Source organism: Chiloscyllium plagiosum, unplaced genomic scaffold (assembly GCF_037043375.1).
Source record: "Chiloscyllium plagiosum isolate Xiang-an unplaced genomic scaffold, Cpla_swu_hap1 HiC_scaffold_19, whole genome shotgun sequence".
Classification (NCBI taxonomy): Eukaryota; Metazoa; Chordata; class Chondrichthyes; order Orectolobiformes; family Hemiscylliidae; genus Chiloscyllium; species Chiloscyllium plagiosum.
The window spans coordinates 7,980,789-8,038,876 of record NW_028270157.1 but is presented as its reverse complement, the minus strand read 5'-3'; the positions used below and the strand labels follow the sequence as shown (position 1 = coordinate 8,038,876).

The window sequence follows — 58,088 nt, the reverse complement described above, 5'->3', positions numbered from 1 at the left end:
ACAAATGATTCTGCTGAGTAAAGTGAGTGGGAAGTTAAATGTTCCAGTGGATTTTTATACTGAAGACATAGATCTCTCTGAGTTCACCTGACAGAGTCAATCACATTGCCAGTTTGTTTTTGATAAGACAGAGCAGACTAGTCTGTAGCCAGTGACGTGAGCCAATGGATTTATTTCTGTTTCTGTGATACAGAGTGCAGACTCAGTACTCCATGTAGTATTTTACAGCCAGTGAGGACATCCGCAGAGCTTTTCAACACTTAAGCTGCATAATCACAGGTGAAGGGTAACGTAAAACCAAACATTTACTCGCAGCTAGTGACGAGACACTCAAAAGGTCAAAATCCATATTGCGTTGAGGCTGTGACTAAACTCTGTACTATGGCTACACATTTTAGAGACAGCAGTTTATGAACAAGGTGAGGATCATTCAGGTCACAGCATTCATATGCAAAACTTAAATTGATTAGATTAGATTCCCTACAGTGTGGAAGCAGACCCTTTGGCCCAGCAAGTCCACACCGGCCCTCCAAAAAGCAACCCACCCGACCCATTTCCCTACATTTCCCTCTAACTAATTGCACTACGGGCAATTTAGAATAGCCAATTCACCTGACCTGCACATCTTAGGACTGTGGGAGGAATCTGGAGCACCCGGAGCAAGCCCAAGCAGACACGGAGAGAATGTGCAAACTCAACACAGACAGTTGCCCGAGGCTGGAATCTGACCCAGGTCCCTGGCGCTGTGAGGCAGCAGTGCTAACCACTGGGCCACTTGAAGAAAAAAAATAGAAAAGCTCAGCAGGTCTGGCAGCATCTGTGGAGAGAAATCAGAGTTAACGTTTCAAGTCTAGTGACCCTTCCTTCAAACTCTGTTAACTCGGATTTCTCTGCACAGATGCTGCCAGACCTGCTTAAAATTTTCCAGCAATTTCTATTTTTTTGTCTCTGATTTAACGTATTTGCAGTTCTTTAGGTTTTCAATTAGAAAATACTTGAAGGTGTGGAATAAAATAACTGCAGGGTTTTTTATTCCCCCTTGATTGTCCAACACACCAATGCTATTTCATTTTAAATAACTTTGTTAGAGTTTACATTACAGTAAAAGTGCACAGAGGTGCTGACATTGACTTTTGTTGCTTTAATGCATGGACAAGTTAAAAAAACAAATAACTTATGTGTATTAAAAGATCAATCATCTTTTCAAATATTCACTTCATTAGCTTAGTACTGTAAAAGACAAACCAGCCTTACATTTCTATCAACTCAATGATATCACTACCTTGCCTGGTTGAATCAGATATTTATGGTTCCATGAATACAAGTGCACAACATGGTAAAGAAGGCACTGGGCACGCTTCCCTTCACTAGTTGAGGCATTGAATATAAAAATTGGCAAGTCATGTTGCAGCTGTATAAAACTTAAGTTAGGCCACGTTTTAAATATTGTGTGCAGTTCTGGTCACCTTGCTGTAAAAAGGATGTGGAGGCTATGGAGAGGGTGCGAAAGAGGTTTACCAGGATGTTGCCTGGATTGGAATGTTTTGGCTATAAGGAGAGGTTGGATTGTTTTCCCAAGAGTTTCAGAGGCTGAGAGACAACCTAATAGAAATATTTTATTTTTTCCATGTTGGAAATGTCAAATACCACAGGGCGTAAGTTTATAGTGAGATAAGGAAAGTTTAAAGGTGATGTGGTGAGGCAAGGCTTTCTTGGGTGGTCAGTGCCTGGAACATGCTGCCAATGGAGACGGTAGAAGCAGATACCAGAGCAACATTTAAGAGGCATTTAGACAGGGACATGAACAGTCATGGGATAGAGGGATACAGACCACGTGTAGGCTGATGGGATTTGTTTAGAACAGTATCATGCTATCTTAATTCCAGGTTATAGTCCAACAGGTTTAGTTAAAAATCACAAGTTATGGGAGCGCTGGCCATTCATCAGGTAAAGTCACTGTTTGACTATAACCTGGTGTCATGTGACTTCTGACTTTAACCACCCGAGTCCAACACTGGTGCCTCCACATCGTGGTTAGAACAGACATGATGGACCAAAGGGCCTGTTCCTCTTCTGTGCTGTTCGACATTCTGTGATCACGATAGTACTCCAGGTATTTAACTATCCAACTTAAGCTTGCATTTCAGTGTAGTACTGAGGGAGAACTGAACTATTAGAAGTACTGTCTCTCATGATATATTTAAAAAACACTGTGTTTTCACTCTCAGGTGGATATTCAGAGTCCTCAGACTACTGTTCAGTCAGATCGTGATGGATTCTCTCACTGTTCAGGATTGAACTGATCGACTCTAAAGGAGTAAAAACATGTGGATGCTGGAAATATGAAACCATCACAGAATTCCAGAGAAACTCAGCAAGTTTGGCATCATCTGTGGGGAGAGGAAAACAGATTTAACATTTTGACTCTGGTATGATTCTTCTGCAGAACTGAAAGATGTTAGAACATGTTTTTTTCTGATCGAGGTAGAGGAGGAACAAGAGGGAGGATGGAGAAGACGGATGCTGAATAGAAACAGGCAATTAATAGCTGTGGAAGAGTCGTAGAGTTGGACAGCAGGCCCTTTGGTCTAACTCGTCCATGCTGACCAGATATCCCAAATTAATTTCATACCATTTGCCAGCATTTGGCCTATATCCCTCTAAATCCTTCCTATTCAACTACCCATTCAGATGCTTTTTAAATGCTGTAATTGTACCAGCCTCCACCACTTCCTCTGGCAGCTCATTCCATACACACACCGCCTTTTGTGTGAAAAACGTTGCGGCTTATGTCCCTTTTATATCTTTCCCTTCTCACCCTAAACCTATGCCCTCTAGTTCTGGACTCGCCCCACTCCAGGATAAAGACTTTTTCTATTTATCCTATCCATTGAGGGACTTGTGTAGAGAACACAGAAAGCTAGCACACAGGGACAGCAGGTTATCAGGAAGGCTATTGGAATGTTGGCCCTTATTTCAAAGTCACCATATCCCGTGGGGTTGCTCTCTCATTAGAGAGTGATGACTGGTGGTGGGTTATGCTGATGGGCACCATACCTCAGATAAGGAGCATGATTAAGAAGGTAAGACTATCTTGGCAACCTCAGTGGGTATGGGAACTGAACCCATAGTATTGGTGTCACTCTGTATCATAAACCAGCTATCCAGCCAATGGAGCTATCTGGCACAAGTGCCCCTAATCATTTGTCTTCTCTATTAGCCAATGAACTTGACGCCAGTTTGTGATTCATTCAAAAGGACTTCATAGCCCCTCTGTTTCTTAACTTTTTGCAGTCTTTCACCATTTAAATAATGGTCAGCTCATCTATTCTTCCTGCCAAAGATCATAACCTCTAATTTTCCCACATTACATTCAATCTGGCAAATTTTGTCCACGTGTTTAACCTATCTGTCTCCATCTGCAGACTCTTTATGTCACCCTCACCACTTGCCTTCCCACCTATCTTTATGTCACTCTCAAAACTTGGCGATAGAACCTTCTCATCCAAGTCATTAGTGTACATTGTAAATAATTGTGGTCCCAGCACTGATCCCTGTGGCACTCTCCTAGTTCTGGTTGCCCTCCAGACAATGCTCCTTATCCTGAACTCTGTCATCTTTTTGTTAGCAAATCCTCTACCCATGCAAACACAGTATCTCCAACACCATGGGCTCTTATTGAGTAGCCTAATGTGTGGCACCTTTATCAGACATCTGCTGTAAATCCAAATACATCTACTCAGTTCTGAGGAAGGGCCACTGGACCTTAAACATTAACTCTGTTTCTTCTCCCCAGATGCTGCCAGACCTGCTGAGTTTTTTCCAACATTTACTGACCTTGTATATTATATCTGTAGCTTTCTTTTTATCTATTCTGCTCATTACCTGCTCAAAGAATTCTAGTAAATTTAGTCAAGCAAGACTTCCACTTCATGAAACTGTGTGACTCTGCTTGGTCATAGTTACATACATTATAATAGACTCTAATCTCTTCCCAATAACAGACACTAAGCTAACAGACCTACAGTTATCTGTTTTATTGTCTCTTACCCTGTTTAAATAAAGTTTTCTCTCCTCCTGTGAAGTTGAGCCACTCCTGGTGCTATGGGTTTCACTGTCACTACCTTCCCCAAGAAGCCATCTCCCCCAGCTGTATCCCAAATTGCTAATTTGTAAGGGAGAGGGGTCAGTGACCCTAGGGGACTCCTGCACCACCGGCCAATTGCATTTATTCTGTCTGGCAGTTACCCATACCTTTTCCAAATGTGCCTTCGAACTGGAGAGGACCATCTCACTCTATATGGTATCCATTAAGATCTCAGCCTTGCATAATCCATGTCCATAAATTCCTCAAAGTTGCTACCCAAGTTGATAGGGTTGTTAAGAAGGCGTATGGCACGTTGGCTTTCATTAATGGGGGATTGAGTTTAAGAGCCGCGAAGTTATGCTGCAGCTCTATAGAGCCCTGGTTAGACCACATTGTGTTCAGTTCTGGTCACCTCATTATAGGAAAGAATTGGAAGTTTTAGAGAGGGTACAGAGGAGATTTACCAGGATGCTGCCTGGACTGGAAGGCGTGTCTTATGAAGAAAGGTTGAGGGCTTTTCTCATTGGAGCGAAGAAGGATGAGGGATGATTTGATAGAGGTGACAAGATGTTGAGAGGTGTAGATTATGTGGATAACCAGAGACTTTTTTCCCAGGACTAAAATGTCTATCACGGGGATGGGGGAGACATAATTTTAAGTTAGTCGGAGGAAGTCTTCGGGGAGATGTCAGAGGTAGGTTCTTTACAGAGAGAGTGGTGGGTGCGTGGAATGCAGTGGTAGTTGAGTCAGATACATTAGGGACATTTAAACGACTCTTGGATAGACACATGGATGTGAGTACAATGAAGGCTATGTAGGTTAGTCTGATCTTAGAGTAGGATAAAAGGCCAGCACCACATTTGTACTGTACTGTTCTATATTCTATGTACTTTCTCCGGTTAAAAGAGTACTATTTACCAGGAACCTTAGTTTATTCTTTATTGTTTAAACACTCTTAATCTAAACTAAAGATCAATGTTCTCTCTGAAGATTGGACAGTAGAAATACTCACCTGCTCTTACTGACCAAGGATCAGTCTATGTAGGCTCCTTGTCCCATTTGATGAGCTTATGTTTCCATAAAGCCATAAAAAAAAGGAACAGGAGGGGGCCATTCAGCCCCTTAAGCCTGCTCTGCCATTCAATACAATCATGACCAATCAGACATTCCTCACACCCGCTTTCCTGTTCACGTTTCCTATTCACGTTTACATATTTTCAGACTCACCCCTCCTGTGCAGTTATTCAACTCCTGCTCTCCTTGTCGATAGATACAGAAAAGAGAAGGAAGAAAAATACCACCTCCCCATCTTGCCAAACTCCCCAGTCGCCACACTCACAGTGTTACCACCAGAGCACTCTATGATAGAACACTTAACCTTCCTTCATTGTAATCCTGGGAGTCGGATCACTCCATTAACAGAGAGATACAAAAACCCGTTCCTTAATTGGCTGCTTTCACTGCTGTATAACAGGCTCCTTGATTTGTTTACTTAACCTTGCCCTGAGCCCTCTAAGATAATTTAAAATCAAACAAGAACTTCCAAGTAAAATGTTAAACTGCATTCAAGCAGTTCTAGATGTTACATAGGATCAGAGATGGGCCATTCGGCCCCTCAAGCCTTTCTTGACATTCAATACAATCTCGGCTGAGAAAACACTTCAGTGTGTTTTACCCAGTCCACCCCCATAATCCTGTGTGCCACTGATAATCAGAAATCTATCAACCTCCACCTGAAACATACACTAAGGTGAACTTCCACAGCGCTCAGTGATTGACAATTCCAAAAGTTCTGAGAGAAAAGATTCTCCTCCTCTTAGACCCAAGTGGCACCTATTTATTTTTAAATGGTCCACTCTGATTGTAGACTCCCCCACCCAGGGGAACACCTGACCATCTGATCTGGTCTATCCCTGTGAGTACTTTGTAAATTTCAATGAGATCATTTTTCATTCTTCGAAGCTTTACAGAATATAGGCCTCGTTTGCCCAATCTCTCTTTAGTGGATAGTCCCACCATACCGGAAACAAGTCTGGTGAACCTTTGTTGAACTCCCTCAATGCAAATAATATCTTCCCTGAGATAAGGAGACCAGAACCGCACACAGTGCTCCAGGTGTGGTCTAACCATGCTCCATGACAACTGAAGCAAGACTTCGCCATTCCTGTACTCAAACTCTCTTGCAATCAAGGTAAACATTCCATTCTTGAGTTGAAACTTTATTGCTGGAACAGCACAGCAGGTCAGGCAGCATCCAGGGAACAGGAGATTCGACGTTTCGGGCACAGGCCCTTCTTCAGGAATGAGCAGAGAGTGTTCAGCAGGAGAAGATAAAAGGTAGGGAGGAGGGACTTGGAGGAGGGGCGTTGGAAATGTGATAGGTGGAAAGAGGTCAAGGTGAGGGTGATAGGTCGGAGTAGGATGGAGGCGGAGAGGTCAAGAAGAAGACTGCAGGTCAGGAAGGCGGTGCCGGGCTGGAGGGATCCGGCTGAGACAAGGTGGGGGGAGGGGGGATGAAGAAACTGGTGAAGTCCAAATTCACCCCCTGCGGTTGGAGGGTTCCCAGTCGGAAGATAAGACGCTCCTCCTCCGACCGTCGGGTTGTTGTGGTTTGGCGGTGGATGAGTCCAATGACCTGCATATCCTCGGTGGAGTGGGAGGGGGAGTTGAAATGCTGTGCTACAGGTTGGTTGGGTTGGTTCGTCCGGGTGGCCCAGAGGTGCTCTCTGAATCGCTCTGCAAGTAGGCGGCCTGTCTCCCCAATATAGAGGAGGCCACACCGGCTGCAGCGGATGCAGTAGATGATGTGGGTGGAGGTGCAGGTGAATCTGTGGCGGATATGGAAGTTTCCTTTGGGGCCTTGGAGAGAAGTGAGGGGGGAGGTGTGGGCGCAAGTGTTGCACCGCCTTCCTGACCTGCAGTCTTCTTCTTGACCTCTCCGCCTCCATCCTACTCCGACCTATCACCCTCACCTTGACCTCTTTCCACCTATCACATTTCCAACGCCCCTCCTCCAAGTCCCTCCTCCCTACCTTTTATCTTCTCCTGCTGAACACTCTCTGCTCATTCCTGAAGAAGGGCCTGTGCCCGAAATGTCGAATCTCCTGTTCCCTGGATGCTGCCTGACCTGCTGTGCTGTTCCAGCAATAAAGTTTCAACTTTGATCTCCAGCATCTGCAGACCTCACTTTCTCCTTAAACATTCCATTCACCTTCCTAACAGCTTCTTCACCCATAGGCAGCTTCTAGTGACTTATCAACAGGGCACTTAGGTCTCTTTGTCCATCTACACCTTCCAGCCTCTTACCATTTAAGAAATTCTCTGCACATCTTTTTCTCTGCATATTCCCACATTTTATTTCATATTCTTGCTCATCCACCAAGTCTGTCCTAATCCTCCTCAAACTGTTTTCTCATCTTCTTCCCATATTCCGACTGAGTTTTGCATCATCTGCAAATTTGGAAATACAGCAAATGATTCAATAACCAGCACCTACAGGAGCAGGAGTACGTCGGTTGATCAAATTTTCCAGATAATCAAGTGGCATGCAATCAGGGGAGGTAATAGTCTAGTGGGATTATTGCTAGACTATTAATTCCAGGGACCCACTTTCAAATCCTGCCACGGCAGATGGTGGAACTTGAATTCATTTAAAAATCTGGAATTAGGAGTTTAACAATGGTCATGAAACCACTGCCAATTATCGGAAAAACCCATCTGGTTCACTAATGCCTCTTAGGGAAGGAAATCAGCCACCCTTATCAGGTCTGGCCAACATGACTCCAGACCCACAGCAATGTGATTGACTCCTAACCACCCTCTGGGCAATTAGGGATGGGCAATAAATGCTGGCCTGGCCAGTGTCACCCTCATTCCATCAATGAATAAAAATAAACACAACTGCAATAAACCTTGAAGTTTCGAGACATCAACATCCGTCAAAACCTCCATGGAGAAACATCAACACACCTTCCAAAGTCATTCTAGTAACACACAGGAGGTCATAAAAACATAATGCAAGGGGTAGACACAACACTGATGTACTTTATTTACACCTTAAATACTTGGACATCACAGTAGATTGCTGTATTTGAGACATATAATTTTTCCGGTTTGATAAGGTGCCATTTCAAGCAATGTCTGCTGTATTATCACAGAAATAAATACACAGGAATGACCTATTTACTTCTGCTCTTTCAGTAACAAACAGACACAATCAATCATCAATCCCCCAGTACATTACCTACTATCCAACCTCCTGTAGAAAACTTTATTGCAAGACTTCCGAAACTCGAAGTATACAACCTCCATTGGCTCTCCTATATCAAAATTGGTCATGACATCTTCAAACAACTCCAACAAGCTCAAACACAGTTTCCCATTCACAAATCCATGCTGCCTATCATATCATTACCAACCAAGTGTTCAGTTATCATATCCTAAGTAATAGATTCTTGCATTTTCCCTATGACTGACATCAGGCTAACAGGTCAGCGGTTCGCTATTTTCTCTTTTGCTTCTTTCTTAAGTAATGACATTTGCTGTCTTCCAAACTGCAGGAATAATCCCAGAGTCCAGGGAATTTTGAAGAAAGAGATTTTGACAAGAATAACCCTTAAAATTTAAAACCCTAAACTCCCATCTCACCAATTCACAGGCTTGCCATTTTACGAGAGTGCTAGTGGAGGAAAGAGTATTTAGAAAGGGAAGGCACTGGGTGAAAAAATCAAAACATCCTCTATCTTTCTCTAACCCATTTTTCAAAACAAGATATCTCAGCCAATGCACAGTTCCAATTGAAGATCTACTTGCACGTCCCTACAGAAACACAAATACACCTAACCGAGGGAATTAAAACAGAAACTGAACAATACCAGAATTAGAATTAGAATTAGGTTTATTGTCAAGTGTACTCCAGTTACAAACGAACAAAAGTACAGTGAACGGTGTGCAATGTCGCCGACACAGTGCCATGTTAGGTACAAAAAAAAACAGAAAAATGTTGTACTGTATATATCTGTAATATCCTATAAGTAGAAGTCAGGAGATTATCAAATAAAGTTAAAAAGATAGACATTGCAGTCTTTTTACAAGGCTTCCTGGGGGCTGAACGGGCTCCTTTTATTCCCAATCAGTAGCTATCATTATTTTGGGTCTTCTGGCCTCCGACCAGCTCTGCTATTGGGTGAGCACACAGATTCAGGCTTCACACTGAAGGGATAAAAGCCACAAAGCTCTGATAACTCCAAGCACCAACATCCCAATCATATCCAATCAGGCATTAGCCTCTGACAGGAAGAGAATCTGAAAATCAGCAGAAGCGCTGATTATGCTGGTGGTTTAACCCACTAATGATAAATCGGGGACAGAATGAACAGAGTGTTTACTCAATGGTGTCGTTATGAGTCATTTGTTAAAGTAAGGATCTGGTTTGGAAAAAAGTGAAATCTCTGCATGTCAGTCTTTCATGGAAGTTTGAATTTCTTTGTAAATATCATCTGTCCCTTTGGGAGCATAATAAATATGAGGCAATCATAATAAGACAATAACCAAACAAATACTTAAAAGGGACAAAGAAAAAGGAGCAGAGGCAGTGAAGGGAAGGCAAAAAAACAATGAAATTAGGAAAGACACAACTAACTGCAAGGCTCCAGGAAGTAATGGATACCTTAATGCAAGTATTCCTCCTGCATTAAAATTAATTGTCATGTATACAGTTGGTATATAGACTTGTTGACCTACTCTAGGCTCTACCCATCTATGAATGATGATCCATCACCTTTTGTACTTGGGAATACAGTTTCATTCCTTAAAGATTTCAACTGTGAGAAAAATTCAAGTAGAACTCAATTAACATCATAAATTCAAAGCAAGTATACAGCACTGATGAAAATGCACCAATTTCATATCCCCAACTCAATACATTACAGCCCAGAAACACTACCAGATTGTTGTGATTAATTAATCATTGTTCTGGAACATTCCTTATGCCAGGCAGAAAAATATTGATCTCGATAACTGACTTTATTTTCAATAGAGTTTATTTCCAAACAACATATAATTTAGGAAAAGTGTTGACAAATTCAAATACAGGGTATGTTAATGTCAGGTAGCTCTGCCATAGCCTTATCAGACCTTAAGCTGCTCTTCCATTAGAGAGAGGTGACTTGCTGATGGTTTAACTTGAGGATCACCAGAACTCAGGCAAGGGGAGGGACTGAGAAGGAGAATTAATCATAATAACCTCAGCCTGTCCAGGAATTGAACCCATGCTGTTAGCCAGCCATCCAGCCACCTGAGCTAACCTCAGTGTCAGGATGTAGACATTAGACATCATTTGTTCTGGTAAACAGCCATATAAACATCATTATCGTCCGTACAGTTTCAAATTCTGTAAAATTAATTTATTTGACTTGTACATCTGTGAACTGAGAAATATTATGTTAATATCTTTAGCAGAATTCTGAATGGCTGTATTTACTTTCTGAAACTCTTGCCAGGAATACATATCATTGAAGGACAACGTGAAGGAATCTGGAAAAGATGGAATAATTTTGACATTTTTCTGTATAAAGATATATCTCTTCATTCCAGATCACAGCTTAGGCTGTTAACCAGTAGTTGCCACTTATTTTAAAATAAGTTTGATTAGAAACACAAGGAATAAGAGCAGGAGTAGGCCATTCGGCCCTTCAAGCCTGTTCCACCATTCAATATGATCCTGGCTGATCATCCAACTCAGTCCCCTGTTCCTGCTTTCTCCCCCATTGCCTTTTGATCATTAAGAACAATGTGGTTCACAATAAGCAGATTAGAAGAGGTAACATTATGAAAAAGTGACATTTGTCATTATTTTGGAAATTGAATCAACAAATGGAAGTGAATTTACACAACTGAATGAACACACCCACACAGCCAGAAGGCAGCTCACCCCCACCTTCTCAGGGGGCAACTAGGGATGGGCAGTAACTACTGGTCAGCCAGCAACACATACATCCCACAAATGAATTCTAAAAAAGGTCAAGCTCAGAGCAGTGTGATAAAGTGGGGAGTTTCATTTGAAACCAGTTACATGGCAGAGGGAAAGCCTGTCCCTTCAACTGGACAAAAGCCAAGTTGGTCTCTCTAACGTGAACAGGCAATGTCTGATCACTGACAGCAGCAGAATATCACCAGTACATAGTTTACTCCAGGCCCTTCATTACCACTGAACACTTTGATGTGGTTTCCCTTGGCTGTAATTCAGTGTGTCACTGGTTTACCTAAAGACAAAGGGCAAGTGTTGATTCTTCATTAATGTTACAAATCCAGCCTCCGCAGATTCTTCCAGGAATATGCTATCAGCTGCAAATAGGAACCTGTACATCAACTCCTTGCTGACCATAATCAATATGCAGTGACTATCAAAGACTTGTATGGATATGAAATCTGATGCACATGCTAACGAGCAGATTGTTTTTTGATATCACCCATGTGTCTCGGTATAAGAAAATGGTTCAGCCTGGCTATTGGAACTGTTCAATCATTCAAACAGACTATCACAAACACACCCATTATACAATTGCTGAAAAATGTGTTGCTGGAAAAGCTCAGCAGGTCAGGCAGCATCCAAGGAGCAGGAGAATCGACGTTTCGGGCATAAGCCCTTCTTCATTATACAATTCCCAATCAATTTGAACCAAAATGCATCAGACTTTAACCCAACTCATGGTGGAAGGGTCATTAAATTGGGATCCTATCTAGATTCACAGCCAAAAGAAATTAGCAATAAAATAGATATCAGAAAACTGACCACTTCTAAATGATCAAAAAAATCTCTCATTTCCACAATATTTTTTCACAACAAACAGACATCTCAATATGTCAAAATAGAATCTTGCAATATTTTTAAGGCAGAGGTAAATAAATTCTTGATTATATTAAAATGACTAACCTGTACACCATTCAAATATAACATTGAAGTGCTTATACATTTTATCATTTAAATCATTCATTGAGGACCTGAACCATGTCAGGAATATGACTACCTTTCTATCCTGCATCTTATGGAGTTGAATTTAGCTACATTTCTGGGTTACCTTGATTGTTAATGGAAGGAATGGGGTAACAAGTTCTAAAACTGGGGAGATTGCATCAGGGAGTTAGAACTTAGGACAAAAACTAATTTCACTTTTTTTTCTCCTGGACTGACTGAAGCTGGGAGTGACGCTGCTGTGAGATTGAGTATCTGTAACGGATGTTGCTGGGAGAAGTGTTGCATTTTTCTTGTAACTGTGTTAAAATCTTTGCAAGTTTCTTTTATATATATTTTTTCTTTTGTGGAATAAACTTAACTTTTTTCTCAAATGTACATTGGCTGTCTGTGAGAATCCTTAACTTCGATTGGCTGCCTTTGGACAGTATACTTAACCCCATTAAGCTGTAATGTCACAATCAACAGCAAATTGGGAGAGGTAAAGTTCTCACCACAGAGTTTGCTGGATCTTAGAAATGTTGGTTTCATCAAAGATTAACAACAAGCATACTTGCCAAACCCAGGTCAATTTATAAAGCACAGCGTTAGCCCCAGTTTTCCCAGTCACAAACATCACTCATGAAGTGAAGATCATGCCCAAGAACAGAACTTCCCAAAAATACGCCAATAAAAGAGATAGTTGCCACTTCTCATTGCAAAACATTTGGGATGGATCTCAGAAATCTGGGACAAAAGTCAGGGATCGATTTTTGATATTCTTGATTATCCACAATTCCAGATGAATCCTTATCCATAAAAAGTCATAAAGAACCGTTTTTTTCTTTATTTTTGCAAATTGTACATAACTACAGAACAGAGAAAATAATCCAAAAAAAAGTAAAGATCCACCCAGGCATAACTTTGTTATAGTTTTGCGCAGGTCATCCCCAATTTACAAACATCCGATGTGCCAGTGAGATTCCATATTTATATTAATTTTATAGATCTGACATGCTTGTATGTATATAAGACTATTTTATATTGTATTGTGTCCTGATTTGTGCACAAAATGACTTACAAAAGTATTCAGGAATAGAACCTGTTTGCAAACCAAAAAATACATTCTGTTGTCTGCCTCTGTGTGTATGTGTGTGTGTGTCACTTCATGAACAGTGCAACACTACCATCTGCTGGTAAATTGAAAGTACTGCAACAGTGGAAGGCCTGTCAGTAAATAGCCGTGGGTAATCTTACCTCAGAGTTTAAATCTAACGCTAGTCCTAATAGACATGGTCAACTTGCCTTTTTAATGAAAATCAAACTTCACCTTCTTGTATTTGTTTTCATATCTCTACTTCAAATTATTGTCATAATCTTAGTTTGTTGACTATTGACTCAATTTCCCCATTTAGGCAGCACGGTGGCAAAGTGGTTAGCACTGCTGCCTCACAGCACCAGAGACCCAGGTTCAATTCCCACCTCAGGTGACTGACTATAGAGTTTGCACATTCTCCCCGTGTCTGCGTGGGTTTCCTCCAGGTGCTCTGGTTTCCTCCCACAGTCCAAAAATGTGCAGGTCAGGTGAATTGGCCATGCTAAATTGCCTGTAGTGTTAGGTAGGGGAATGGGTCTGGGTCGGTGTGGACTTGTTGGGCCGAAGGGCCTGTTTCCACACTGTAAGTAATCTAATCTAATCTAATCTAACCTTGTATTTGAATATATTTCAATTGGGTCATGGTGAAGTGCACATTATACATAGGAAGTTGTACATATTTAACTAGATTGAAAGTTTGGGACAGGATTTCAGCTTAATATTTTCACACAAAATTCACCATGGAAGTAAATAAGTGTTTATTTCAAGCATCTAATGCAATTATCTGAATAATAAAATACAAAGCTAAGTATATTTTATACTCTAACATTCACGTTTAGTGCCCGATAACAGTTTAATTTGATCTAAACAGAATAGAGAGCAGTAAGATCAAGACAGCGATATCCTCAGGATTCAATATGAAGGGTCGAAATTATAAGAGGACTGACGTATTGTGGTTGTGTACAGAATACGCTGACTCTTACCAGAAGTCGATGAGTTGTCACTTTCATCAGCATTAACTCATCCACAAGGCCTGTTTCATCTTCTGGTTGTGAAAAAGGCTCCTCTTCTATCCATAAGGTCTGACTCCTCCTTTCTCTGAGCCAGGCCTAGCCACTTCTCTATCTCCATGAGGCCTAGTTCCTCTCTCCAGAAGGCCTGGCACCTCTTTTCCCATGAGGCCTAGCTCCTCCTCTCTCATGAGACTTATCGCCTGTTCTCTCTGTGAGGACTGGCTACTTCTCACTTTGTCAGGCTTGGCCTCCCACCACCCTCAAGGCCTATGGTTGCTGAGTTTCTGCAGCATCCTCTGTGTTTTTAATCATGAATATTCATTTTACAATTCCATGTAGGACAATTTATATATTAAAAGAAAGAGCTGATATTTCTTCATCAACTACTAGTGCTGAAAATGCACTGCAAGTCAATAGCAATAGAATGCTGAAATGACATTTAACTTGCAGTGTAATTTTAAGATCAAGAATTATAAACATTTTATGGATCAAAGGGCATTTTGTTATACGTTCATTCACAGCATTTATGATCTGTCCCGAGCTGCACCAAAAGGCAGTTGAGAGTTAACCACCTTTCCACGCGTCTGGAGTCACATGCAGGTCAGACCAGGTAAGGATGACAATTCCCTTCGTATAGACCGTTAGTGAATCCAATGGGATTTTCCAAAAATTTGCAATAGTTTCTTGGTCACCCTCAGATTCTTAATTCCAGATTATTTTAAAATTGAATTCAAATTCCACCATCTACCCAGAATTCAAACCCAGTACATTAATCAGATCTCTGAATTAAGAGTCTAACAATAATACCTTTGCTTCCCTTCTGTGCCATCTAGTTTGTAATAATGGTCTTCCTTGAAAACAAGTTTGCATGAGTAATTTGTTTCGTTATTTTTACGCAATTTTCAGTCAAATCTGTTATCAATGCTAGTTGTTTGAGTTTAAGAATGAGCTTCCCTTGTCCACACCACCCCACAGGTCACTGAAACCTAATACTAAGGTCACCCTCTTTACAGATAACAACGATTTTCCAATGTTTTTCAAAATCTTTCACAATCGACCAGCTCCATCTTGTTTACAGCCATGATGTTGGAGATGCCGGTGTTGGACTGTGTTGGACAAAGTTAAACATCACACAGCACCAGGTTATAGTCCAACAGGTTTATTTGGAAGCACTAGCTTTCGGAGCGCCGCTCCTTCATCACAACCACCTTATTTACAGGCAGCGCATTCCATACTCTAACTACTCACCAGATGAATTTTGTTTTCTCTCACCTCACTCTTGATTTGTTTGAACATTAATTTAAACTTATGCCATCTCATGCTTTTTTCTTATTAGGAACGGAGACAGTTTCTCCATATCTATTCTGTCCAGCTTGCCCATTTTTGAAAACCTTTATCAGGTCTCCTCTTAGCCCTCTTCTCTCCAAGGAGAACTGTCCCAATCTCTTCAATCTCTCCTCATCACTGAAGTTGCTCAGCCCAGGAACCATCCTTTAGATCACTTCTACACCCACTCCAATGCACTCACACCGTTCCCATAACGTGACACACACAACTGTACACAGTACATCAGCTGGGGTCGAATACACATCTTGTACGAGGTCAGCATCACCTCCCTGCTCTGCTACTCCCTGCCTCTGTTAATAGAAGCTCAGGTCACTGGGTGCCTTATTAACCGTTCTCCCCCCTAGTGCTGCCACCTTCAGTAATCTCTGCACGAGTACATCCAGCTCCCTCTGCTCCTGTACCCTCTTTGGAATTATACTGCCTGTTTTCGAGTGTCTTTTGGTGTTCTTCTGGCCAAAGTGTATCACCCCACAATTCCTCTGCCACCTATCTTGCCACTCCACGACTTGTCAATGTCCTTTTTGGGAGCCCCACACTGCTCCCCCCCCCCCCCCCCCACCGTCCCCCCCACTCCCAGTCTAACCTGGCTTGGAGATGTGGGGGTTGGGAGGGGTGTGGTGTGTAGTGGAGTGGGGTAATGGCTGCGCACTGCGCTGACAAGACAGCAAGGGGCAGGAGGTTGGAGTCACCATCTACACCAGAAGAAGGGGGAACATTCCACCCTCTTGTTTACCCCATCCCCAACCCCAGGAAATCCAGCCGGTGATTTTCAAGGGCATGTATCCCCATCTAAACACACAGGGAAACACTGGAAATCTCCAATCTGAACTGAAATGGCTGCAGAGTGTCTGTGAAGGGACATTGTGGACTATTTCAGGAGAATATGCTTCATTAAAGCGAGAAGCTAAAGGTGTTCACACTGTCATTTTGACAAAGGGCACAGACTAAACCCTCAGAAGCTGTCAGTTCTGTTTAAAAACCTTGACTTTGCTGCTCAACTTTTCTGTTCCTCAACTGGTGGCTCTGCAATATCTTTTCACCATCAGTATCATAGAGTCATAGAATCATATAGCATAGAGACAGAAACTTCGGTCCAACTCATTCATGCCAACCAGATATCCTAAATTAATCTAGTCCCATTTGCTAGCATTTGGCCCATATCCCTACAAACCCTTCCTATTCATATACCCATCCAGATGCCTTTTAAATGTTGTAATTGTACCAGCCTCCACCACTCCCTCTGGCAGCTCATTCCATACACGCACCACCCTCTAAGTGAGAAAGTTACTCCTTCGATCCTTTTTAATTCTTTCCCCTCTCACCCTAAACCTAAACCTCCAGTTTTGGACTCTCTGACCCTGGGAAAAAGACCTTGGCTATTCATCCTATCCATACCCCTCATGATTTTATAAACCTGTATTAGGTCACTCCTCAGCCTCCAACCCTCCAGGGAAAACAGCCCCATCTTTATGGGTGGCACAGTGGCTGAGTGGTTAGCACTGCTGCCTCACAGCACCAGGGACCCAGGTCTGATTCCAGCCTCGGGAGACTGCGTGGAGTTTGCACATTCTCCCCGTGTCTGTGTGGGTTTTCTCTAGGTGCTGTCCGGGTGCGTGGGCACTCTGCCCCACAAGCTGACTGTTCAGCCAACTGAGCTAACAAGTAGGAGAAAGTGAGGACTGCAGACGCTAGAGGTCAGAGTCAAAGAGTGTGGCACGAGAAAAGCACAGCCGGTCAGGCAGCATCCGAGGAGCAGGAGAGTCGATGTTTCGAACATAAGCTCTTCAAAACGATTCCTGATGAAAAGCTCATGCCTGAAACGTCGACTCTCCTGCTCCTCAGATGCTGCCTGACCGGCTGTGCTTCTCCAGCACCACACCTTTTGACTCTGAGCTAACAAGTAACAAGCAACGAAATAAAGCTGATGCGGGAATAGCAATGCTTCATCCAGCGAGCAGTTAGGGTATTGCCTGGAGATGTGGTGTGGGCAGATTCAATCAAGACATTTAAGTGAACACTGGATTATTATTTGGATAGAGGTGGTGAGCAGGGAGATAGGGGAAAGGCAGGAGGTTGGCATGAGGTAAAAAACGAGGCACGATAGCCCAAATACCTCCGTCTGGCACGGAATAATTCTGTGATACTGTGATCAGTCAAACATCTCCTTCTCTCCAACTAATCATTTTATGCTTCATTTATTTTCCCATGGTTTGATATTTTTCTTCATTCACCTACTCCCCAGCTCAGTTCCTTCTTGTAAACTGGTCATTTGCGATATCTTCATTACTTTAATTAAAGGTATCCACGGAGAGTCAGCATGCCTGTTTTCTTTATCAGTGCAGCCTGACCTGTTGATGAAATGTTTCGTTTTTATTTCACTTCTATTGTGCTGCTAAGTGGCATTTAGCATTTGAAACCTTGCAACAAGAGACTTCACTCAGAGAGACTGAATGCTGGAGTTAGGATTACATTGTACACAGTTCCTCACAATGAGACCGGAACGGTGGCTCGGTAGTTGGCACAACTGCCTCACAGTGCCAGGACCCGGCTCAATTCCAACCTCGGACGACTATCTGTGAAGAGTTTGCATGTTCTCCCCGTGTCTGCGTGGGTTTCCTTCGGCTGCTCCAGTTTCCTTCCACAGTCCAAAGATGTGCAGGTTAGGATGAATTGCCCATAGTGTCCAGTGATGTGTAGGTTAGGTGCATTAGTTAAGATAAAATGTAGAGTAATATGATAGGGGAATGCGTCAGGAGGGGATAGTCTTTGGAGGGTCAGAGTGGACTTGTTGGGATGAATGACCTGTTTCCACACTGTACGGATTCTATAAATCTCCGGAACTTTGAAGGTTCTGAGGCATCACAGCAATCTCCAGGTCCCTATCCCAATGGTGTCTAATGGCTCCACCACCAAGAGGTTGATGCTTTTGAAGGATATAGGCAGGTGACAGTAAGGTATCTCAAACTGGAGATGTCACCTGAAAATAGACAGAAATTTTAAAATGAACAGGGAAAACAGCTGGCATCAGTGGCCACAGCTCTGGGCCTTTGACCCTCTAAGATGGGGAGATTTAGAGAAGGTCTCATTAGGCTCCTGGATTGCTACTGAGAATCATAAATCATAGAACGTCTGCGGTGCAGAAAAAGGCTGTTTGGCCCATCGAGTCCTGCACTGACCTTCTGAAGGGAATCCCACACTATCCCTGTGTTTAGCATGGCCAATTCACCGGACCTGCACATCTTTAGACTGCAAGTAGAAAGCCACGCAGACACAAGGAGAATGTGCAAACTCCACACAGAGGGTCACCCAAGGCTGGAATTGAACCCAGACCCCTGGCGCTGTGAGGCAGCACTGTGCTACCCTTAGGAAGGTGCAATTGCCACGTTCTGGCCAGGGTTTGTCTTCAGCAGTGAGTTGGAGGATGGAGATGGAATGCCCGTCTTTAGAAAACTCCTCATGATAGCAGCATCTTGTCCCTAACTAGGAGAGTAGGTGTTATTTGTCATTTCTACCATGCACAACTGATAGAATAAAAAATAAGACAGTGTTCCTCCAGGGCCAAGTGCTAAAGGACAGCACAGACTACACAATCATTCACAGGGCAGCATAAAGTGCATAAGAAGTGCAAAACACTCAAATTTCAGTGTAATAAAAGAATGATAATTAATAGGTGTTGTTCTAGCAGCAGTTCAAAGTCATGCAAAGAATTTCAGATGGGAAAGAGTCTGATCATACAGTGTTAAGGAGCCTGATGTTTCGGGGAAAGAAATTGTTGCTCAGTCTGGCCATGAGAGACCAAGTGCTCCGGTATCTTCAGCCAGATGGCAGGAGGGAGAAGAGTTTGAGTGAGGGGTGTGTGGGGTCTCCCACAATGCTCTTAGCCTTTTGGATACAGCGTGTGGTATAAATGTCTGTAATGGAGGGAATAGAGACCCCGATGATCTTCTCAGCTGTCCTCGCTATCTGTCGTAGGGTCTTACAATGTGAGACAGTACAATTCCTGAACCAGACATTGATGCAGCAGCTCAGGGTACTCTCAATGAGCCTTCTGTAGAATGTGGTGAGGATAGGTGGGTCTTTCCTCAGCCTATGCAGAAAATAGAGACACTGCTGGGCTTTCTAGGCTGTGGAGCTGGTGTTGAGGGTTCAGGTGTACGCCAAGAAGTTTGCTGCTCTTCATAATCTCCACAGGGGAGCCATCAATGTCCAGTGGAGAGTAGTTATTCCATGCCCTCCTGAAGTCAACAACCATCTCTTTCATTTAGTCCACGTTCAGAAACAGTTGTTGGCTCCACACCAGTCCATTAGCTGCTGCACCTCCTCTCCGTTTGCTGACTCACTACAGTCATGTCATCAGTGAACCTGATGATGTGATTAGATTACTTACTTACAGCGTGGAAACAGGCCCTTCAACCCAACAAGTCCACACCAACCTGCTGATGCGCAACCCACCCAGACCCATTCCCCTACACTTACCCCTTCATCTAACACTACGGGCAACTTAGCATGGCCAATTCACCTAACCTGCACATTTTTGGACTGTGGGAGGAAACCGGAGCACCCAGAGGAAACCCACGCAGACACGGGGAGAATGTGCAAACTCCACACAGACAGTCACCTGAGGCGGGAATTGAACCCGGGTCCCTGGCACTGTGAGGCAGCAGTGCTAACCACTTTGCCACTGTGCCACCCACTGATTCAGCTTGTGCATCACCGTGTGACAGCAGTGTGAACAGTAGCTTGATTAACTCATCACCCAGCTCCTCATCAAAGAGTGGGTCAAACATTAGGTTTTCATGTTTCTTAAACCTAACAGGCATCATATTATTCTTTAATATAAACCAACTGATCATACAGAAGGAGAAACGTGCAATCTTTAATTGATGATAAGACCATATACAGAGAGAGATCACTGGAGGTAAAAGTTTGGACACTGCTCCAGATTCAAACCAGAGTTTGTGGGGCCAGGGGATTTTCACACGTTTTGTTTAAATTGGGTAGGTCTCCGCATCCAGCAAGGTTGGTCTCAGTGGTGGTTTTGAATGCATTTAAAGTTAGAATGTGAATCTATTGGAGCAATATTGAAACCTTTGTTTATGGTCTGCATGAGGATCTTGGTAAGCAATCCAGGCATACTGAAATGAATGGGGTGGATGAGAAATTGGATCACTTGTTTGATTCTATTAACTGAAAATGTTACCATGAATCAAACCTAATCATGGTCTAAATTCTATTGCACTGATTGAATTATGCCCAGATCGATTGGGTGCAGAGCAAAGCAAAAATATCTATTAACTTGTTGCTATGTCTTAAATGCTACTGCTTTCATATGGTCTCAATCAATCATGTTCAATAAGTACAGTCATGCAACAAAGACATCGAAATCCCATTAAAGCAGACTCCCATTATGTGTGAAATATAATAAATAGAATAATGATCAACATACATTGTTCCAAAAACGATATCCTTTTGTTCATGTCAAATCAAGGTGTGATCCTTGTTTATTCCCTGGTGATGATGTAAGGTTCACTGATGGCAGTAGTTGTTAAGCAAGGTCCTCCTAAGCAGGTCATACCTCTCCTCTGCTCCAAAGAGGCAGCTTTTGCCCACTGTTTATGAAGCTGATGCAGATTCCCACTTTCCATATTGGGTTAGGAGCTTCATTCACCTGACAGTTTTCACATTGGCTTGAGGGCACTGGCAAACCAGGCATGGACCTCCCCTTGCAACTTTTCTCATTGTTACACCCATGAAACAAGGAAGGCTCTTTTCTTTCCTCTTTTCTTTCTGGGTCCAGGAGGGGCATGACCATAAGACCATCAGACCGTAAGATATAAGAGCAGATTTAGGCCATTCAGCCCATCAAGTCCACCATTCGATCATGACTGATATGTTGCTCAACCCTATTCTCATTCCTTCTCCCCATAACCCTTAATCCCCTGACTAATCAAGAACATATCTATCCCTGTCTGAAATATTCTCAATGGGTTGGCTAGTACAGTCTTCTGCAGCAATGAGTTCCACAGATTCCCCTCCCTCAGGCTGAAGAAATTCCTCCTCATCTCAGTTCTGAAGGGTCGTCCTTTCACCCTGAGGCTGTGCCCTTGAGTCCTAGTCTCTCCTACAAGGGGAAACATCTCATCCATGCTCATTCTATCCAGGCCTCTCAGTATTTTGAAAGCCTCATAGGGAAGCATTGTCCTCTCTTCTCAGTGAGCTGCCCATTTACTGCGGAAGCGATTCAGTGGAAAATTTGCCAATGTAACTTGTTGACCATTTCAGTATCACCAACACATCTTGTCGTAGAGTCGTAGAGGGATAGGTATGAAGGGCTATGGACCAAATGCAGGCAAATGGGCCTAGTTTAATTATGAAGAGTGGGCAGCATGGGCAAGTTAGGCCGAAGGGCCTGTTTCCATGCTGCAGACAGAAGATAAGACTGTATACAAATAGAGTTCACTGGAGGTTAAGTGTAGTACATCTGATATTTATTGCTGTGTTTGAAGACTGTCTGAAATTCCTGGTACTGCTATATCACATGCTGTCAAAGAGTGTAAATATTGACAAAGTTAAAGATACATCTTCTTAAAGACCCTTGTACATCATTTCACAACCACAGCCTGTTCCAGACATTCATCACCCTCTGCATGAGAAAGTTGCCCCTCTGGACCCTTTTGTATCTCTCCCCCTCACCTCACATCTATGCTCTCCAGTTTTAGACTCCCCTACCCTGGGGAAAAAGCTGTCAGCTGTCTGCATTGTCATTCCTCTAACACCTCCCTTACCTAAAAAAGGTGCTCAGAATATCCCAGCAAAGAGGGAATGTCAGGGTCACAGCAGATTGCTCTCTATGCTGAACTGTATCCAACAAACAATGTGCAATCATTGTTAGGATTAATACTAACCCTAACTCTATTGAAGCCCCAGTTCACCATGAGGACAGTGGAACAGTATGTCAAAGTGCTGCTTTCATTGGGACCTAAGAAATGAACTTTTTAAAGATTCAATGATCCATATAGTCTTCAATCCTGAGAGTTACCACTGACCAGAAGCTGACCTGAACCAGCCAGATAAATACAGTGGCTGGAAGAAAACATCAGAGACTCAGACTTCTGCAGTGGTAGCTCCTATCTCTCCGGTATCTGTCCACAATCTACAAGACACACACCAAGAGTGTGATGGAATATTCTTCACATGCTGGATTATTGCAGCTCAAACAGAAGCTTGAAAAGACACTTCACTTGATTAGCAAGCAATCCACACAGATACATATTCCCCCCATTACTGATGGAGCAGTGTACAAGATAAACTGCAGGAATTCATCAAAGCTACTTCATCAGCACCTTCCAAACCCATGACATCTACCACCTAGAAGGACCAGTTGCTTGCGAATAGCACCACCTGCAGATTCTCTTCCCAATCATTCACTGTCCTAACTTGGAACTACTTCCCCATTCCAGCACTGTTGCTGGGTCAGTGGTCTGGAACTCCCTCCCTATAGATATCCCTACATGCTAAGGAGGAGAAAGTGAGGTCTGCAGATGCTGGAGATCAGAGCTGAAAATGTGTTGCTGGAAAAGCGCAGCAGGTCAGGCAGCATCCAGGGAACAGGAGAATCCCCAAATAAGGTCCCCAATGCCTTATTTTCACCATGGACATCCAGTCCCTGTACACCTCCATCCCCCATCATGAAGGACTCAAAGCCCTCCGCTTCTTCCTTTCCCGCCGTACCGACCAGTACCCTTCCACTGACACCCTCCTTCGACTGACTGAACTGGTCCTCACCCTGAACAACTTCTCTTTCCAATCCTCCCACTTCCTCCAAACCAAAGGAGTAGCCATGGGCACCCACATGGGCCCCAGCTATGCCTGCCTCTTCGTAGGATATGTGGAACAGTCCATCTTCCGCAACTACACTGGCCCCACCCCCCACCTTTTCCTCCGCTACATCGATGACTGTATCAGCGCCGCCTCGTGCTCCCACGAGGAGGTTGAACAGTTCATCCACTTCACCAACATCTTCCACCCCGACCTCAAATTCACCTGGACAGTCTCAGATTCCTCCCTCCCCTTCCTCGACCTTTCTATTTCTATCTCAGGCGACCGAATCAACACGGACATCTACTACAAACCGACCGACTCCCACAGCTACCTGGACTACACCTCCTCCCACCCTGCCCCCTGTAAAAACGCCATCCCATTCTCCCAATTCCTTCGTCTCCGCCGCATCTGCTCCCAGGAGGACCAGTTCCAAAAAAGTACAACCCAGATGGCCTCCTTCTTCAAGGACCGCAATTTCCCCCCTTACGTGGTCGACGATGCCCTCCACCGCATCTCTTCCACTTCCCGCTCCTCCGCCCTTGAGCCCCGCCCCTCCAACCGCCACCAGGACAGAACCCCACTGGTCCTCACCTACCACCCCACCAATCTCCATGTACAGCGCCTCATCCGCCGTCATTTCCGACACCTCCAAACGGACCCCACCACCAAGGATATATTTCCCTCCCCTCCCCTATCAGCATTCCGTAAAGACCACTCCCTCCGTGACTCCCTCGTCAGATCCACACCCCCCACCAATCCAACCTCCACTCCCGGCACCTTCCCCTGCAACCGCAGGAGGTGCAAGACTTGCGCCCACACCTCCCCCCTCACCTCCCTCCAAGGCCCCAAAGGAAACTTCCATATCCGCCACAGATTCACCTGCACCTCCATATACATCATCTATTGCATCCTCTGCACCCGATGTGGCCTCCTCTATATTGGGGAGACAGGCCGCCTACTTGCGGAGCGTTTCAGAGAACACCTCTGGGACACCCGGACCAACCAACCCAACCACCCTGTGGCTCAACACTTCAACTCCCCCTCCCACTCCACCAAGGATATGCAGGTCTTTGGACTCCTCCATCGCCAGACCACAACAACACGACGGTTGGAGGAAGAGCGCCTCATCTTCCGCCTAGGAACCCTCCAACCACAAGGGATGTACTCGGATTTCACCAGTTTCCTCATTTCCCCTCCCCCCACCCTGTCTCAGTCAAATCCATCGAATTCAGCACCGCCTTCCTAACCTGCAACCTTCTTCCTGACCTCTCTGCCCCCACCCCAGTCTGACCTATCACCCTCACCTTGACCTCTTTCCACCTATCACATTTCCGACGCCCCTCCCCCAAGCCCCTCCTCCCTACCTTTTATCTTAGCCTGCTGGACACACTTTCCTCATTCCTGAAGAAGGGCTTATGCCCGAAACGTCGATTCACCTGTTCCCTGGATGCTGCCTGACCTGCTGCGCTTTTCCAGCAACACATTTTCAGCTACATGCTAAGGAGTTCAGTTCAAGATTCAGCTCACTACCACGTTCTGCAGGGCAATTAGAGATGATCGGTCACTAGCCAACAACACCCTCATTCAATGAATGAAATTCCCAGGAGCCAAATCAAGCCACAAGAATGGCAATACCAGCTAATTGTTTTAATTAATCTCCATTAATTCGTCAGCAATGGACTCAAGACACAATAAGAAGTCTAGCCGTGGAGAACTTTGGAAAGTTACCCATGTTTCAAAACCAATACCAACATTGACCATAATTCACGCTGTGGTGCTGAAAAGGCACAGCTGGTCAGGCAGGAGGAGCATGACTCATACCTCCAATCACCCATCTACTGTAGCGCAAAATACTGTTTTCTGAAATAACTCGATCTACTTCATGTTCCCATTAGTGTTGTAATAGTTTTACTTCCTGAGAATTATTACCTTCAGATGCTAGCAAACTATGGAAGACAAGAACGGCATCAAAGATCTGTCAATAGATTAAAGAATGTTTCAGTCCCTGATGGAGAGAGTTAATAGCTTTGCTGATACATCAAACTAAACCAATAAACTGTCGATGCTGGAAATCTGAAACAGGAGTGCTGGAGAAGTTCAGCAGGTCTTGCAGCATCTGGGGAGAGAAAGCAGAGTGAACATCTCGAGTCCAAGTGACCTTTTACCGAACTCATTCTTGGGTGAAGTCAAATGTCATGTGAAGACCATAAATCCCATCACGACCAGCATCCTCAATGTCAGCAGTTGGTAGCTTGACGTGGCTGAAGCATGAATAATTCATATCAATGTCATAAGGCTATCAATTTCATGATCAGTAATATATTCAATGGGATAACGGACGTTGTGGGTATGTTTTATCAGCGTTGGTGAGGCTAACAGCAGAGCATGGCAATTTGTCCAGAAATTTACAGAGATTATTTTATCTGTCTTACCCTGCGTTTTACAAAGTTTAAAATGCTTGTAAATTTAATGTGGCTTTTAAATGACGCAATTTTCAGCACAGATGGGCACACAGACAAGATGTGCTGTCTACCTGGCAGACTGTCAGATGCAATGATATGAATTGTTAGCTTTGTTTTCCACATGAAGGAACTATTGGATTCTCATTACAATCCCTTGAGTCATGTTGCTTGATACGTTCAGCTTTCTCAATGTATGCAAATCTTCAGGGTAGGCTCCAATCAGTTGCAAGTGAGAGCCTCAGGCAACCAATGAACATCATTAAAGTGAAACATCTCAACGGGGAGATGAGGGCACGTAGGTTGCAGCAGTAGTGTCCCTACCTTCAGGCTGGGAGACCAGGATTCAAGTCCCATCCAACTCCAGAGGTGTGCAATAGCATCATTGGATAGATTAAAAATATTACAAAATGACAGATCTGAGAGGAGATATTGAAAACGTTTGCACTTTTATGTCGAACATTAAGAGGGGATCAAATCGAGGTTTTTAAGATGATAAAATGATCTTACACTACAATACCAACTGAACCTCATAGACTATAAAGCATTTTTAAAATGCCAGTAGTCATACGAAGTGCTACATAAATGCAGGTCATGCTGCTTTTCTTAATTCGATAGGGTATCTGACAGAATCACAGAATTGTTATGGTATACAAGGAGGCTATCTGGCCCACCATGCCTGCACTGGCTCTATCACCTGGAGACAATCTCCTGCCTTTCCCCATATGCCTGCACACTATTTCTCACAAAAAGAACATCCAATTCCCCTCTTGAGTGCCTCAACTGAACCTGCCCCACCACGTTTCTAGGCAGCACTACTCACTGAGTGAAAGGTAAGTTTCCCACATCACTCTTGCTTCATTTGCATATCATTTTAAATTTACATTATACTTGTTCCTTTTATAAATAGAAACAACTTCTCCTATCCGCTCTGCCCAGCCCACTCATGGTTTTGAAAAGCCTCCTCAAATCTTCTCTCAGCCTTTACCTCTGCACGGTAGAGCAGCCCCAAGTTCTTCAATCGATGCTTATCACTGAGGTTTCTCATTCCTGGAACCATTCTTCTGCACCTTGGCCAATGCATTCACACCCTTCCCATAATGTGATGTCGCAACTGTACGGAATACTCCAACTGAGGTCGAATACACATCCTGTACAAGTTCAACATCACCTCCTTGCTCTTTTACTCTGTGTCCCTGTTAATAAAGTCGAGAACACTCTATGCTTTATTAACTGCCTTCTCCATCTGCCCTGCCACCTTCAATGATCCATTTACCCACCTCCTGCTTCTCCCTTGGAATTGTATCCTGTATATTGTATTGACTTTCAAAGTACTTCCGAATGAAACCCCCACATTTCTCTGCATTGAACATCAGCCACCACCTACCCACCCAAGTTGCCAATGTCCTTTCGGATTTCTACACTGTCCTCACAGTTTTTAATTCTTCCAAGGCTAGTGTCAAGTTTAGGTAAGGAGAAATTGCTTCTTTTAATGTAAACATTTAAACAAAGTGACACAGCCTTACAATGTTGCTGCTGTCACGTATTCTGTGCTCTCAACATCACAAAGCTTTTGAGAAGAACCAAGCTTATTTCCAACACTTAAAATGTGCTCCCAAATGTTCATTCAAAACCCAGAGAGCACCATCAAACACAATGGACAATATATTCCTTCCCAGTTGATGGTCTGGAGTAACCCTGCTCCTCTAAACATCATTTAGAATCATCGAGTCATTGAGTCATAGACATGTATAGCATAGAAACAGACCCTTCAGTCCAACTCATCCATGCTGAACAGATATCCTAGCCAAATCTAGTCCCACCTGCCAGCACTTGGCCCATATCCCTCTAACCCCTCCCCATTCGTGTACCCATCCAGATGGCTTTTAAATGCTGTAATTGTACTAGCCTCCACCACATCCTCTGGCACCAACCTCTGCGTGAAAACGTTGCCCTTTAGTCCCTTCTATGTTATTCCCCTCTCACCCTAAACCTATGCCCTCTAGTGCGGACTCCCCGATCCCAGGGAAAAGACATTGTCTATTTACCCATACCCATGCCCCTCATGATTTTGTAAACCTCTATAAGGTCAGCCTCTGACCCTCCAGAGAAAACAGCCCCAGCCTATTCAACCTCTCCCTATAGCTCAAATCCTCCCTTGTAAATCCTTTCTGAACCCTTTCAAGTTTCACAACATCTTTCCGATAGCAAGGTAACCAGAACTGCACGCAATATTCCAAAAGTGGCCTAACCAATGTCCTGTACATCCTCAACATGACATCCCACCTGCTATACTCAATGCTCTGACCAAGTGCAGTGGAATGCGCACAGTAAAACTCTCTTTCTGTATTTACATAACACCTTTTAAAATATGAGAAAGCCCCAAAGCATTTAAAGCCAGTTAATTACTACTGATGAGTAATCATTAGCGGGATGTAAAAAACACAGCATGATCCATCAAACAGTTATGCAATATTGACCATGCAATCTGTTGGTCAAGAGGTACATATTGACCAGGTGGACAGTGGAATAACTCTCTTGCTTTACCAAATAATAGCCATAACTCTTTTAAAGTGACTCCAATTAATGGTACATCCACAGGCTTCCCTCAAAACCCCAAAGCCTTTTATTTGCATATAAGGAGCAAGAGGGTAACTAGAGAAGGGGTTGGCCCACTCAAGGACAAAGGAGGAAAATTACGCGTGGAGTCAGAGAAAATGGGTGAGATTCTTAACGAGTACTTTGCATCGGTATTCACCAAGGAGAGGGACACAATGGATGTTGAGGTTAGGGATAGATGTTTGATTACTCTATGTCAGGGAGAAAGTGAGGACTGCAGATGGTGGAGATCAGAGCTGAAAATGTGTTGCTGGAAAAGTGCAGCAGCTCAGGCAGCACTCAAGGAGCAGGAGAATCGACGTTTCAGGCATGAGCCCTTCTTCAGGAATGAGGAAAGTGTGTCCAGCAGGCTAAGATAAAAGGTATGGAGGAGGCACTTGGGGGAGGGGCATTGGAAATGCGATAGGTGGAAGGAGGTCAAGGTGAGGGTGATAGGCCGGAGTGGGGGTGGGGGTGGAGAGGTCAGGAAGAAGATTGCAGGTTAGGAAGGTGGTGCTGAGTTCGAGGGTTGGGACTGAGACAAGGTGGGGGAGGGGAAATGAGGAAACTGGAGAAATCTGAGTTCATCCCTTGTGGTTGGAGGGTTCCTAGGCGGAAGATGAGGCGCTCTTCCTCTAGCCGTCGTGTTGCTATGGTCTGGCAATGGAGGAGTCCAAGGACCTGCATGTCCTTGGTGGAGTGGGAGTCAGCATAAGGACGGAGGAAGTGTTGGGTATTCTAAAGGGCATTAAGGTAGACATGTCCCCAGGTCCAGATGGGATCTATCCCAGGTTACTGAGGGAAGCGAGAGAGAAAATAGTTGGGGCCTTAACAGATATCTTTGCAGCATCCTTGAAAATGGGGGACGTCCCAGAGGACTGGAAAATTACTACTGCTGTCCCCTTGTTGAAGAAGGGTAGCAGGGCTAATCCAGGTAATTATAGACCAGTGAGACTGGCGTCAGTGGTAGGGAAGCTGCTGGAGAAGATACTGAAGGATAGGATCTCTTCCCATTTGGAATAAAATGGGCTTATCAGTGATAGGCAAGATCGTTTTGTGCAGGGAAGGTTATATCTTACCAACTTAATAGAACTCTTTGAGGAAGTGACAAAGTTGATTGATGGGGGGGAAGGGCTGTAGATGTCATATACATGGACTTCAGTAAAGCATTTGATAAGGTTCCCCATGGTAGGCTGGTGGAGAATGTGAAGTCGCATGGAGTCCAGGGTGTACCAGCGAGATGGATAGAGAATTGGCTGGGCAACAAGAGACAGACAGTAGTAGTGGAAGGGAGTTCCTCAAAATGGAGAACTGTGACCAGTGGTGTTCCACACGGATCTGTGCTGGGACCACCTGACGTTTGTGATACACATAATTGATCCAGAGGAAGGTATAGGTGGTCTGATTAGCAAGTTTGCAGATGAAGTAAGATTGGTGGAGTAGCAGAAAGTCAAGAGGACCATCAGAGAATACCACAGAATATAAATAGATTGGAGGATTGGACAGTGAAATGGCAGATTGAATCCGGGCAAATGCAAAGTGATGTATCTTGGAAGATCCAATTCAAGAGCGAACTCTACAGGAAATGGAAAGGTCCTGGGGAAAATTGATGCACAGAGAGATCTGGGTGTTCAGGTCCATTGTTTCCTGAAGGTGGCAATGCAGGTAAGTAGAGCGGTCAAGAAGGCATACGGCATGCTTTCCTTCATCGGACAGGGTATTGAGTACAAGAGTTGACAGGTGATGTTACAGTTGTATAAAACTTTGGTTCAGCCACATTTGGAATACTGCATACAGTTCTGGTCGCCACATTACCAAAAGGATGTGGATGCTTTGGAGAGGGTGCAGAGGAGGTTCACCAGAATGTTGCCTGGTATGGAGGGCGCTAGCTATGAAGAGAGGGTGAGTAGATTAGGATTATTTTCATTAGAAAGATGGAGGTTGAGGGGGCACCTGATTGAGGTCTACAAAATCATGAGAGGTATAGACAGGGTGGATAGTAAGAAGCTTCCCTCAGGTGGTGGATTTGATTTCTAGGAGTCACAAGTTCAAAGTGAGAGGGGAAAAGTTTAGGGGAGATATGCGTGGAAAGTTCTTTACGCAGAGGGTGGTGGGTGCCTGGAATGCATTGCCAGTGGAGGTGGTAGTGGTGGGCATGATAGCGTAATTTAAGAGGTATCTAGACAGATACATGAATGGGCAGGGAGCAGAGGGATACTGATCTTTAGAAAATAGGCGATAGGTTTAGTTAGGTTAGATTAGATTCCCTACAGTGTGGAAACAGGCCCTTCAGCCCAACAAGTCCACACCGACCCTCCAAAGAGTAACCCACCCAGACCCATTTCCCTCTGACTAAGATACCTAGCACTCTGGGCAATTTGGCACATCCAATTCACCTGACCTGCACGTCTTTGGGGAGGAAACCGGAGCACCTGGAGGAAACCGACGCAGACACAGAGAGAATGTGCAAACTCCACACATACAGTTGCCCATGTTTAGATCGAGGATCTGGATCAGCGCAGGCTTGGAGCGCCGAAGTGCCTGTTCCTGTGCTGTAATGTTATTTGTTCTTTGTTCTTTAGTGGATTGGAAGGTCAGTCTAGATTTTGTGTGCCAGACCCTGAAGTAGGCCTCTGACTCCAAGATGAAAATCGACCCTGCAACAGAGGCCAGGATTAGACCTATCATTTATGTTTGTGAAGAGCATAAACTTATTGACATTTCTTTTAACATTTGTGATTATCATTTGTGTCTGACACTGACAAATTCACGATCCATCATAACCAGGAAGACTTCTGGTGTGAAAATCACCCTGGGGAAAAAACGTTTTGATGCTGTTTTTCTGGATCTGCTACTCTGCATGATTCAGCTTTCTTTATATGTTCCTCATTCCCTAGGAATGTAAACAATTACAAATAACCACTTTGAGTCTTAGTTATAGACTCACACAGCACGGAAACAGACCCTTTGGTCCAACCAGTCCATGCCGACCATGTTCCCAAACTAAACCAGTCCCACCTGCCTACTCCTGGCCCATATCCCTCCAAATCTTTCCTATTCATGATCTCACCCAAATGTCTTTTAAATGTTGTAACTATACCTGTGTCCACCATTGTCTCTGGCAATTTATTGCGCACACAAATCACTATCCATGTGAAGAAGTTGCCCCTTGGTTCCTTTTTAAGTATCTATCAACTCTACCTTAAAAAATTGCCCCCTACTTTTGAACTCACCCTCGGGAAAAGACCCTTGTCATTCATCTTATCCATGTCCCTCATGATTTTATGAACCTTAATAAGGTCATCCCTCAACTTCCTATGCTCCAGTGAAAAAAATCCTGGTCTTTCTCGACTATTTTTATAACTCAAGCCTTTCATTCCCAACAACATCCTGGTAAATTTTTTCTGAACCCTCTCCAGATTAGTATTATCCTTCACATAACAGGGCGATCAGAACTGTACACAAAACTCCTGAAGAGGCCTCACCAGTGTCCTGTACAACCTCAACATGTTGTCCCAACTCCTATACTCAAAGGTTTGAGCAATAAAGGCAAGTATGCTAAACACCTTCTTAACTAACCTGTCTATTTAAGGGCAGCACGGTGGCTCACTGGTTAGCACTGCTGCCTCACAGTGCCAGGGACCTGGGTTTGATTTCTGCCTCAGGTAACTGATGTGTGGAGTTTGCACATTCTCCCTGTGTCTGCATGGGTTTCCTCCCACAGTCCAAAGGTGTGCAAGTTCGGTGAATTGGCCATGCTAAACTGCCCATAGGTAGGTGCATTTGTCAGGGGTAAATATAGGAGAGGGGAATGGGTCTGGGTGAGTTACTCTTCAGAGGGTCGGTGTGGACTTGTTGGGCCAAATGGCCTGTTTCCATACAGTAGGGAAGCTAATCTAACCTGCGACTCAAAGTTAAAAAATTATGTACCTGAACCCCTAATGTCTCTGTTCTACAACGTTACCCAGGATTCTACCATTGATTGTATAAGTCCTGTCCTTGTTCATTTTATCAAATTGCAGGACCTCACATTTATCCAATTTAAACTCCATCTGCCATTCCTCAGCCCGTTGACCCAATTGATTAAGATCCATAGTGCTCCGTAGTGCCAGTCTGCAAAATGTAGTTGGAGTCATCTCCTTGTTCTGGAAGGGCAACAAGTTTCAGGCACACCAAAGACCGTCTTTCACTGAGTTGATGGTCCATTGGAGGGGGTTGCTGAGGGGGTCATGGAGAGCATATTTAGTGAATTGGTCACATCGCAGATTAAGATTGCTGAGGAAGAAAGGTAATGGGTGACCAAAAGGCAGAGAAAGAGTAGGAAGGCAGTGCAGGTGTATCCTGCGGTCATCTCCCTCCAAAACAGGTAGACCATTTTGGATACTGTCGGTGGACATGGCTCACCAGGGGAAGGCAGCAGTAGTGAGGTACATGGCACCGTGGCTGGTTCTGATGTTCGAAAGGGCAGGAAAAAGCGTGGAAGTGCTATAGTCATAGGGGATTCATTTGTAATAGGTTCTATGGTTGAAAACAAGAAACCCGAATGGTATGTTTCCTCCCAGGTGCACGGGTCAGGGATGTCTCGGATCAGCTGCAGAACATTCTCAAGGGGGAAAGTGAACAGCTAGTTGTTGTGGTGCATATTGGCACAAACGATATAGGTAAAACACGGGATGAGGTCCTACAAGCAGAATTTAGGGGGTCAGGAGCCAAGTTGAAAACTAGGACATCAGAGGTAGTAATCCCAGGATTGCTACTAGTGCCACGTGCTGGTCAGAGTAGGAATGATAGAATAAGCAGGATGAATGCATGGCTTGAGAGATGGTGCAGGAGGGAGAGGTTCAGATTTTTGGGACATTAGGACCCATTCTGGGGAGGTGGGACTATTACAAATTGGACGGTCTCCACCTAGGCCAGACTGGAACCAATGCCCTTGGGGCCACTTTTGCTAACCCTGTTGGGGAGGGTTTAACTAATGTGGCAAGGGGTTGGGAACCAAATGAGGTTAGAGGACAATAAGGAAGCAGTAACTAAAGCCTGTAAGAGACTAGATAATGGAGTCAGCGTGATAAGGGAAAGGGGAGGCAAGTAGCAGATGATGAACACAAAGGGACTGGTGGTCTGAGGTGCATTTGTTTTAAAGTAAAATGTATAGTAGGTAAGGCAGATGAACTTAGGGCTTGGATTAGTACCTGGGAGTATGATGTTATTGCTATTACTGAGACTTGGTTGAGGGAAGGGCATGATTGGCAGCTAAACACCCCAGGATATTGATGCTTCAGGTTGGATAGAGGAGGAGGTAAAAGGGGTGGAGGAGTTGCATTACTGGTCAGGGAGGATATCACAGCTGTGCTGAAGGTGGGCACAATGGAGGATTTGAGTAGTGAGGCAATATGGGCAGAGCTCAGAAATAGGAAGGGTACGTAACAATGTTGGGGCTGTACTACAGGCAAGACCACTCCCAACAGTGACCGTGAGAGAGGTACAAATATGTAAACAGGTTATGGAAAGATGTAGGAGCAAGAGGGTGGTGATGATAGGAGATTTAATTTTCCCAACATTAATTGGATTCACTTAGTGTTAGAGGTCTAGATGGAGCAGAATTTATAAGGAGCATCCAGGAGGGTTTTCTAGAGCAGTAGGTAAATAGTCCAACTCAGGAAGGGGCCATACTGACCTGGTGTTGGGGAATGAGCCCGGCCAGGAGGTTGATGTTTCAGAAGGGGATTATTTTGGGAAAAGTGATCACAATTCCATAAGTTTTAGAATATTCATGGACAAACACGAGAGTGATCCTAAAGGAAGAGTGCTAAATTTGGGGAAAGGCAACTATAGCAAAATTCAGCAGGAACTGGGGAATGTGGATTGTGAGCAGCTGTTTGAAGGGAAATCCACATATGATATATGGAAGGCTTTTAAAGAAAGGTTGATTAGAATTCAGGAGAGACATGTTCCTGTGAAAATGAGGGATCGAAATGGTAAGATTAGGGGACCATGGATGACAGGTGAAATTGGGAGACTAGCTAAGAGGAAAAAGTATGCATACATAAGGTCTAGGATACTGAATACAGATGAAACTTTGGAAGAATATCAGGATTGTAGGACCAATCTGAAACCAGGAATTAAGAGGGCTAAAAGGGGTCATGATATGTCCTTAGCAAACAGGATTAAGGAAAACCCCAAAGCCCTTTTTTTATACATAAAGAGCAAGAGGGTAACTAGAGAAAGGGTTAGCTCACTCAAGGACAACAGAGGAAAATTATGTGTGGAGTCAGAGAAAATGGGTGAGATTCTTAATGAGTACTTTGCTTGGTATTCACCGAGGAGAGGGACAAGACAGATGTTGATTTGAGTACTCTAGGTCAATTCAGCATAAGAAAGGAGGAAGTTTTAGGTATTTGAAAAGGCATTAAGGTGGACAAATCCTCAGTTCTTATGGGATCTACTCCAGGATGCTGAGGGAAGTGAGAGAGGAAATAGCTGGGGCTTTAACAGATACCTTTGCAGCATCCTTGAACATGGGGGAGGTCCTGGAGGACTGGTGAATTGCTAATGTTGTTGCCTTGTTGAAGAAGGGTAGCAGGGATAATCTGGGTAATTATAGACCAGTGAGCCTGGCGTCAGTGGTAGGGAAGCTGCTGGGGAAGGTATGAAGGGAGAGGATCTATTCCTATTTAGAATAAAATGGGCTTATCAGTCATCGGCAGCATAGATTTGTGTGGGCAAGGTCATGTCTTACAAACCTAATAGAATTCTTTGAGGAGGTGACAAAGTTGGTTGATGAGGGAAGGGCTGTAGATATCATATACATGGACTTTAGTAAGACTTTTGATAAGGTTCCCAATGGTAGGCTGGTGGAGAAGGTGAAGTCGCATGGGGTCCAGGGTATACCAGCTAGATGGATAGAGAATTGGCTGGGCAACAGGAGACAGAGAATAGTAGTGGAAGGGAGTGTCTCAAAATGGAGATCTGTGACTAGTGGTGTTCCACATGGATCCGTACCAGGGCCACTGTTGTTTGTGAAATATATATAAATGTTCTGGAGGAATGTTTCGGTTGCCTGATTAGCAAATTTGCAGATGACACCAAGATTGGTGGAGTAGCAGAAAATGAAGGGGACTGTCAGAGAATACAGCAGAATGTCACATAGATTGAAGAAATGGGCAAATAAATGGCAGATGAACTTCAATCCATGCAAATGTGAGGTGATACATTTTGGAAGATCCAATTCAAGAGCAAACAATACAGTAAATGGAAAAGCCCTGGGGCAAGTTGACATACAGAGGGATCTGGGTGTTCAGGTCCATTGTTCCCTGAAGGTGACAACACAGTCCAGTAAAGTGGTCAAGAAGGAATATGAGGTCAAGAAGGCATGTTTTCCTTCATTGGAGGGGGTATTGAGTACAAGAGTTGGCATTCATGTTACAGTTGTATAGGACTTTGGTTCGGCCACATTAGGAATACTGTGTACAGTTCTGGTCGCCACATTACCAAAAGGATGTGGATGCTTTGGAGAGGGGGCAGAGGAGTTTCACCAGGATATTGCCTAAATGGAGGGCACTGGCTATGAAGAGAGGGTGAGTAGATTAGGATTATTTTCCTTAGAAAGATGGAGGCTGAGGGGGCACCAGATTGAGGTCTACAAAATCATGAGAGGTATAGACAGGGTGGATTGTAAGAAGCTTCCCTCAGGTGGTGGATTTGATTTCTAGCGGTCGCGAGTTCAAGGTGAGAGGGGAAAGGTTGAGTGGAGATATGTGTGGAAAGTTCTTTACACAGAGGATGGTGGGTGCCTGGAATGCATTGCCAGCGGAAGTGACAGGGACGGGAATGATAATGTCACTTAAGATGTATCTAGACAGATACATGAATGGGCAGGGAGCCGAGGCTTACAGGTCCTTAGGAAATAAGCGACAGATTTAGATCGAGGATCTGGATCGGCACAGGCTTGGAGGGCCAAAGAGCCTGTTCCTGTGCTGTAATGTTTGTTGTTCTTTGCTGCACATTACCCCAACTTGCTTCCTGCGAGTGTTAGTGAACTAAATTTGATCCTGAGGCACATAAGAGAGTTTTGGGAGAGATGGCCAATAACTGGGGTGAGAAGGTAGTCAATGTGTAGAATCTTAAAGGAGGTAAGTATGATCGAGAGGTTTTTTGGAGATATATATTGGTGCTGGCAGCTGAAGACTTAGCCATCACTGTGGAGCTATTAATATTGAGTTTCAGAAGTGGCCACATGGAGGAGCACTGAGATCATCGACAATTGTAGCTCTGGAGAAGTTTCCAGGTTTAAGAAGGGAGCAAGGTCATGGCACTAAGGACATAATGTGTTGGAAATAATTGGCATAGTGGAGACGGGCAGCCACTGATGCAGGATTGGTCTCCCATGAACAGTACAGGCTGCATGAACATCCACAGTTAGACACGTCACTGTGAATCAGTGAAAGATCAATCACATGGCAAAGGCAAAAGAAACACCTCTGTTTTATTACCACATGAGACACTTCAAACATTAAGCAAATTTGAGGCTGAATTTATTGCCCTTTCTGTAGGTGAGTTTGATGGGTGTTGTGAGGGTTGGGCGGGCGAGGGTGTTTAATCAGGAAGGATGGTAGTGTGTTGACAATCCACTTCCTTCCTGGCTCTGCCCTAAATAAGCCCACCACGGGGTGTAGTGATTGGAATAAGGTTGGCCAGTGGATCTTATTGACTGTAAGATCTCAGGTTGGGTTGTTAATCTGATCCAATCAGGGAACCCTAGCTGACAGATATAAACAGGTGTGTTAAAATAAGCACTACCGCACTTAGGTGGTAGTGTGGGCGTTAAAGAAAAAAAAAGAAACAAGAAAAAGAAAAAAGAGATACACAGGAGGGAGCACTTTGTGTCTAAAAAAAAGAAAAAAAAAGGAGGATGCGAGGTGGGAGGGATGGGGGCTTGCTAAAAAAAGAAAAAAAAAATAAAATAAATAAACAGGTGTGTAAGCCAGAAGGCGGGTAGCCGTCCTCAACGCTGTCACCCCGGGCAGGTACCGGGGCGGGCTGCCCCAGAGGTGGTCGGAAGGTGCTGAGGGTGGTTAGTGAAGCCGGAAGGTGGGTAGGCCGTCCTGACCGCTGTCACCCCGGGCGGGTACTGGGGCGGGCTGTCCTAGAGGTGGTCGAAAGATGTGTCAGGGCGGACCGAGAACTGGAAGGGGCATGGGGTGGACCGAGAACCAGAAGGTGGGTAGGGGCGGGCTGCCTTAGAGTGGTCGGAAGGTGGGAGGGGCGGGGGCTTGCTGGGTCTGTATTGTCTGCACTTTTGTATGTAACAGTACTGTCTAATGTACAACTGTCACTGCTGTTGTCTCTTTATATCTTTGCGAAACTGGGATTTGAGGTTTGTCCTCCTGTCCCTGTAAACTGTTTGAATGGTAGGGTTTGGGGCCTGGCTTTGCTGCTCCTCTCCCTTCCTGGCTTTGCTGCTCCTCTCCCTTGTAAAATTGCTGTCTCTTGTATGCAGCTGTAAATGTAACTGTTTGTTGTAAACTGTTTTTGTAATTTGTTTAATAAAATATAAATAAACAGGTGTGTAATGTACAACTGTCATTGCTGTTGTCTCTTTATATCTTTGTGAAACTGGGATTTGAGGTTTGTCCTCATGTCCCTGTAAACTGTTTGAATGGTAGGGTTTGGGGCCTGGCTTTGCTCCTCTCCCTTGTAAAATTGCTGTCTCTTGTATGCAGCTGTAAATGTAACTGTTTGTTGTAAACTGTTTTTTGTAATTTGTTTAATTTAAAAAATAAACAGGAGTGTCAAAGGGAAAAAAATAAAAAATAAAAAATAAACAGGTGTGACAGAGAGACTCCTCACTGTAGGGACTGGTTCTGAGTTGTCTGGTGATAGCCAATATACTAATCATATGTAAATAAAGGGCAAGTTGATCATAGAGTCATACAGCACAGAAACAGACCCTTCGATCCAACCAGCCTGTGCCGACCATAATCCCAAACTAAACTTGTCCCAAATGTCTGCCCCCAGCCCATATCCTTCCAAACATTTCCTATTCCTGTATTTATCCAAATGTTTTTTAAACTTTGTAATTGTACCCACATCTCAGGAAGCTCATTTCACACCCAAATCACCCTCTGCGCAAAAAAAAAGACTCATTTTTTTTAAAATCTCTCTCCTCTCACCTTAAAATGTGCCACCTCATCTTGAAATTCCCCCATCCTAGGGAAAAGCTAACTACCATAATCTCTATCTGTCGTCACTCCCATTATGTTATAAACTTCTATCAGGTCGCCTCTCAACCTCCTATTGTAAAAAAACAGTCCCGGCCTATCCAGCCTTTCTTTATAATGTGATAGAATGCTGGCCTCTTTGCAGTTATTTCATTGGTGACAAGAGAAAACAGAATGTTCCTGAAGAAAATTCCATCTCAACAGTTATCTTTGAGTTGGGAGTGAGCATTTCTGGCATCATGCCTTTATTTGGGAAATTGTGGTTTGGACCAGTTAAATTGCTTAGCAACATCCAAATCAGAACAAATCAAAATAAGTGCCTGGTTAAGTGGTCACCCAGTTCTCATGGAGGTCAATCAGTGGTTGCAGAACCAGCCTTTAACAAGATTAGCGCTGGTTACCAACTCTTAAGTTTGCGTAAGGCCTCGGCCAGACTGAGACCACATACCAGGGAGCTGTCACAGGTTGAGGTACAACTTTGGTTCTGGTCTTGTATGAGAAGCAGTTGGTGCAGTTAACACTGATTGTAGTAAGAGGCTCAGGCCCAAGCCTATTGGGTGGAATTGGTTGAGAAAGATTCACCTTGATTGGTTCAACATTTTTCATTTAGAAAATGGCTGCCTTTGTGAGGTCCTAATTAAATACCCTGAAGCTTTTCAGGAAGATCTAAGGAGACTTAAGGGCAAACATCGAGGGAGAAATCAGAAGGCTGGAAAGCGAGGGGATCATCAAACCAGTGCAATTTGCAGAAGGGGTAGCATCGGTCATATTGATTGTGAAATAAATGAACACATTTATTATTGATATTTGTTGTAAGATAGCTGCATTTGGCCACAGCACCAGCAGAGTTATGTAGCTCTTTCTTGGATATGAATCACTGAATAATATTATCCCAGGATTCCTTGGTGGCTTGCTTGATGGAATTAGTGTGTCGACAGCACAAGGTCCATTTTGCAAAGGAAAAATGCAAGGAAATGCCTTCATGATTATTTATACTTGTCCATTATTTTGCTGGACTTTTACACTGTCACTGAACCAATGAAAAATCTATTATTCTTTCTCTTTTCAGCCATCCCTCAAACTCGAGGGTAACTTGCTCCCACTTCGGTTCTGAAATGGCTGAGAAGTTAAAAACATGATCTGGAACGTCTCCCTCCGAGCCACTTGCCATTTGAGGCTGAGAGGCGGGAACGACATTCCTTCACTATCGCCAGGCCAACATCCTGGAATTCCCTTCAGAATAGCACTCAGGGTGCCCCTGCACAGCAGTTCAAGAAGGCAACTACTTTGGGTTAGGGCAGCAATGCCCCTGTCCTGTAAATGAATAAAACAAGTGCCCATTCTGCCACATGTGGGACTCTCGGTTACTTGGAGGGTGTCAGGATGAGAAGGTGCTTGGAGGTTAATGCACTCGGTCTGATGCCGCTGTTAGTCTCTCAGGGCCATTCTGGATAAATCTTCGCCATTTGGTTGGCCACAAGCCAGGAGCTCCCATGCATCTGTGAGCACGTGCGATCTGTTTCAGGGATTCTCCATGGCCATCTCGAAACAGTTTCCCCTGGGTATCCCCTGCAGTAACCAAGGACCAGGGAGAGTAGTTGGGTCTCAGGCCGTGGACCACATGACCTGCCCAGCATGGGTTTTGAGTGATGAGCACCTTGATGCACAGCGAGACTTTTGTTCAATTCATTCATAGGATGTGGACAATGTTAGTTGGACCAGCATTTATTGCCCATCCTTAATTGTCCCCTTGATCTGATTGGCTTGCTGAGACCATTTCAGAGGGCAGATAAAAGTCAGGTGCATTGTTGTGGGACTGGGATCACGTGTAGGAACAGCAGGTGAGGACAATAGATTTCTTTCCAAAGGGCAGATGGTTTTTTAACAACAATTGACAATGGTTACATGGTTGCTCTTTGGTTCACCCATGATTCTAGGTTTTTTTTATATTGAGTTCAAATTTACCATCTGCCACAGCGTGATTTAAACCCACATAGCCTGAGCTTTAGACTGGGGTTCTGAATGACACTACCACTTCCCCAGGTGGCTTGGGAGAGGACCACCTTCCTTGCCACATGATTTGGATGCTCTTGTGAAGGTGGTACCTCTCCCGTGTTTTGAGGTGGCTGTTGGATGTCGTCCAAGTCTCCGAGGTGCAGGCCACTGCTGCCTGGTAAAGCTCAGGTAAAGGTTGAAGATCCTGCCCACAAGTATGTACATCCTCAGTGGGGGGGAAATGGATGAATTCCATCATCAATGTTTGCCTGAATCAAGGAGAAGATCCCAAGGTTTAAAAAGTGATCCTGAATTTTATCTTGGTTTTAATTGGCAAGTAAAGCCACTTTAGTGTGGCAACTGGTAATAAGGGACCTTAGGAGGTAACATTTTCACACAGAGGGTGGTGGGTGTGTGGAATGAGCTTCTAGAGAAAATGGTGGAGGTTGGTACAATTACAGCATTTATAAGGCATCTGGATGGGTACATGAACAGGAAGGGTTGAGTAGGAAATTCAGCCAAACACTGGCAAAAAGGTCGAGATTAATTTAGGAGATCTGGTCAGCATGGGTGACCATGCTGCATGACTCTGTGACTCTCAGAGGGCATCAGTTTTCTGATTGCTTTGTGAAAATGCTTCAAGAGCAGATTAGAATGGCACAGTGGCTCAGTGGTTAGCACTGCTGCCTCAGAAACACAGATTCGATTCTGTCCTTGGGCACTTTCTGTGTGGATTTGGCACATTCTCCCCGTGTCTGCGTGGGATTTCTCTGGGTGCTTCAGCTTCTTTCCTCTGGCCAATGATGTGCAGGTCAGGTGCATTGGCCATGAGGAGTCCAGGGTTATAGGGATAAGATGGGTCTGGGTGGGATGCTGTTTGGAGGATCAGTGTGGACTCAATGGGTCAAATAGCCTCTTTCTACACCATAAGGATTCTATAATTCTGAGGTATCAAGAAGACTTAGTTTCCAACCTCTGAGCCAGGGCACGCAGAAGCATCATCGGAAGGTCAATGACTGAGTGCAGAGAGATTTTGATTTTGGATTGAGGATGATGCAAGTTGAACAGTTTCCCATTAGTTGTGTGGATAATCTCCATAACAGTGAGTAACTTGCTGGAGAATAACTTCGCCCTCCACCCTTCACCAACCCAACCCACTACAGACCCCTCCCTTTACCCACCACTCAAATCCCATCCATCACCATGCCCTCATGCCCCACTCAATCCTCAACTACCATCACCCACTACCATTCACCCACCGCTTTGCAGATCCTACCCTACAGTGACATAGGTAGAGATGGAAGAAAACCATCAGGAGCCTAGTATCCAGACCCATGTTTCAAACTCCAGAAAAAAAAAAGAGGCAATTATCCTGGATGTGGGAAGGGAAATCTAGCTCAGATTGTGAGATGACAAAGTCCCCTATTCTCTTCAGTGTAAATGTGTGAAGAATAATTCAAGCCATACCACCACATTGGAACATAAAGTGAGTTACTACTTCATGATAATTGTCTTCTGAGCAATATGGAATAAAGAATTCAGAAAATTGCATTGAAAAGATGTCCAAATGTTGACAATTTATAGGAGTAATTAATTCTAATGACAGTGAGCTACAAAGTTTAAATGATGTTAGATTGATACAGATGGATATGATATCATTGCAGAATAATAATTATGATTCCCATGACTGTAAAACCGTACAAAACATAGAATTAAAGATTGGTTTGGAGGATGTGAAAGGTGCAATTTAATCAACAGTTAGATCATCATAAACTATGATTCACTACAGGACAGAATGAAGCAATTCTTTTGTAGTTCCAAAGAAAAATTACAGGGGATTTCAATGCCTGTTGGAAATTATATTTATGTTTAAACTAAAATTATACAAGAATTAAAAGCTCAAAATCTTCTCCTCAATCATTCTTACTAATACGTGAGACAGTTGTGAGCTGGATTCATTGCTAAGTTAAAGGATATTATCATTACAAATGGACATTGGCAACGAAATTCTAGAATTGTCCCAGAGAATTCTGGATATCAATTTGTAATGGGAGAAATTGTGTTCCAAGTGGAGGGACAAAACTTCAAGGAGGTATTTATTATCACTTGACAGCATCAAGTTATTTACTGTCACAGAACACCACGATCATATCCTTTAATAAATCATTAAAGTAGCTCCTCTTCCCACCTTTACCACGCGGTAGAATTATACCTTGTGCTGGTGCCCCAGTGTTCTCCAGTGGAAACATCACAGGCAATCCCACTCTTACTATGGATGGTTTGCCCTGCAGAGATTTATGGTCTGCCGACCATTAATTGGCATTATCTGGGCCTCCCCACCTCCCCCATCACCACCATTACCACCCATTCCTCAACCCTCTCGGGAGAACGCCCCAACCCGGAGACCAGCCAACAGATAAAATATCCTGGTCTTGACAGTGGCAACGGGAATGGTGGTGACTGCTGGAACTGCAGTCAGTCCCCAAAAGATATTATCACAAGAGCCAGACAGTGGAATACGGGTATGGCTTGGGCCATACCTGGGGCTGTGGGGTAAAGCGGTCCCCTTGAGACAGTCACTGGAGGCAATACGTGGAGAGGTGCCCTCCAATAAATTCTGGGCATCCAGGAAGGAGGCTCCATTCCCTTTGCCCACTGTCATCCTACTCAATGACTGCTGCTGAATTTCTCACTTAGCAGCAGCCCCTGCCCGCCATTTGAAAACATTGCAACGGGCCTGGGAGGACACTTCATTTTTAGTGGCTATGAATTGGCAGCTTAAGGGCCTCAACTGGTTCATGAACAAGGGAGCTCCCTCAAGCAGCCAGATCCCATTAGGTGTAAAATTGCAGCCATGGTTGACCAAGGAATTGCAGTCACTGTTACTGCACCATCCTAACATCAACTCACAGCCTGGGAGCCATAACACGTATCCAATGAAGTCACTATTATAGACAATTCAAACTCACTGGTACCGAACCAAATGAGATCAAGGACTTCCAGGCTCATTTTCTGATTTCTGATGAGGTCAATGAAGGTTGAGGAGAAATGAAGAAATTTCACAGAAGGAAGGACTTTTGGTCTCAGTGTCACCAATTAAGGAGCAGAACTCACTTGCTCACCTAAGGTCTGAGGAGTGGGCAGGAGAGTGAGGAGTAGGAGGGCTGCCGTTCTCCCTTAAACTCCTGCAAAAGAGGAAATGAAAATAAATTAAAAATACAGAACAATCTCAATTATTCAAATAAGACAAACGGGGAGTATTTTGTTCGGATAACTAAGAGTTTAGAAAATGGATTGTTCGGATAACAGTTAGTGTTTTTACGGGACTTTGCGATCTTCCAAAATTTGTATAATTGAAGTCGGATAATCGAGGTTGTTCTGTACTTGGGTGAGTCAGAAGCATAGAAACCAGGACCAGGTGTTAGTCATTCATCACCCTGAGCCTGTTCTGCCATTCAATGTGTGATCAATACCACATTGCTACTTGCTCCCCATTCCCCATGCTGCCTTTAAAATCAAAACATTTAGCTCCCACAGTCTTGAATATATTCAGTGACCTGACCTCTACAGCCTTCTGTGGTAGAGACTTCCACAGGTTCACCACTCTCTGAGCGAAGAAACATTTCCTCATCCTCATCCACAATGCCCTACACAGCATTCTAAGACTGTGCCTCCTGGTTCTAGATTCCGCAACCAAGGGAATCATTACTCTCTGCATCTACCCTCTCCAGCCCCATTAGAATTTTACATGTTGCAATCTGATCCACTCTCATCCTCCTAAACTGTCATGAGTTCAGGCCCAGTCAAAGTAATCTCACTTCAATGCCGAAAGAAAAACTGAGTTCAGTATATCATACATTTTTAAAATTCACTCGCAGGATGTGGTCATCACTGGCTAGGCCAGCGTTTATTTCCCATTCCTAATTGTTACGAGTCAAAAACTGTGGGTCTGGAGTCACATGTAGGCCAGGCCAGGTAAGGTCAGCCGCTTCCTTCACTGAAGGGCCTTAGAGAAACAGACGGGATTTTCCAACTGAAGGAAAAAGTGCTGGAGATCACAAGGAGTGCAGGAGAGAGAGCAAGGAAATGTTTCAAGTCTAGATGACTCTTCACCAGAGCTTTCTCTCCACTTTTGTCAGTTCAGATTCCAGTATCTGCATCGATTTGCTGCTACCTGGAATTTTCCAACAATGGATTCATGGTCATCATTAGACAATTAATTCCAGATTTTTATTTAAATTGGATTCACATTCCACCATCTGCCATTGGCAGGATTCTAACTTGGTGCCCAGAACATTACTTGGCTCTCTAGAATAACAGTTGAAAAGTGCAGCAGGTCAGGCAGCATCTGAGGAGCAGGAGAATTGATGTTTGGTGCATAAGCCCTTCATCAGAATAACATCCAGTGATAATACCACTGGGCCATCTCCTCCCCACATACATGCTAACATTGCATGTAGTAATATATTCTATTATAGAAACAGGCAATGGGGTTACATCACATTAATGTTTATATTCCATGCCACTGGCACAGTGGCTCATTGGTTAGCACTGCTGCCTCACAGCTCCAGGGACCTGGGTATGATTCCAGCCTCGGGCGACTGTCTGTGTGGAGTTTGCTCCCACAGTCACAAAGATGTGCAGGTCAGGTAGGTTGGCTACGCTAAATTGCGCATAGCATTTCAGGATGTGTAGGTTATGTGCATTAGTCAGGGGTAAATATAGGATAATAGGGTAGAGGAACGAGTCGGGGTGGACTTATTGGGCCGAAGGGCCTGTTTCCACACTGTGGGGATTCTAGGACTCCTCCCTCTCTGACCAGAAAATATGTTTCTGATCCCTTCCCTGTTTGGCACATACAGTGTACATGACCAATCATTCCGATAGATGAGTCAGAATGAAAGAATGATTTGTGATGTTTCTCAATTGTTCCCATGTGTTGCTTGTTATATCCTCTTTCTCCATTAAACCAGCTACAGGGAAGTGCTTCAGTAAATAAACATTGGGAGTACACAGATCTTTAGCGTCATTTCCTGTTTGCAAAAATCAAGAGCTGTTATGGCAAAGGTGGAATATTCCAAAGCAGCGCCTGCATGTTCCCTGATACCTTTCCTGTTTAAGTACCACTTGGCAGAGCAGGAAGGCACCAGTTCTGATCCCTGGTTTGTGCTGCATTCACTTCTGGCCAGTTTGTTTCCAACTGGCACATGAAAACCATTGATTAAAGTCTTAATTCTCCTGACAGTGAAAGTAAGAGGATAAACATCAGCTGGTATTTAGAATGAAAGCAGAAGAAAGAGTGAACTTCCATTTTTGTAGCACCTTTCACAACCTCAGGACATTGCAAAATATTTTGCAGCCAAAGAAGCTGTTGGTGTTGGGTAGTCACAGCTACAAGCGGATAAATATAGCCAGTGTGGTGGAGTAGTGACAATGCCACTGGCCTAGTAGCCTGCTAATGGGGGCTAATGTGCTGGGGGGATGGGTTCAAGACTCACTGTAACAGGTATTGATCTTTAAACCACTTAAAAGCTGGTTAAATAGCCACTGCTGATTGTGGTTAAAATCACCTTGTTGGGATGGAAATCTTCCATCTTTCCACAGCCTGGCCTAGGTGCGACTCCAATGCAATTGACCTGCATGATGCCAAGGCAAACAAGTCTATTGATTAAGTGCTGGGGGGGTCAAGTGCTGGAAATGTATGTAGCACAGATTCTCATGGAGTATCAATGCTCTCTCAGTACTCTCGTCCTCAGAGGCCAATTGTTCCATGGCCTGCCAGTTCTCCGCACATGTTGTGGGAATGTCAGTGGAACCTGCAAGATAGAAGAGACTGAAATATGGAAGATAGGAGCAGGAGGAGGCTGTTCGGCCCTTCGAGCTGCTCCACCATTCATCATGATTATGGTGGATTGTCCAATCCAATAGTCTAATCCTGCTTTCTCCCTATAACCTTTGATCCCATTTGCCCCAAATGCTATATCTAGCTGTCTCTTGAATATATTCAATGTTTTGACATCAATTACTTCCTGTGGTAATGCAGTCCAGAGGCTCACAACTCCCTGGGTGAAGAAATGTCTCCTCATCACTGTCCTAATCTTCAGACTGTGGCATGGTGGTTGGAAAAGTTGTGAAATGATTGAGAGCGAGAGCGAGGTCAATGTGAGATTTGCAGTTTTTTCTAGTCAACCTGCTCAGTAATGTTATCACACACTGCTGGAGCAGGTGGGACTTGTACATGAGCCTCCTGTTCCAGGGATGGGGACACTACCACTGAGCCACAAGAGGTCCCCTTAAAAAAGCTCATTCCCAGCCTTTACACTACTCTGCCCCCTCACAGGGGGAAGGAGCAGCAGGATGTTTCCAGACGAGTAGCAAAGCAGTTGCAAAGAGATGCGTCATCTTCCTCACTCCCCTCCCTCCTTCACCTCAGAACGGGTGAGGCCAGACCATCACAGGGAAGATTCAGCCCCAGGGAGTGAGAGAGGGGTGGTAGAGGGGTATGGGGGGGGATGGGGGGGGGGGGGGGGGGGGGCGGGGTGGTGGATACTCTCTCCCTCTGGGAAGAATCCTGCCCCCTCACAGCAGAACACCAAGATTGCTCTGACTGGGATACAGAAACACAACATCCTGCTGAAGTCTCACCCTGCACTCCATGACATGGCAAGGGATTCTACTGTTTCAGTAAGTATCCACTAGCAGCAAGTTGTTGCAGGAACATCATGGGGTAAGATTGAGCTGAAATCGGGCCCTGAGAACTGCCATGGGTGAGGCGAGTTTGGCAAGAAACGGGAAGAAAACTCACAATGACAAACCCTGCAAAGTCTCAACACATTTAGCCTAACAAATGTACAATTCAGCACAAGACTTCAAGTTCAAACTTCAATTCCAAAGAAAGGCCATATCAGACTTGCTAAAAGTTGACGTACAGCCATAGAGTCATACAGCTTTGGTCTAACCAGTCCATGCCGAACATCATCCCAAACTAAATTAATCCCATATCCCTCCAAACATGTATTCATGTATCTACCCAAATGTCTTTTAAACGTTGTAATTGTACCTGCATCGGAAAGTTCATTCCACACACGATCCACCCTCTGTGTCAAATATTTGCCTCTTATGTCTCTCTCCTCTCACCTTAAAAATATACCCTCTAGTCTTGAAATGCCCCAACCAAATGGAAAGACAAATTATGTGAATAAAAAGTACATCAACCCATTGGAACTGCTGAATGTTCAAGGAACTGTCAAAGCTGTCAAATTGCTTAGAATAAAACTATTTATTTTCATGATAGTATTTGAAAGGATTCTGATCTTTTTAATTGTTTTATCGCTGAAAGTGTTTTAAAATAGTGATATCATCAGCAGACACATGCTATTATTTATGTCAGCACAGCCTCTAAGGTGAGTTGGCAGAGAGGGGACAGCTTAAGGGTGGTAGCTGCAGGACAATAAGCATTAAGTTGGCATAGGGATGTAGGTTTGCTCGCTGAGTGGGAAGGTTCATTTCCAGATGTTTCCGTGTGGGCGGCACGGTGGCCCAGTGGTTAGCACTGCTGCCTCGCAGCGCCAGAGACCCGGGTTCAATTCCCGCCTCAGGCGACTGACTGTGTAGAGTTTGCACGTTCTCCCCGTGTCTTCGTGGGTTTCCTCCAGGTGCTCCGGTTTCCTCCCACAGTCCAAAAGGTGTGCGGGTCAGGTGAATTGGCCATGCTAAATTGTCCGTAGTGTTAGGTAAGGGGTAAATGTAGGGGTAGGGGTGGGTTACGCTTCGGCAGGTCGGTGTGGACTTGTTGGGCCGAAGGGCCTGTTTCCACACTGTAAAGTAATCTAATCTAATCTAATCACTCTACTAGGTAATATCTTCAGTGGGCCTCCGGGTGAAGCACTGCTGATAATTCCTGCTTTCGATTTATATGTTTGGGTTTCTTTGGGTTGGTGATGTCATTTTCTGTGGTGATGTCATTTTCTGTGGTTTTGCCATTTTCTGTGGTGATGTCATTTCCTGCTGTATATATAAATATAAAGCAGGAATAATCAGCAGTGTTTCGCCCGGAAGCCCACTGAAGATGTTACCGAGTCGAGTAACAAAACGTCTGGAAATGAACCTTACAGCTCAGCGAGCAAACCTACATCCAGAACCTCAACCTGAGCTACAAATGTTCTCAAAACTTGCTAAGAGACCATAAAGTTCCAGGATAATGGATCCAGAGTTAAAGGTTAGCATAGAGACTACAAGGGGCAAGGGCAGAGGGCACAAGATCATAGATTGGCATGAGTTGGACAGGGAGTCTGAGGGTTAATAGAGAGTGGGTAAAAGGGTGGCAATAAGAATACATGAGGAGCATAGGGTTGAGTAATGAGACACAGTAATATGGAGGACATGAGATAACATTTAAGACGGGGTAAGGAGGAATGAACGAGATAGAGATCTTAGTGGCATGGTTCGAAGACAACAATCTCTTCCTCAATGTCAGCAAAGTGATGGGGCTGGTGACTTCAGGAAGCGGAGACGCCCCTGTCTGTATCAATGGCGCTGAGGTACAGGTGGTTGCGAGCTCCACATTCCAAGGAGTTGTTATCATCAACGATCTGTCCTGGTCCATTCACTTTGATGCTACAGTTAAGAAAACACACCAACGACTTCAATTCCTCAGGAAGCTAAGCAAGTTCACTGTGTCTACAAAGACTCTTACCAATTTTTATATATGCACCATAGGAAGTATCCTGTCCAGATGCAGCGGTATGGCAACTTCTCTGCCCAAGACCTCAAGAAAGTACAGAGTTGTGAGGAACAGCCCAGTCAATCACACAAACTACTCTTCCATCCATTAACTCTGTCTACACTTCCCACTTCCTCAGGAAAGCAGCCAACATAATCCAAGACCCCTCCCACACCGGTTATACCCTCTTCCATCCTCTTCCATTGGGCAGAAATTACAAAAGTTTGTAAACAAATGCTAACAGATTCCAGACAGCTTCTTCCACTGTTATCAGACTTTTGAACAGACCTCTCATATTTTTTTCACCTCATGATCCTTTTCTAACTTATTCATGAGATGAGGGTGTCACTGGCTAGGTCAGCATTTACTGTCCATTCCTAATTGCGCAGAGGACAGTTTAGAGTCAACTACATTGCTATGGGTCTGGAGTCACATGTAGGCCTATCTAGGTAAGGATGGCAGTTTCCTTCCCTGAAGGACATTAGTGAACCAGATGAGTTTTTCCATCTATTGACAATGGGTTCCTGGTCATCTTTAGATTCTTAATTCTACATTTTTGTTGAATTCAAATTCCACCATCTGTCATAGTGGGATTCAAACCCGGGTCCCCAGAGCATGACATGGGTCTTTGGATCAACAGCCCAGCTATAATACCACAAGGCTTTCTGTGCACTTTCTCTGTAGCTAGAACACTATATTCTGCATTCGGTTATATTACCCTGATCCACTTAGAAAAGGTATGATTTGTCTGGTTAGCAAGCAAAACAATACTTTTCACTGTATCTCCCCTCAGATAGCAGTAAATCTATAGAATCTTTACACAGAGGGTTGTTGAGACTCCATTTCTGAAGAGCTTTTTCCTGAAACGTCGATTTTCCTGCTCCTCAGATGCTGCCTGACCTGCTGTGCTTTTCCAGCACCACTCTAATCTTGACTGTATCATTAAATCTATTCAAGGCTGAGATACAGCTTATTAATCAGTAAGGGAATCGAAGGTAATGGGGAACAGGTAGGAATGTGCAGGGGAGGATTACAGATCTGCCATGATTTCATTGAACAGTGGAGCAGACTCAATGGGCTGAATGGCCCACATCTGTTCCTGTGTCTAATGGTGCTATGTAGTTAGTATAGAAGGCGGGTGTGTGAGATGAGGAGGGAGAGTGCGTGTTGAGGGCTAGTGGAGTGCTGATATTATAAAGTTACTGTACAGTGCAAATACAGAAAATAAAGTATTGTTCTCAACCAACACTTACAGCTACCAAAAACAGAAATTGTTGGAAAAGCTTAGCAGGTCTGGTAGCATCCGTGGAGAGAAATCAGAGTTAACATTTCAGGTCGAGTGATGCCTCCTCAGAGCCTTCTTCTTTGCTTCTGATTGCCAGCATCCACAGGTCTTTCAAGTTTTTTTTTACAGCTATCAACTCCTGCTCCAAAGCCACAAGAAGACAGCAACACAATTATTTGAAATCACTGTGACATTCAATACTGTACTTGATTAACATCAGAGAGATTGGAGAGACCATACTTTCAGAGTGTAATGTTAACATCAGTACCATGAGGTGTTAGCCTTTTTCCCTTCTGTAATTTTCAAAAAGAGAACAAACTGTTATCTTCCAGAATACTGTATGCTTGAGATGTCCATCATTCACTGAAACAATCTATAAAGAGATTCACATGGGACATGATGGTGATTTACATATATACTTCTGAAAATAAATCTTTTAAACTTTGATTTTCCTGAGACTTGGTTTAAACGTAGATTCATCTCAATCACAACCTTGCTCTCACAGCCCAGCATCGACTAAAACTCCTGTGAGTCATGCAAATAATTAAAAATAAACTTTCTTTTATGACCTCAGGAGGCTAAAGAGAACAATACAGGAAATGCTATTTTTCCAATGCTGTTGTACTTATCTGGATGGAAATTTCCATAACTGGCAAATGCCTCCAAAAAAAAGCTCAAGAATTTCAGAGTCTGCTTTTGTGTTTGTTAAATTCCATTCAATGGATGTAATTAAGTGAAAAGAGGCACTTATACATTCTGCTGAATCTTACTGTGTCATTTTGTTACAAACTGCCAAGGGCTGCTATTTCAAGAGAACTATTAAAAAAAACTAGCATTATAACAACTGGTCTATTTCTACTCAAACAGTAACACTCTACAAGAAACTACAAAGTCAAGATTAAGTGGTGCTGGAAAAGCACAGCAGGCACGGGTAGCAGGAAAATCGATGTTGCGGGCAAAATCATTCATCAGGAATGAGGCTGGGAGCCTTGGGGGTGGAGAGATAAATGGGAGGGGGGTGGTGCTGGCGGGAAGGCAAGTTGAGAGTGCAATAGGTGGATGGAGGTGGGGGTGAAGGTGATAGGTGGGAGGGAGGGTGGAGCAGACAGGTGGAAAGGAAGATTGATAGGTGGGGCTGGTCATGAGGATGGTGCTGAGCTGGAAGGTTGGAACTGGGGTAAGGTGGGGGAAGGGGAAATGAGAAAACTGGTAAAGGCCACATTGATGCCATGGGGTTGAAGGGTCCCGAGGTGGAAGATTAGGCGTCCTTCCTCCAGGCGTCATGTGGTGAGGGAGTGGTGATGGAGGAGGCCCAGGACCTGTATGTCCTTGGCAGAGTGGGAAGGGGAGTTGAGGTGTTCGGCCACGAGGCAATGGGGTTGGTTGGTGCGGGTGTCCCAGAGATGTTCTCTGAAGCGCTCTGTGAGTAAGCATCCTGTCTACCCAATGTAGGGGAGACTATGTCAGGAGCAACGGATACAGCAAATGATATGTGTGGAAGTGCAGGTGAAACTTTGATGAATGTGGAAGGTTCCTTTGGGACCTTGGATGGAGATGAGGGGGGAGGTGTGGGTGCAGGCTTTGCAACTCCTGCGGTGGCAGGGGAAGGTGTCGGGAGGGGAGGGTAGGTTGGTGGGGGGGCATGGACCTGACCAGATTGTTGGAGAGGGAACAGTCTTTAGTGAAAGCGGATAGGGTGGGAGGGAAATGTGTCTCTGGTGGTGGGGTCCATTTGCAGATGGCAGAAATGGCGGAGGGTAATGCGATGTATATGGAGGTTGGTGGGGTGGAAGGTGAGGACCGAGGGGTTCTGTCTTACAAAGTTCATGACTGCATTGCACAATATCATAACTTATTTGAGGTAGTACACATTAATTCAAGGCAGAAGTTAATGAAATAAATCATAAAAAAAGAAAACTTCAGTTTAATCACTTTAATTTTGCTGCAAGTTGTAACAAAACCTGAAATACCCCTTTAGATAGTAAGGATTATTCATTTCCTCTGACAACAATATAAGATATCAGTGAGAGATCCAGGAAGTGTCTCTTTATTACAATTGCTCACTTGTTTAATGGCAATAATTTAGGTTAAATTAGTACAGAAAACAATTTGGCACCAGGTGTTAGTCAGTGCTCTACCAGATAACATTTAAACAATTAAATAATGTAGTTCTAATTTTCCATCTGTTAATGGTGACATTTCCTCTCAATGATTTTCTCAGCTATGAGCTTTCAGTTTAACATCCTGTTTCACTGCAGATGTAGTTCTGGAACAAGAAGGTGTAAAAGAATGATCAACAAGTGGTTACATTATCATTTCCCTCAATCTCTGCATTCCAACAGCTGTCCATACAGCTAAGGTTACAAACAGTGAGGAAGTAAATATGCTTAGGCTTAACTATTCTAACTTTCCTCCACAAAACACAGTGGACTGTCAGCACCCTTAAAGTTTTATCTTTTATAAGCGATTGTAATGGTTTCATAACAACTTAAATGGACAACAACCTAGAAATTAATGAAGGCAAATTGTTAAAAGGAAAGGGAGAATTGGGATGAATGGATCATTTCTCCTTGGCAAGCTGTAAATAATGGACTATGACAGTGATTGATGTTGGGGGACTTCCTGTCTATACGAGCAACTTGAATGAGGGGGCCAACTATACTGTAGCCAAATTTTCTGACAACACAAAATTAGGTAGGAAAGCAAGTTGTCATGAGGATACAAGAGGTCTGCAAAGTGGAATAGGTTAGAGGACTGGAGAGAAAATTAGCAGATAAAGTGTAGAACCTGAAAAAATACAAAATTGTCCAATTTGACAGGAAGGCTGGGAAAACAGAATATTGTTTAAATAGAGGTAGTCTTGGAACGGAAGAATCAGGGTGACCTTGGTCATAAAAGGGAAATGAAATGTTGCCTTTAATCTGAGGATGGTTATAAAATCAAATTGAGGAATTCTTGCTGAAAATGGACCAGGACATTGGTGAGATTCAGGCCAATTAGTGTCCCAGTTAAGGCAATGATTGGGAGATTTTCTTTTTCCCAAGAGAGTCACCCCATGTTTTAGAATTCCCTTCCACAGTGCGCAATGGAGGCTGAGTGACTGAATATGTTCAAGACTGAGTTAGACAGATTATTGATGACAAGTGAATCAAGGAAAGTCAAGGATGTGAAGTTAAGGCCACTTGATCTTTTTGAATGGCTGAGCAGGCTGAAGTAATTTTTTTCTTTTCTTCTATGCTCTTATAAACCAAGTATGTATTTCCTGAACAATAAAAGGTGAAGGGGTGATTTGATTGACCGTTACTGAGATTTTTAAAGTAGTTGGATACATAAAGAGAAACATGTCCAGCCAATCAGGAGTCTTGGAGCAGTGCACAAAATCTTGTAATTGGATTCAGATCATCCATGAGATTATGAAATAAATATTCATTCCAAGGTGATAGATGACTGGCTCTCTTGCCCATAAAAGGTGGTACATTTTACCTCAATTAATAGGATTAAAACTTAGATCAACAGATCTTTGCCAACCAAGAGTATAAGAGGATTTATTTTTTCTTTATTCATTCAGAGGATGAGAATGTCACTGGCTAGGGCTGTATTTATTGCCCATCTCTAATTGCCCAGAGGGCAGTTCAGAGTCAATCTCATTGCTGCGGGTCTGGAGTCACATGTAGACGAAACCAGGTAAAGATGGCAGTTTCCTTCCCAAAACGACATCAGTGAACTAGATGTGTTTTTGCAACAATGGATTCATAGTCATCATTAGATTCTTAACTCCAGATATTTTATTGAATGCAAAATTCCACCATGTGCCTTGGCAGGATTCAAACCCAGGCTCCCAGAACATCTTCTGGGTCTGTTAAGCCAGCGATAATGCCACTAGGTCATCAGCTTCCCTATTTAGAGCCAATAATGCAGGTGGAGAAAGTGAGGTCTGCAGATGCTGGAGATCAAAGTTGAAACTTTATTGCTGGAACAGCACAGCAGGTCAGGCAGCATCCAGGGAACAGGAGATTCGACGTTTCGGGCACAGGCCCTTCTTCAGGAATGGTCGAGGGCAGGTAGGAGGCCAGCACGGGGTGTCCAGGTGGACGGGGTGTGTTGGAGGTGGGAGAAGGGGTCGTCAGAGGGTGGGCGAGAGTCTTGATTGAAGAAGAAGGCACGGAGGCGAAGGCGGCGGAAGAATTGTTCGATGTCACTCCGTGTATTGAATTCATTGACCCGAGAACATGTGGGAACGAAGGTGAGACCTCTGCTGAGGACTGATCTTTCATCCTCAGAGAGGGGCAAGTCTGGAGGGATGGTGAACACACGGCAGGGCGGGGAGCTAGGACCTGGTGTGGGACTGGAGCTGGATGTGGGGGCGGGGTTAGGCCTGGGGGCGGGGACAGAGGTCGGCGTGGGGGCGAAGTTGGACATGGTGATGGAGACCGGCGGGGGGGCGGGGTTAGGCGCGGTGACGGAACTCGGCCGGGGGGCGGAGTTAGGCGTGGTGGCGGAACTCGGCCGGGGGGCGGAGTTAGGCGTGGTGGCGGAACTCGGCGTGGGGGCGGAATTATGCGTGGTGACGGAACGCGGCCGGGGGGGCGGGGTTAGGCGCGGTGACGGATCGTAGCGGGGGGGCGGGGTTAGGCGTGGTGACGGAACGCGGCCGGGGGGGCGGAGTTAGGCGCGGTGACGGAACTCGGCCAGGGGGCGGAGTTAGGCGCGGTGACGGAACGCAGCGGGGGGGCGGGGTTAGGCGCGGTGACGGATCGTAGCGGGGGGGCGGAGTTATGCGTGGTGACGGAACGCGGCCGGGGGGGCGGGGTTAGGCGCGGTGACGGATCGTAGCGGGGGGGCGGGGTTAGGCGCGGTGACGGAACTCGGCCAGGGGGCGGAGTTAGGCGCGGTGACGGAACGCAGCGGGGGGGCGGGGTTAGGCGCGGTGACGGATCGTAGCGGGGGCGGGGTTAGGCGTGGTGACGGAACGCAGTGGGGGGGCGGGGTTAGGCGCGGTGACGGAACTCGGCCGGGGGGCGGAGTTAGGCGCGGTGACGGAACTCGGCCAGGGGGCGGAGTTAGGCGCGGTGACGGAACGCAGCGGGGGGCGGGGTTAGGCGCGGTGACGGATCGTAGCGGGGGCGGGGTTAGGCGTGGTGACGGAACGCAGCGGGGGGGCGGGGTTAGGCGCGGTGACGGAACTCGGCCGGGGGGCGGAGTTAGGCGCGGTGGCGGAACGCGGCCGGGGGGCGGGGTTAGGCGCGGTGACGGATCGTAGCGGGGGGGGGGGCGGAGACACATGCGGCGATGTGGTCCAAATGTAGGTCGCTGACGTCACTGGGGGCGGAAGTAGCTGCGGCGACCACGGAGACAGAGTTCTTCCCCATAGCCGCGGAGGTCGCCAATCTGTTGGTGATTGTCTTCATGACGATCGCAGAGCAGGTTGTCTGTGCGGCGATCCCGGAGGCGGTTGTTTGGGCCGCGATCATGAAGGTTGCGAGGTCGGTGGGGGCGGAAGTGACGTCATCGTCGGCGGCGTCTGCGGCTATTACCGCGGGCGCTGTTGTGGCCGCGTGTGTAATGGCGCCGGACTGGTTTCGGAGGCCGATGGAAGTTTCTGGAACGGTTGAGGAATCCGGAGTTTGGGGGTAAGTGCATGAAAGTTTTTGGTACTTACTGCCTTTAATTTCCGATATGGCTAGAAAGAACTGTTTGTTCAGTCTATGGATTCTTCTGTAAATGAAGAACAGTAGAGGTCCTTTACATGTCTGTGAGAGAGTTGTCCTGAGCTGGGGTAGGTCGAGTTGCAGGGAATGTAGGTACCGGCGCATGGCTGCAAGCGTGGAGCGGAGGATCCGGAGGGAGGTCCGTTGCTGGAGGCTGCGGATTTGTTGCAGGTACTGGTAGTCCTGGTTGGGTCCAAATTGTGTTGGTCGGAAGGTGATCTGGAGTCCATGGGGGATCAGTCGGTTCCGTAGGCAGGTGCTGAGAAAGGAGATATGGCTGTGGTAACGAGTCTGCTTCAGAATGTGGCTGAAGAGCTTCTGTGCAGAGGAGATGACCTGGGGTGTGCAGTGAGAGAGGGACTCACTGAAATCTTTGTAGAGAGAGGCAGAGAGCTTCTTCAAGGAAGGCATCCTTGTAAGAGGATTCGCAGTAGGTTGAAATCTTCGAGGAGAAAGTGAGGTCTGCAGATGCTGGAGATCAAAGTTGAAACTTTATTGCTGGAACAGCACAGCAGGTCAGGCAGCATCCAGGGAACAGGAGATTCGACGTTTCGGGCACAGGCCCTTCTTCAGGAATTCCTGAAGAAGGGCCTGTGCCCGAAACGTCGAATCTCCTGTTCCCTGGATGCTGCCTGACCTGCTGTGCTGTTCCAGCAATAAAGTTTCAACCAATAATGCAGGTGGATAGAGTCAAGACTCAGATCACTTGTGGTCTCATTGACTAGTAAGTAGGATTAAGGGCATGAATGGCAGTTGGATGCTCCAGAATTTAGATGTTTCTAAACATCTAGATAGGGATAAAGGTAAAAAGAGGTGGAGGAGTGGCATTGCTAATCAGGCATAGTGTCACAGCTGCAGAAAGGAAGATCATCAAGGAGGGTTCTTTCAACATGGTTAGTCTGGGTGGAGGTCAGAAACAGGAAAGGGCCAATCACTTTATTGGAAGTTTTCTACAGACTCCCAGTAGGAACCGAGGCACAGAGGAGCAGAGTGAGAGGCAGATCTTGGAAAGGTGCAGAAATAACAGGGTTGTTGTTTTTTTTAAATTTTATTTTATTTTTTTTAAACCCCCACACTACCACCTAAGTGCGGTAGTGTTTATTTTTCCCCAGCACCCATGGTGTGTGTGTGCAGGTGTGAAACACAGTGAAGGACACAAAGTGCACAAATTTTTTATTCAATTGCCACCACCAGGAAGATAGGAAAACACCCAGGTGGCCAGTGACAAACACTGCCCTTCACATCAAAGGACAGTGCTGTGTGATCAAAACAGTGAGGGAGAGGGTAGGAACTAAATCAAAATAGAATTGGAGGGAGAAATGATGCACTCCACTCCCTGCGGCGCCCACCTCTCCCTGAACTCCTCCAGGGTGTTATTGGACACCGCGTGCTCCTTCTCCAAGGACACCCGGGCCCTAACGTAACCGCGGAAGAGGGGCAGGCAGTCGGCCCTAACGACCCCCTCCACGGCCCGCTGCCTCGACCTGTTGATGGCCAGTTTGGCTAGGCCCAGGAGCAGACCCACGAGGAGGTCTTCAGACCTGCCCTCCTTCCTCCGTACCGGGTGAACAGGGTTGTTGTTATGGGTGGCTTTAACTTCCCTAATATTGATTGGAACCTCGTTAGTTCAAATAGTTTTGGATGGAGCAGTATTTAACAGGTGTGTCCAGGAAGGGTTCCCGATTCAATATGTAGATAGGCCGACTAGAGGGGAGGGCATATTGGATTTGATGCTTGGCAATGAACCATGCCAGGTGTTAGATCTCCATGACCTTTACTATACTCA

General features: G+C 44.8%; 1 long non-coding RNA gene across 1 annotated transcript; it reads right to left on the bottom strand.

Annotated features, from left to right (window-relative positions):
• Nucleotides 1-30,740: 30,740 nt before the first annotated feature.
• On the bottom strand, nucleotides 30,741-50,695 carry LOC148146711 (uncharacterized). The gene is made up of 3 exons (XR_015760507.1): nucleotides 50,563-50,695; nucleotides 43,710-43,772; nucleotides 30,741-31,029 (listed from the first exon to the last, which is right to left on the bottom strand). It is a non-coding gene; the product is annotated as an uncharacterized LOC148146711 (long non-coding RNA).
• Nucleotides 50,696-58,088: the final 7,393 nt, after the last annotated feature.